Source organism: Corapipo altera, unplaced genomic scaffold, assembly GCF_003945725.1.
Source record: "Corapipo altera isolate COAL_440 unplaced genomic scaffold, ASM394572v1 22b, whole genome shotgun sequence".
NCBI lineage: Eukaryota > Metazoa > Chordata > Aves > Passeriformes > Pipridae > Corapipo > Corapipo altera.
Genome location: NW_020884876.1, coordinates 8,450,383 through 8,522,471, shown reverse-complemented (window position 1 = coordinate 8,522,471; position 72,089 = coordinate 8,450,383). Strand labels below are relative to the sequence as shown.

The window sequence follows — 72,089 nt, the reverse complement described above, 5'->3', positions numbered from 1 at the left end:
TTGAAATGCAATATGGTGCTTTAGCACTTCACGTCCGCTATGGCATGACACTTGATGAGGAAAAGGCCCGAATACTGGAGCAAGCCAGGCAAAGAGCTCTTTCCAGTGCCTGGGCCAGAGAACAACAGAGAGTAAGAGATGGAGAGGAAGGCGCCAGGTTGTGGACAGAAGGAGAAAAGAGGCAGTTGCTAAGTGCTGGAAAGGTACAAGGATATGATGGGTACTATGTACTCTCTGTGGAGCAATATCCAGAATTAGCAGACAGTGCTAACAATATACAGTTCCTCAGACAAAGTGAGATAGGAAAGAGGTAACACACTGGCTTAGCTCAGGCTGCCAAAGAGACTGTGTACCAGTGTCTTCTAAAAAGGAGACCAAACTGTTTTGCTGCATTACTACTTGAGCCTAAGCTTACATCTTTGCTCAGATTTTTTCTGTAGCACAATCCAAACAGACTCTGTAATGAAAAGAGCGCCTTCCAGAAGAATGATACTGCTAATGACAAAACTTTTTTTTTCTCAATGACCTTAAAGGTGATCTGCTTTAAAGAATATGTTTACATATGCATATCGCTGCACTCAAGTTGGACTGAAAAGTATTAAAAAAAAAGAAGAAAAAAAAGAAAATAAAAAGGCCTACAGATTTTGCAACAGGCTGTCCGTTCCTTTGAGGCACTGTATTTAATTAAGATACAGACCCATACAGTGTTTTCAAATATTACTGAATTGTTGACCTTTGGTTACAAGAAGTAGTCTCTCTTTCTCTCTCTCTTTTTCTCTCTCTTTCTCACTCCATAGGATGTGGTATATATCTGTTAATTTTAAAATGTGGGGCAAAAATTATTGTTTATAGACAACCCAACTGCTTTAAACTGTGCTGCTTTCTAAAAGGACATTGGCACAAGTGACTTATGCTACCATGGAAATTTAATAATGCATTTTACAATGCTAACATGGTTTGCCTTGGGGGGAAAATGGCAAGTAGAATCCTTGTTGCATATAAGCAAAGGAAACCCTGATTTTTTTGTAAATTATGTGAGACAAGTTGTTTATGGATTTTTATATGAATTACAATTTACTGTACATCAAATATTAGTCTCAGAGGAGTTAATTTATGTAAAGTGTTTAAAAAAGTTTATACTTAAAAATAAAATGATAAAAACATGTGCTGTGCGTGATTTTTTTTAAAGAAGAAGGAATTGCACCTTTTATGTTATAGCTGTACAGTATAAAGGATTATATTGTAGAGATATAACAGTGATGACTAATGTCCAAAAGTGTTAATATTTTTGTATTATGTTTAAAGCTGTGCATCTATCACTCTGCTGATAGGATGGGACACTCCACAAAGTAGCTGGCTGACTCAGACCACCGCTCCCTCCCTTCCCTCTCCTGTCACCCAGGCCAGTGTCACTTCATCAGTCATTGTCAGAAGGCACAGTAACCAAATAAGTCTCATTTATTATGATGGAAGACTTTAATAGGTTGGGTTTTCCTTGTCTTTTTCCAGCCCTGATGTAATAAATGGACAGTTATTCATACCAGGTGGGGTTTCTGTTGTTTTTTTAGAAGCTTTGTTTCACAAATGAGAGAATAGTGTCTCAGGTGCTTGGCAAATTGTATGTAGAAGAAGAAGAAGAAATTATGTAGTTTCATCCAGTTATGTCAACTTTGTCTTCTGTATAATACAGCTCTTTTAGATGTTAATAACTCCAGATGGAAGAAGTGTACCTCTGATCTGATGCTACAGAATTGCTCTTTAGGCAGGCAGGCTGTTAAGTAGGTTCATCTCCAGGCTCTCAGCTGGCAGATCAACTCTAATTACTGCGAACACTGAACCTGGGGATGGAGAGGATGGTCTAGTTCTAGTGCCTAGTCTACATCTCTACACCACTGCATAGATTTGGCATGCTCAGTATATTTGTTGCAGGACAGAACTGAAGTGTGCAGCTGGTTCCTTATAGGAAGCCTGTGATGGCATCTATGGCATCTGTTGTACATCTTGGCTGAAACCATTCTTAGAGCTTCAGTCTCATGAGCACTAAATTCAGCCACAAAAATAAATATTTTTAACATGAGACAAAATTGGGGGGTTTTGATGTTCATTGAAATATACACAGTATTTCTATCCATGTATTATAATGACAGAACATAGTAAGTGAACGTGTCTTAACTATGAATGGTTCAAGTGGATGTAATAAAAATAGTTTTCTAACTGCTTTGTATTCTGAGAGTCTATGGTATTACATACTCTAAATTGCACATTAGGATTGTTTGATAAACAGATTTGAATTTCTCCCAGCCAAGTCGCAACTGAATCTACAGTATCAGTGACATTACTGTATCTGTGTATTTGGTAGAGCATACAGAACTAATTACACATATAATGAACGCTAATCATCTATTAGAATGAAAGCACAGATTAGTTGTTAGTATTTTTACCCTTGAAGTCAAGGGCCCTAAATTTAGAGAGGATGGTAGGTATGTCAGACCCCAGAGGCGTGTCATTGATCTACATATTATTTTTAAAGATGTAAAATGCTAGGTGTTTGCAGTTCTGTTGGGTGGCTCTTCCACAGCACTGTATTTAGCATGCTGTAAGTGCTCTCTGTTGAAATAGGCTCATATTCTAAATTATGTCCAATGTTTCTGTTCTGTTTGAATATGAAAAGCTTGTATAACATGTTGACATTGAAATATATCTTCTACTTAACGCGTACCAGTTCCTTCTCCTTTGTTCTGGCACCAATAAACAAAAAATTATAGTATCTGTTGGTGATCATTTTAGATACAGTCAAATCAAGCCAATTAGTGGCCTTGTTAGTAGGTATAATGAGCCTATTTCTTGCTAAAAAAGACTTGCGATCTGGACATGCTCCTGCAGGAAATAGTGACCTTGGGGAATATATAAACAAAAGATCTTTTTAAAGAAAAAATATGCATAGCTAATGAAGCATATTACAAAAAATAAGAAAAAAAGAAAGGAGATTCTAAGTATTTTAGACAATGCCAGTCAAAATGCTATCCTGATATTTTGAGATGTATATTTCGTCTGATTTGTATTGTTCTTTTAATTTGCCTTCTTAACTTTATATGTGTCCTGAATTTTCCACAAATTGATAACTATAGATTGCATCTAGGCTTTCCAATAAAAGCCAACCCAATGTGTGTGTGTGTGTGTGTGTTTATATTTGTTTTTTTAAATGTATGTCAGATACTGCATCTGTGCAACTGCTTTCCTCGTATCGAAGAAGCAAACTCATCCCCTTGAACTGGTATCGATTCATTCCCTTCACAGTTGGCAGTATCTTTTTTGACTGTGTCCAATGGCTTCATCTGCTAACTCAGCAAAGTGAATTACTCCATGGGATCTCTCAGGTGGCCTACTTTGGAGAAAACATTAAATATACCTCACAAAGCCAAATCTTTTATAGATAAGGAAAGCCAAAGGAAAAAAAAATCACTTAGAACTGTTTTCTTTCATATCCTCCTGAGTAAAAATATGACAGAAAGTATTTGATTATAAAGAATTAGGTTGGCACTGGTAGTTACATATATACACAGAAGAGATCCTTCAATCTGCATTAAGGCCCACTTTGCAGGAACTGCTGACTTCAGCACTGTTCTACGTCAAGAGACTGCTTTCATTTTAGTTGGAACAGGCAGACTTCACCACACTTACTTTGTAGTGACAACCTTGAGCTGGTAACATGTTGATCCAGCACTAATCAGGTCACTGCTTAGCTAACTGTGGCCTAATTTTGTTGTTTAAAAAAAAAAAAAAAAGGCAAGCCAGTAAGATATCTTTGCATATTTACACTTGGGAGGTGAGAGATTTGCATTTGACAAGGGGGGAAAAAAATGCCAGTTACCACTGCCACTCTTTTGAGGCACTTTTAAAGTGATAGCTGAAAGGCTGTAAAAAAAACTCACGCATAAAGTAACAGTTAAAATTGTCTATAAGAGAATAGGCTGCATTTGCAGAGAATCAGATGACAAAATGTTTGAATTTTGTTTTCAGGAAAAAAAAAACCACCACCAACAGAAAGCTGCTGGAAGCCTTGATACCTTGCTTTACTGCTAACTCTAGAATGGCAAGCCATGGCTATACATATGGCCTGCTTGAGAACCTTTAAGAAAAAGACTAGTGCATAATTCTTTGGGGATGGGAAAGCAGAGACACTTATTAGAAACAGCTCCGAAGGAGCTTACTAGAAGCTACCAGGGTTAAAAATAAGCCAAAGCAGAGAGCATCATCCCACAGCATAAACTGAACAGCACAGACACAGTGATATCATACCCTAACTGCAAAGCCACACCCAAACCCGCTGAACTGATCAGCTTCTCATCGACAGCCAGTTAATGCTAAGGAGTAAATACACAATGCTTATAAAATTAAATTGATCTTTGCACACACAAGTTGCTGGGGCTCAGTGACCCAAAATAAAAAAAAGCCAAAATGAAAACCAATTAACTGATGGGTATGTGCCAGTTTTTCCCCCTGGGAAAAAGGGAACACATGGTCCATAGCTGTCATGCTGACGGACAGAGCTTAAGACATCATTTTTTACCTCAGACGTTTTTGCTTTTTAGCAGAGTGACAATATAAGGCAAATTTAACTCTGTGAGTGCCCAGGCTAGACCTATTTAAAAAGTCAGAACACTAATGATAGATAAATCCCTGCTTGTTCCCTCCAGCCCATTTTTCAGCAAGAGTAACATAAATAAGGATGCCAGCACTTAATTAGGTGCACCATGAAAATCTGAAAAAATGCAGCTTCCCTGTTCACCCATCCCAGAAACCTGAATATTTGTTACTGATCACTAAAAATGTCTTAGGCCTTTCAGGGTAAAGGAATGGTGGAAAGGTTTGTTTGTCATGCCACCTCCTAATCACAAGATATTATAGTGGTTATTGCAGTTGGCACTGTGACGATGACAGAGGAATAAGAACATGGTGTCTGGCACTCCACACGGTCTGCCCTGCTTTAGTAACCAGATGTGCTGGGCATGGTGGGGGAGGGAGAGGGAGATGACTTTTCGTTAGATGGTCTAAAATGCAAAGTGAGAGTGAAGTCACACAGTACCACACAAATACTGGCATGAGGATTATCTTAACTGCACTATTTTTTGTACGCATGCCTAAAAAAAAAAAATCCTGGCCTGATTTCTAGCATCACAAATGCCAACTGCATGCAATCCTGAGCAGTGCAAGGATGACATAAAATGCATCCCTAAGTAAAGATAAATCCGCTAAATATTGGTCCATACTTCTAAACAAAGAAGCTCAAACAGTAACACCATCTCTTTCTTTATGTATACGAGAGTCTTATATGCAGTTTAGAAGGTAAAGAATAAGCATAATAAGATGGCAGCTCATTACAGTGTCATGTTTTCACAGAACCTACTTCATTGCAGGTAAACTCTCTTGCTGTTAATTACTATAACTTCCTAGGTAAATTGAGTAAACCTTTTAATTTACTAAGTTAAAATTCCATCATTGAGGAATATAAATTTCTAGATATGTATACAGTGTTTTTCCTACTACTAACTAAGTCAAAGCTATAGTACTGTAATTACGCAGCTTAAAGTTAATGGTTCCCACAAAGCTATCTTAATAAAGCCTTTTGGGATTCAGGAGGAAAAGGAAGAAATTCAGAAATGAAGAACAAGGCTGGAAGGTGACAACATGTTTCAACTGGTTCTAGTTACTCAATCACACTTAAGCTGCCTGAGACAGCAGGGTGAGTGCCATGCATTACACACGCATGAGGGAAATTGTTCTCCCAACACAATAAAGTATTTCCAAATTCCAAGCCCAGGAATCATTTTAAAACTGAAATTACAGAAATGGCCATCTAATGAACCAATTAACCTTACAGAAATAATAATTTTTTTTTTAAAGTATAAAGATAATACAGGAATCAGTTAAGAATTCAAATCTGAGTAACTAGAAGTGTGTTGGAAATGCTGTAGAAAACTCCATCCACTGTTTGCAGATAAGAATTACTGTGGAAAAATGAGCTGGAGAGGGGGTGTGGATGTACAAGACCATAATACCAGGACCAGGTGCTAATCACCAACTTCCACAATGATGGGGAAGCACACTTAAGCAAAAAACAAAATCCAAAAAAACCCAGTGACATCAATATCTGCAGATGACAAAAATTAATGGAGTGGCAAATAATGGCTAGGACAGAGCAGTCATACAGAACAATATGAATCACTCGCTGAACTGAGCCCATTCAAATAAAATGCATTTTAATACAGGCAACTCCAGAAGTAAAATATCTCAGAATAAGAAATGCCTATCTTGCTATGAAAGGTATGTAGCCGCCTACAAGAAAGCAGTGACTGGAAAGAACGAGGAGCACATAATGGATAAATAACTCATTGTGAGATTCCAGTACAATAGTGGTGGCAGTGAAGAGCTCATAGGGGTGGAGAAGCTTAATGAGATTACTGGCCTTGTTAAACAAGGGAAATAGGAAGGCAATGTTATCTCTACATATGGTGCCAGCAATACCACTCTGGCATACAGTCCTGATGCATGCATCATGATAACACTGTTAAAATCCTGGAGAGAGAACACAAGGAGACATCACACATAAATCTATGTCTTGGCAAAAGAGAGGGAGAAATTTAAACAGCTCACCACCACCCCATCCCCCCCAAAAAAAAAGGCACAGAAGCGTTTCATGACAATAGTGTTTAAATGACTTCATAGAGAAAAGCCACATTGCATTGTAGTAAAGTGCTTGCAAACAGGAGGAGAGAAGAGAAAGCAGGTGGGAATGTAATTCTGATAACTATAGGAGAAGTAGTTTGCAGAAGCTTTTGGCAAAACAGGCAGCTATTGGAGTTACATATAATGGATGCAGGTGATGGGAGTTCAAACCAGATGATGGCACCGTTCATTTAGCTGCACAGGAGACGTCAAATTGAAAGCTTTATAACTCTGGGAAATGCCAGGCTGAAGGGTTTGGGTTTGTCTTCTCCTTATCACCTCCTCTTTTCCAACCCTGAAATATCCCAATTAAGTTGATACAGACTGAAGCCAACAAAGATTACTGTGAAAGTCCCAAATCTTTAAACGGAGAGTGCAAGGCTGAGGTATTTTAAAAACATCCCTTGGTTTCCACAGCAGAGGTACACTGTTCTATTGCCTTTTATAGCAGTTGATTATTAAAACTAAAACAAACCTCCTCATTCTCTATTAACATAGCTGGAGCCAATATGCCCACGTTTATGTCTCCAAGACACACAGAGGCAAATGTTTAGATTAAAAAAAAAAAAAGAAAAGGTAAAACTTTGTGCCATCGCTGACCGCACTCCACCCTGGGCGCACACCGCCCTCAATGACCGACGTTCCCTTCCCAGGTGTATCACGCTCCGTCAGCTCCGGTTGGGTGGAAAGCCTCTGGTTCTAACTCGGGGCACCACCGGGAGCTGCCGCCGGCAGCTCAACTAGCCGCCCTGCTTCACCCGAGGAGAGCCAACTGCTCCCTCCGCGTCCTGACCGCTTCAAAGCGAAGCTCAGACCGAAGGGAAGAGATTAGAGTGTGCTCCCAGCCGCAAGCGTACCGCTCCCTGCCCAGGCACGGCAGCCGGGCACGGTGTCCGCGCCGGGACCGACACGGCCTCCCGCAACAGCGGGACCCCTTCGCGATCAGCGAGCAGGGCCGCAGCGAGAGAGCGCACCGCCCCCAGCCCCTAAAAGCGGCAGCGCAGCCTGGGGCAGGCGGCCGGGGCCGTTCCCCGTGTCCGTTCCCGTTCCCCGTGTCCGTTCCCGTTCCCCGTGCCCTTCGGCACCCGGCGGCCCTTCCCCCGGGACACCGCCCGCCGGCCGTGGCTCGCGCGTCCCCTGGCGGGCAGGGGAGGGGCGGCAGCGGCCGGCTCGGGGCCGCCGGGGGGCTTGGCCGCCATTTTAACGGCTCGGTGGGGCCCGCGGTGCCCTGGGGGAGCGGCTCGGTGAAGCGGGGTTCCAGCAAAATAAATAAATAAATAAATAAATAGATGTACATACACACGCACATTGATATAAATATACATATTTACATACTGCCTTAATACGCCGCGTCCCCTAGAACAGCACCTCCTGTCAACTCGCAGCATGGTACCCGGCTGGCGCAAGCGGGGCAGGCAGCCTGGCACATCTTGCTGGGCCAGGGACATCCCGTGCCCCCTCTCTGGTCTCCCCATAATGCACCGTTCTCATGGGCTGTGGAGGAGGTAGCAGGTGCTCCACAAGGGCAAGCACCACAGTAGGTCCCACTGGTTGTGCTGCCTTGTGCTTGTCCAGCCTCTGCTCCCTCGCACAGCCCCGATGGCAAGTCCCAACCTACCATCCTAGAGCAGGGCCCTCTTGTTGGCAGGTCAACAACAGCAAGGTTGGATGAGTAGCAGCACTCATACCACCTTGTTCCTTTTCAAATGCAACCAACGGTATATGGATGTACTAAAATACATGGGGTTTTTTTGTTCTTAACTGCACAAAAGGTGCAGTTAAGGTGCATTTACAGATGGCTTTCATCTGCAGCCAGTGAAATGCAACAGCATAGGGAACTGCTGCTTCAAGCAAAGAGAGCCTGTTCCTCAGTGTGGCAGCCCCATGGGCAGTCAGTGGTGGTTGGCATGGCCATGGGCACTGCTGCAGCCTCATACCGATGCTGGGCCAATAGTTCAGCCAGCTACTGCCAGGGAAGAGCCACCCAACCAGGAGGACACACGGGAAGGGCTTGGTCTGGCACTGTGCAGCAAAGCACGTGTATGTGTGCGTGCCTGGAAAGTTAATTTGTAGGTTTTGCTCCTCAATAAATCAAGGCAGATGCCCCTGTAAATTCTGCTCCTCGGGAAGAAAGAAGAAGGGCAGGAACTGCATGGAGTAGAGAACAGGGCTATTTTTCTTTTCAGCGCCAAGAGCACATCAGTGACACTCAGTGCTGTGCTGGGTCAGGCCTTCACCCTCTGCTAAGCTAATACCAACAACTCCTTCATTTAAAGGGCAGATAGTGACAGTGGGGCCCCTCTTGCACTATTCTGCCTTTCTTTCCTCTCATTGCAATAGCAGTAGCCTCTGAAGGAGCTGCACTAATTAGTTGCTATTACACTTCTTGGGTGGCTGGAAGAACATACTGCCTCTGACCTCATGCTTTGCAACATACCTTAACAGCTTATTACTGCTATTGCATGGCAGCAATGGTTCGGTTTATAGTTACTTTGAAAGAGCCATTCCTCTAGTGCTGAAAAATAATCTAAGACTAATGCATAGTCTCTCCAGAAGAGAGACTGTTAAACTGTCTATAACCAAGTGTCCAAACGCTGCACAAAGCTGTTTCATTTGCTTAACATCGACTCACTAGCAATTAATATGCCTGACATAACAGCACACTACAAGGCCCATAAAATCTGTAGCAGTAGGGGAGTGAAATGATTATAACTTTTTTTCTTTTTTCAATAATACCAAACTACAGTTTGAGCACTGTAATCTTTTCAAAGCAAGAAGCTGAGCTGCATCTGAACAGCTGTTGTTTACTGAAGCAATAATTAGCAACAGATAAGTCAAAATACCTTCCACAGCAGCTCAGAGGACACTTGCACCCTGCGCCTGGAAGCAGAGAGGCTCTCAGCTTCATGTGTAGACTATACTTAATAAAAATCTCACCTAACTAACTTTAGGAAAGGAAATATTTATAATGGCAGTGTCTGCCAGCCTTATGTTTACAAGTAACTCCAGTGAACACATTGTGAGCTGAGAGGCACAGACCGTAGCTCATACCAGATATCCCTAACACTGTAGTTTTCAGCTGGTGAGGGACAGGGCATGCTGCAGGTGGGGGATAGGACATTCTGCAGATAAGGTCTTAGGTGCAGTCCTGATTAACGTGCCCTACTGGCTGCAGGCAAGGTCAAACTGCTCCCCGCTGCTGGGACTGAAACCTCTGGGGAAGCATGTCTGCAGAGCCATTTGTCACATCTGCAAGTCTCCTGGTCTTACAAGGTTTTTTAGCTTAGTTTGACAGAGCAGCAGACCAGCAGTAAGAGGAAGAGGGCTGCAGAAGACAAGGGAGCAAAGCGGTAGCCACGTTGAAGATGGACCTTCTGACTACACACCTGGATGAAATCTAGAGATTTCTATGTTCTTCCGGTGGGAAAAAGCAAGCCATCCCACAGTAGCCCTTTTTTTCTGGATTAGGGCTTGCTGATAGTACATATGAGTTTGCAGCCAGGAGTCTGAGCCTGAGTGTTATGTGGTGTCATCTCACATGCTAACCACCTGCTTACACCATTGTATATGTATACATCCCCCTAAGGCTGAATGAAAATGTTGGTATACATACCAGGTAAGGCTCAGAATATAGGGTACCAAATGAGGATATAACTATACCATTCTAATGGCCTGCTGCTGTCCAAAGGGATAGTCATATGCCATTCTCCCATCTCTTCTCAGCCAAAGCCTTCCATCACTTGTACCAGCACTTATGTACATCTGAACCTGTTGGGAGCCCTATTTAGGGATGACCTAAATGCTTTCCTTCCTAGAGGTCATTCTCCATAGTTCTGAAGACATGCATGAGAGGAGCATGACTCTGGGCCCAAGTGAGAGGACAGAAACGTGCAGTCAGGCTTGGTGTGAAGGGGAAACAGGAGCAGGACCTCACTGACTTAAAGTTTAAGCAGCTGTCCCATAGCAGTTTCAGTCACCTGCTCCCTCTATGGCCCAATAAATATTTAATTTCTTAGTTAAACATGATATAGAACTAACTCAAGATTGAGGAAGCCATACCTCATACTAGTGGTAGCATCCTAGAGCTCTCTCCATCTAAGCATTAGAGATGAAGGTTTGAGTCTCCAGGTTTTAAGTCTCCAAGCTGTCAGAGCACTGGAAGCAGTCTCCAAGGGTCCAGGGAGGGCTGCCAGCTGCACTAGAGGAAGTGGGATGCTCCTTAGACAGGCGTCTGCCCTGCTCCAAAGATTCCTTCTCCTGCGTGAGAAGACTCGCCTGCCAAAACTGATAGGTACATTTCCACTAACAGTTGTCAAATCAGTGGCTCCTGGCTAGAGAAAATAAACACATTTTGACAGAAAATGCCTGACCAGCAGTACACAATAAGGCAGAAGCTGACTTATCTCATTACACCTGTAGTGCCTTAGAGCTCCCTTTTCTGGATAGTCAAGGTGTCCTTTTGAGGTGGAGCTCTGATGTTAGAGATACAGGAAATTGGGACAGTCAGTCATGAGCTTGAGAAGTTTCAGTTATATGAAAGAAAATATACTTCAAAGTTAAAAATTTTGTCAGAATTACATTTTTTCATATTATTAATAAATGATTCCTATCACCTTTGTCATTGGAAATCCTACTAGAATCACTGAGTTAGTTAAAAAAAAAAAAGGCAGGAAGCCAGTACAGACCAGGCAACAAACAAGTACAGTTTCACTGGATGAGCTCAGCAAAGTAAGAAATGGCAAACAGTGAACATGATTTTAAGAGAGATCTTCCAGATTTAGATGATAGGAACTAACTGTCCTTTCAGCAAATTTTACCAGCATGGAGCTGCAACTGCAGAAGTTTTCATTTTAAAATAAACATGGTGATATTTACATAAATGTAAATAAAATCAAGCCACAGCATGCCATATCTTTCAGGTCTATTAAGACATACCACATGTGGTGCTGTAAGGCAGAAGGCCAAATGAGTTCAACAGCCCAAGAAATAAAATAGTGCCCTCAAAGTGGTTGGCCTGGGGTGTTATTAAACAGAAACCTGCAATATCTGGGAGCAAAAGGAATTTGAATTTCCTTATTCGTGTTGGCATGTGCATAAATCACTGAAACTCAGTAAGGAAACCATTTGTTTTACAATCTTATTTCTTTTCCCAAGCAGAGCAGACAAGAAACATTGAACTACACATGTGATGCTAGGTGATAAACAAAGGGAGATGCGGAGCAAACAACACACAGTTAAGAAAGGCTGCTGAGCCTGGATCTTGCAGCCCACACATTGCATCAGATCACATTGTGCCTTAGCCCACCAGAACATGCAGCCAGAGCTCAAATAAAAGCATATCTATACATAGAAGGTAACAGTGCTGTAGGAATTCAGGTGGTACAAGCCCCATCAAAGGGTTCATACAGGTTCAGCTGCTGTGACTAATGGGATTTATACAACCTTTGATCAAAACAGTTCCATTGCCAAAACATTTGTACTGTACAAAATTTGCAAGACCAATTAGGATATGACAAGCTTTCTGCTGAAATTCCTGAATAGTGTTGCAGGGTTAAGAGTTAAAAAAAACCAAACCAAAGCCAACTGCATATTACAGTAAAAACCTTCCATTACATATCAGTTAAGGTGAACAGTACAGTGTTTAATGGTCAGATATGTCCCAACTCAATACCCCCACCCCAAAACTGCTTGTGTAGTGTATCTTTTTAGTAGGGAGGAGAGGCAAAGGCTGTAGAGGGGGTGGCTTTGAGCAGCATAGCCTTGCCTTTGCACTTTCTTCCAGACCAGAAGCCACTTGCACATAAGGAGAAAAGCCACTCAGCTTTGCTCCCTGCCCAGGGTGATTCTTAACATTGGTTCCTGGAGGAGCAGCTTCTCTGCACCACATTGCAGGGGTGAGATTTCAAAAGACCTTGCCCTGTGAATTTGCTTCAGGGCCTTGTCTGGAAAAATCTAAAATCATTACTCAAGCTCATCCTGTGGCATTTGTACCAAGCCACAGGTCAGGTACAAAAGCAGAGGATATCCTAGAGCTGGTGATACACACAGCCTAAACAGGATAGAGCAAGATCAGGTCCCAAACAGGAGAGGGGGAGCAAAGTGAAAAACAAAAAGAAAAGAAAGTACTAGCTAAAGAAGAGGCCATTGATTAAACAGAACACCAGGGGCAAGTAAAGGAGCAGGAAGAAAGCCTCTGTACCTCAGCATAGCACAGAGAAGGCAATGTCACAAGGACTGGAGAAGGGAGAAGGCTGGAGGTCGTGATCCTGCAAGCTGTCATGTACCATACAGGACCTCCTCTCCATCTGCCCCTCAGGCACTACCTTCTCTTCCTAGTGTGTCTCCAGAATTTAAAAGAACATTGAAGGGTTGAAGACTAGGGATCTCTGAGATGTACAGGGCAGTAATCACAATTACAATCTTCTGTTTGTCATTCCCAAGTCACTCCAAGCCTCCATGGGAATGGTAGAGGGACAGGGTCCTTTTTCCTATCTCCAAGCCACCAAGGTTTTCCTTCAAGTGCTTTGCAAATGCCTGAGAATACCTACACACACTACATGCTCACAGGAGCAGCAAACAAATTTTGTTAATGATATCTTGATAATCTACATACCCCGAGAGAGAACTTATTACTTTCTTGGGCTTTCTTACTTTCTAAGAGCTATCTTCCCATTTATTTTAGGATATATTCTCTGGCTACTCTCCTGGGGAAAGCCAAGGGGAAACTATTCACGCTTCCCCCTCACAAAGTTCTGATTCAGGCTGTAATAACTATGGAGGAGTACCTGTCTGGGCTATTATTCTAGGCCAAAGTGGAAAGTTTCCTGGGGTGAAATTATACAATTACCAGCCCACTACTCAGTGCTCCTACTAGGCAAGCTGGCCTCAGAAACAGCAGTGAAAGGCCCACGAAAGAGCCTAAGAACCTTCCAAGGCCACAGTGCATGTAGTATTTCATACCTCAGGGGCAAGGAGGAGGTGAGAACAACAGAGATTCTTAATAAAACTTAATTCTTTTGAAACATTGCTCTTTGAAGTGCTCATAATATTGTACAAAAGAAGCCAAGCTCTATCCCTATTTTACAGACATAAGAGTTACATGCACAGCAGGCTAGGAGCAGAGTAACAAAACAAACCCCATGTCTCCCAGTTTCTACAGGTCTAATGGTGGGAACAGGCTGTTGTCACAGGAATCGTTTTGTAAAGACAGTGTCTCCACAAAGGCACTGACATTTTAGCACTAATTTTAAAAACATATCCACCAACATGGAAATGGGATGCAGTGGGAGACTTAAGTGCTGATGTAATTCTCATGGAAATGAGATTTGAAACAGTTCCCTGTGAGAGCCTCAAATGTTAGCTTGTATTACAGCTGCCTTTCAAGGAGCATTCAAGCCAGTTTCCAAACATCAGTTTAGAAGCTTTTCATAGTCAGGCATGTCTTCAGCCAATCAGCAGATGCTCTTAAGAAGTTTTGCACTTGGGTGAGATCCTCTGGAGAAAAAGGAGATCTTCAAAGGCACAATGGTATTTACTTCTGAGTAAAAGCCTAGCCTAGTATGCTGCTTGAACACCACTGGGTGCATCTCACATAGCACATTCTGATTGGCAGTGCATTGAACATTCAGAAAAAGTATTTTTCTTGTCCTGTTAGTTTTTATGGAATTTAAGATTTTAAATGATTCTTGTCTGAAACACAAGCACCCTACATTCAACAGAGACAGCCCTGGACTGACTCTGTTCAGAAACAGTCACTCCTACTCTACACCTCCTGTCCCAAGCATACAAGGAATCATGGCAAAGATCCTCTAGTTTTCCACTGACACATTGTTGGAGTGGCCTGGCAATGGTTAGCTATCAGCAGCTTCCAGAATTTAGAGCAAGTGCTTAGGGAAGCCCAAGTCAAATTTTATTGCCAGTGTTGAATACACTGTGCTGCACCAAAAGCTGTGTTGCCATAGCAGGAGCCTGGGCTCCTCACACTTCTGAACAGTGAGCTCAAAATTAACTCAAATGACATTGTAAGAGAAGTGACCTATGCTTCTGTATTTTAAACATCAGATGTGATTTCCTTATGAGCTGCTACCAAAGTATTCCTGTCCTCTAGGTAACCTGCCTCTCTTGTTCTTCCATAGAAGAAGCTTCACTGCAAAACCCTTGCAAAGGGTGCCTCTGTCGTGTCTCCATCTGCTCCAAGGTTATCAGGAGTCCAGCCAGATCCCCACATCCCACAGCAATGCTGGCTTCCTGAGTGTTTTGGGGGCCTGTTAGCAGCCTGTCTGCATGTTCATGTAATAGTCTGTTAGGAGAGTAAACCTCAGCTGAAGCATAGATATTTGTTTTATTAGCACAGGTTTTTGTACCACTTCTCTGGGGAGAAAAGAGGGAAATTTCTTCCCTGCAAGTGTGACTACTATTCAGACTAAGTTTTAAGAGAGCATAAAAGCTGCTGCCACCATGTAGGCAAGAATAACGATAGTATGGACATGAGAAGCCAGGAGAGACATTTGGTATGCAGTGAAACTCATGTAAGCTACAGAGCCTGATAACTAATGGAGGAAGGGCCAATGAAGGTCAAAAAAATTTCATTGGGAATCTCTGCACTGCTTTTAAACTAGGAATGATGCCTGTTGCCAGTGGCCTTTAGTGTAGTTTTCACTGTGTTCATATGGTAGCTATTCAGTGTTGGGTAATTATCTTGTTTTATTTTTCTATTTATTTATCAAATAAATCAAACTAATAAAATTCCAACCCATGATTACCATGGGAACACTCCAACAAGGACAGATGCAGTGTATAGCTGTGAGGAAAGAAAGCGGGCTTCAACTTTATTAAATTATACACAAGACAATCAATACAATTTAACAAAAACAACTTAACAAAAACAGCCCTTGCAGGCTCTGCACTAACTATCCAGAAGGCTCAACCAGTAACTTTAGACATTCTTGCAACACCAAACCTTAACAACCACCACGCCAAGCTTCGACAAGGGCACATGCTCCAGAATGGAGTCTTTCTTGCCCTTCCCTCATGTTCTGCTAAATGGAATCCCAGAAATCAGGTAGTCTATTTTCCATCCCTTAGACATGTCAGGTATTTTTTCCCTCCCTAAATCCAGTAGATCTGTGTTGAATTCTTGCCCTGGCATTCCCAGAATTTGCATTGAAAATTTAGTCCTAGTTAAAATAATACATTTAGACAATTTCGAACAGTTTCTGAAAACAGAAATCAAATCAATTGCAAACAAATCTGAATTGTTGTTTAGCCTAACTTGGTCACTATCTCTGCAAAGATGGATGACAAGAGACAGGAAAATAGAAAGCACAGAGGAGATTAAAGCGATAAAGGGCTGACAAAGCTCATAGCAATTTTTCTCCTTAATTTCCTCATATTCAAGGTAATGCCACTGAGAGGAAGCCAACAAAAAGAATTACATGCACTGCCCAGACTGTATTTGTAAAAGGCAGTCTCATCAGTCCTGATTCTTTCTATTGCTGGCAGTGAGGGTTGTCTTTCTGGACACTGCAGGGAGGGAAGGTGCCAGGCATTTGATTAAGCCAGATCACAAGTCTCCTTAAGTCCCCCAGCTGGGAACCATCTGGCAGTAACTCGCTCTGTGCAGGTCATCCTTTCCATTGCTATACCTTCCCACCGGCCAGAGTGCTGTGATTATACTCCCTGCTCACATCTCCTTAGACTTGTCCCAGCAGTGCTGACAAGATACCCCCCTCACCCCTCATTGCAGAGTTAGGAACAGTACCCATCTCTTTTCTGCACTGGGCATACTGAAGCAATCCTAAATTCTCCTTTCTTGCTAGTCCACCTCTCATGACAGTTTATTGGGAATCAGCTCTGTGGTTAAATAATACCTATACCAAAAGCTTTGCAGAATGAAAGATAATGTTCATTGGCTTTAATCCCTCTACCCATACTCTTCCTGGCTCTGGAATTATTCACTCTTTCATTTCCAGTACGAGCCAGCATCATCTCTAGTCCCTAGTGAGAAAGATACACTGTCTCTGCCTGGCAGAACTGCAGCACTGAGTGTGCAACTTCCAAATGAGGAGACAATGATCTTCCCTATTTAAGCCACCAGTGGGTGATACCTCTTGTGATATTGTTTGTCCAGGTCAGCCATCCAGCCTTCAGCCATGCTCTCTTGCAACATCTCCAGGGCAGACCTAATGTCTTTCCATTACTTTCTCAGCTATATGAAATCCTATGTGATGCCATTCCTTTTTGCCTGTTCCCCTGCAGACAAAGGCCTAGATACATTTAGATAAGTTTTCCTCAACTGCAGGAACAGTGCTTTCTTTTGTTAAATGCAAATAATCTGTCATCTGTATTGCATTATTCCTATTGCACTTCTCAGCTCTTTGTGTTCTCAGTCACCATCCTATTGCACACCAGAGGGACTGGGAAATTATGCCTCTGCTTCAGTGGAAGGAAGGCTCGTGATTGTGACGCATTGAAATGGGAGTTTCCGAGTAGAAGTGGTTGCAGACTGAGGCATTCAGAGTTAAAACTGTTGCTTCCTTATCACAATCTACTTAGCATGTTTTTTCTCTCTCATGTCCTCCTCCATGAAGCACAGACTTAAGTGTAATACAGTTATTGCTAACAAGATTGTGTTTATTCTCCATTGCAATGCACAAGCACACAGTTACAGATAAATTGAACAGTGCCTGATTCACCTTTACCATACATAGTTATTGCAATCTCTTAATTCTCCTCTATTCTGATCGAATAGTTTTAGGTAACTTAAAGTAACCAATCAATTGTTTTCATTCTGCTTAAAATTCATTCTCCAAAATGCATTTCATCCTTGAGGCTGAATTACTGATGAGCGGCATTTGTTAGGGAGTTTTCCAGAGTTTTGTTTCACTGTTCTTTTTGCTGAACCTCATTATGGCCAGCCTGCTATCATAAATGAGACATAATCATTCTGTAAGTGAAAAATGTTTCAAATTTAAGCATAGGGCTGTGATAAATATTTCCATATAAAATTATTGTTTTCTAATTAGCATGGCAAGGTTAGTATCATTTAGAGTGCTAAAGTATGTCTTTAAAGTAGAGTATGAATATGTATTTTTTCATAAAATCAAGGTAAAATGTTCTGTAGCAGCAACTTCATTATTATGTGGCAAGGCATGTGTTTTTAACACCAATTTAGCTAAAAACAGTGACTGACTCATGAGGAAGGCAGCCTGCACTGGGAAGCTTAGGAAGGTTCTTACTTTCTTCGTTGAAGTGTTTAGTTCCAGTGAAGGACTGTCCAGTAAATCAGGATGCTTGCAAAGACCAGAGCAGAGTCAATGATAAGTACTGTTAAAGCATTGTCAAATCCGAGGACATATTGATCTGGAACCTAACTTTACAGGGACTCCTAGCCTCAGCCTGGAACCAAAATCCAAGCTCTGAAAGGCCTTGAACTCTGCAAGTTCACATCTGGGTCCAATCAGGCTGCTCAAGCCTGTTTCCATGCAGAGGCAAACCGAAAGGCATGTGGTATGCTGGGGAGACAAACCACAGATGTTTATTGTGCTCTTGTGCCCTTAGCAATTGTTTTAATGGGTTGGAGCTCCTGGGAGACCATTTGACTTTTGCTCATGTCTATGCTGTTCTCTTATAATGCTGACTGTGCATAAGCATGAAGCTGTCAACAATCTGCTTCCAGTGTTATTTCAAGAGAAAAGTGAAGTGACATCTGATCTGCTGAGAGAGGATGGGGTGGGGGGGGGGTACTTTTAAAATATAAAGCAACAAAAATCTGTATGGAATCAATACCACAATCAATGCCTTCTGTCCCTTTGGAAAACAAGCTTAGTATGAAACACAGGATTCATTCTACTCTGTTGCAACAACTATCCATTAAAAAGACTAGTACTTACTTTGCCAAGACCACATTGTCAGTAAGTGTTTTGAAGCTCTGCAATAATGACTATTGTGCAGTATTGCATTTTAATAATTCAAATAAACCATGGAACATTATGATCTCTACAGCTAAGTAAATCCTCCATTTCAGTGGAATGATCTCTTTACAGAAAGGAGCGTTTTGAAACCCCTGCTTGCCTTCACAAAGAGCAGCCCTGGGTGCTGCTGGTCTCCTCTGGTCTGTGCAGAAGGGAGAATCTATGTTTGTGAAGATCATCTTCATGGGAGAACTGTAGTCAAGTGATTTTTTTTTGCTGTCTGTTGTTCTGCAAGACCTCTTCGAGCAAGACGTTACATCCCTACATGTCAGGCATTTAGCTCCTATCCTCTATACTTCAATCATTGAAACAAAATTTGGAACTGGAACCAAGTCAGTGCTAACAAGAAGTACCTGTTTGTTCAGGTAGGAGTGACACCATGGCATTTCATTTTTAAATGGCGCTACAGGACCCTGGTTTAACACAGAGAATGGGAACTGCAGAAGTTACTGAGGTGAGGTGTTAGCACTAGCCGTGAGTTTCCATGGTTCTTCTTAAATTCAAGGGTCAAACTGGGCAGAGAAGGAAAGGGCCTTCCTTTCTCTTTGAGACAAAGCACAAATGGTGAGAGAGGCTTTGTAAAGGGCACTAGTGAAGGATGAGTTGATCGGGAAGAGAAGACTCAAGGACAGTGGAGGTGAAGAAATACTACAATTTCAAAGGAATGAGTAGAATCCTAGAGGAAAGAAAAAAATTAGACAAAATTAAGAGAGAAAGTAGAGGTCAGGATTGAAAAAACAAGTGTGATTACTCAAAGGAATCGGTTTCAGGGGGAGAAGAGTTAGGAAACATATTGCTTAGGCTAGAAAGTGCACTAGGGAAGGCTGTCAAACATGGATGTCAGCTATGTAAAAATATACTGTGGTATTGTTCATCTGGACAAACATATGGCACACAAATTCCTGGATCTCCCTAGTCACTGGGAATTTTACAGACTACTTGAAAGGCATGAGGATTTCACTTACTGTTTTGCCCTAAACACGTCCTTTTGTGGCCACTGAAATTTAGATAGTAACGAAAGTGCAAATTCTTAAAAAGAGAATGAACAGGTTTTCTCTTGCTGAGGATAGAAAACATTGTCTTTTCAGTTCTTACATGAGTATGACAACACTCATATATGAGGCTCATTTCATTATTCCCTGCCTTAAAAGTGTATATATTTGTGTTGCACAATTATACCACTAAAAGTCTGGCAAGGCTGTCTGATCTAATTAGAATGGAACAGTAAAGACAAAGGACATTTTCTAATCTGCTAAATCATGTAGCCCAAGGATCTCTCCAGTGTTATTCAGGTAGTTTTCTATAACCAACCCTCAAAAGATAAGGTTAGGTTAGATGGAATACTATCAGAACTAGGATCACTAATGTATCCCCAGAAAATGAAAGAGGAAGTTGCTGTCTAATTAAGCACAACAAAACTACTAAACAGGAAATGCGTGAGTGGCTACAATAAATCAAAGCTTAACAAGGCTTTCAATCTCTGTGGGTTTTTATTTGTAGCAGAGAACTGAAGAGGCTAATATTTCTCATTCAAATTTACATAAAACTATTCTTCACTGTCTGCTAGGACAAACAGAGTCCTGGTGGGTGCAGACACAATTTCCCTGGCTTCTGAGAAGTCAAAATAGCCATGCTTTTGAGGGGTGTGTTGCTCTGACAAACAGCAGAGTCACAAGTACTCTATGACAGGTAGAAAATTTGCATTTCCATTAGCAAGGCCTTCGTCAAATGAAATCCCTAAAGGCAATAAAGAATGTGTGTGGAAGGAAAATGCAGTGTATTAATTCACTACCCCTTTAGAAAAAAAAAAAAACCAAAACAACAAAACACTTTATCGCTCAATGAATAAGTTAAGATGAAAGGTAGAAGGAAAAGATTTACATTCCAGGTGGGCATACAATAAAGGGATAGTAATTTATGTGTGCTTTTGCCACTGGATAGCCCAGAAAAGAAATGCTGTTAGATAGCTTGGTTGGTTGGTAATTTATCAAGGACTCCGTTCCTCTATCCTGTTTAAAACTAGCAGATGCTCAAGTAATGACATTAAGATGTACTGAGTTAGGGCACGGGAATCAAGCTGAGTCTGCACCTGAGCCACTTTTCTCTTCTGAAAGACTTGTCCTAGATGCTCAACTACTTGGAAAAATGAGCCAAATTTTTACCTTTTTTAAGTTTATCAAAATATGGATACACTCTAAAGGATAGCACTTCATCTTTTTAGCTGATGTCTTTTAGAAAATAATGAAAATATTATTGATTTTAATGAGATTCTTATTCTTCTATGCTCTGTGAACTCTGATTTTCATGGATGAAATTCTTACTGGAAATTAACAGATCATCAGTGGAGTTACAGATAAAACAAGATACTATTTAATGTGAATAAAAATGCCATAAATTGGTCCTAAGTTTAATTTGTCCAGCCTTTAAAACACATCAATACTATCACAACTAACCCTCATCGGTTTAGGATGTCTATATCCTGCAGTAGTTCTTCATTTATATCCAGATATTTATCATCAAGGATCACTTTATCTTAAAACTCATGGAATTAAATTCATGGATTTGGCCTAAGGAATGCCCAAAGAAAAACAGTAATTTATTAGTTGATATTGGTTTTCCCAGAAATGTTTGAGCATTTCAGGAGAATATGCATCATAAAAATGAATTTAACACTGTACAGAATGTCTTAAAATCTTACCAGTTTATCGGTGTATTTTTGACCGCCACAGCCCATTCCACCAAGAGCTGTCCCTTTCCTCAGCATTACTTTCCCTTCTGACACCCCTTCCTTTATTCTGGTGCACCTGGCATGTTAGCTGACCTTGTTACAGTCCTTACCAGGATTTGTTTTAGCTTATCTACATTATTGTATCTGTGCAATGCCAGTGGTTTGCCTGGACTTCTACATTGAGATGTGGAAACAGGATCCCAGCTCTGAGTCATTGAGGGAGAATACTTCTGGATGTGTGCACTGGCGATAGCTTTAGGAGAACCTGCATTCTCTTTACCAAGTCAGCTAATGAAAGTACATTTCTTTCCCCAAGAAGTCTTTTCAGAAACAGCTCAAATATTTACATGCTCCTTTTCACACAAAACTCTCGCAGGTTGACTCTACTGATCACAGCTCAGATAAGAAAACTGTCAAGGAAAATTATAGTAATTCTTGATCAGGCATTCTTCTAGTTTATTCCTCCTCCTGTATACAGTCATGTTGTGCCAGCACATGTCCCTGTGTGGTGCTTGCAAACAATTCCTTCAAAAGAAAATCCCAAAACTTGACCTCAACCAAAATAGTCATATTGAAACAAAGGTTATGAGTTCATGGGCTTCAGAAGCATAAGTCTTAAGAGTATCTTCCCCTTCAATGGGATTTTTACTCTAATTTACAAGCTTTCAGAAAGTTTTTCCAGGAATAAATGAATATGTTGTGTGACTATCACATCCCCTCATAAAAAAATCACAACCCTACCAAAATGAGAGTGCATGTTCTGAGCTGCAATCAACGTCTATGATGAAGCTGTTCTTTCTTCAAGCAGTATCTGCCTAGATTAATTGAAGAACTGAGAGACCATGCACACTTGGTAGGGTAGCATCCCATTTTCTAGTGTTCAGAAACATGTGCAAATTGCTTTCATTATGCTTTTATAAAACAGTGGGTTTTCTACAGGCTCTACTAAGTATTACTTTCTGGTTTGGGCTCTTTCTGCCTCTGTACTTATTTATTCCTGCCTCACTAACTTTATTGATAGCAAACGTTTTCAGCATTACTTTATTTTTGTCCCCTTTTCATATGGCAATAAATATTATTCAATTCAACAAATGCATACAAATTGTTTCCATTAGAATTTTAATCTACTCTGAAAATGAAAGAAAAGCTTTGTATAAATATTTTTAAATTACCAGAATGTAAATTCAGACAGGGACATCTCCACCTAGGCAGAGCAGGGGAGTTCACAGCCTGCTGTCCTGGTTCATAAACTAATTGAGGTCTCTAGCTGCTGTAAATGAACAGTGCATCCTGCAAAAGATCATATCTGTCAAGATTGCAGATGGGTTTCTATCAGAGTTTGCAAAAGTCAGAGCTCACTATGCTTTCATTATGTCAATGAGTATGGCTTCCCAACTGGAAAGAAATGTGTTTTCTTCTTTTGGGCCAAGATTTACAGAAAGCAATTTTCCTCCATGCTCCAGCTATGACAAACCTACTGAAAAATGTCATTTCACTACTTTTTCATTCAATCACCTTTTTACTGACAAATATGTATTATTTCTCCTCCACGTGTATGCACCAAGTGTGACATTTAAAGGCCAAGGAAGGTTAATCACAGGTGAGCATATGTCTCTCTTGGATATTGCAAGCTATACTGCATTCATTGTCACTTTTCCATTATAAAGTAAGCATGGCTTTAGCTGACTCACACAACTACCTGTTTTATATTACAAATTCATAAATTTTTTAAAAAGCTCCCTGAGATTCTGAGCACCAGCCAACACATCCATGAATACCTCTTAGGCGTCTTAAATTACACTAAGGTTGTGACAGAGCATGAAGAGAGTCAAAGACAAGGTGGATATTATTGAGTCCTTGGTTTCTTCCCCTTTGCCTTTAAGCTGTTAATCTGCAGGCATGTGAGGGGCAGAGTAAAGAAAAGAGAACATCAGATCCCAGAGTCTGGGAGGTGGGGGTTGTTTTTGCTACTGTGTTTTTTTTAGTCAGTGCCCTATTTGACAATGATGGCAGGGACTCTACACAGTAATGTATATAAATATATGTATATAAAAATATATATATACATAAATACCAATGTGTAAGAGTTTGGGAATTAAAAGGAGGGTAAGACTGACCAAAACAGTCAGTGAGTGGAATTTGTACTATTTCAATTTACAGGAAAGGGACTAAACCCCAAAAACAACACATGCGCATATTTCCTTCCTTGCTGTGAGCTGTGCTGGACTTTCTCTCTTCACTGCTAAAGCTGTAGAGGAGAAACCCCCAAATGTCAAACCTTCACTTCTACCTCTCTAAAAGAAAAATCTCCCTGTTGGGGTGCACTGAGTATTGCCCAGCAACTGAGCATGACTGTTCTCTGGAAGAAATAGAAAGCCATCATATCAACTCTTAAAAACAATGGGGAGATATGCTACAATGACAAACATTGGTTGCAGAGAGGTCTTGGTGGTCTTGGTACACAAAAGACTAGTGAGGAAGGTCTAGAAGGGCATACTATGGTATTTTGTTCTGTAAAATACACACACAGCCTTTTAAAGAATGCAGATTATTTATGTGCTAAAAGTTAATGTGCTTGTTATTCTCAGTTTACAGGCTTCTGCCTTAGCCTAATAGTGCCAGCCAGTTACAAAGGTGGCTGCCAGCCACAAGAGTCAAATACATACTGGAAATCAATTATTTACTTGGCAGGCTCAGCAGTCACTATATTATCAGAGCAATTGGGGCAATTGGGGTAGTTTAGCTTAGAGAGCATTTAAAATAAGTATTTAAAACATAAAATTGCTCTGCACTGGGCTCAAACAACAGGAGAGAAATTTCAGGCTGGAAGTTTTATTGCAACAAATTGCAGATGCCTGAAGATATGGATTGCAGTGGAAACCCTGGTAGCATGCTCACTGTAGCAGGGACAAGTCAATATGATGTGAAAAAAAGTCCTCCTAAGCAAATGCTCATGCAAACATTTTCTGTTGTATGCCTAATACATGTTATAGGTAGGTACATCACTCCACGGAATAATCGCAGGAAAAGGAATAAAGAAAGAAAAAACCCCATCTTGACCCAGGAGCCCTTTGTTCTGTTTTCTCTCCCCTGTTCAGCTGGGGAGGGAAGTGATAGAGCAGCTTTAATGGGCACCTGTTGTCCAGAAAGGGTCAACCCACCACAGTGTCCAAAGAATATTAGAAGGATTCTTTTTTAAGAAACTGCATTTCTCTATGGCAGGTTTTCCACTATTGCTATTTATCTGAGGTGTTATAATAACCTCTACTTCACTGAAGTTTCCATCCACAGTTTTCAACAGAGATAGGATTCAGGAAGCCAAATTGGAGAAATTAATCTACATCCTTGCTGTGGAGAAACACAGACTGAAACACTATCCCATTTCAGAAGTTTGCATTAAAATGCGCCAGCAGCAGGACAGAAAGCAAATGTTCCTATCAGTGCAGGTAAATCTACAATTTGGAATAAAATTACAAAAGTGCAGTGTTTTGAATACTCTACTGCTCTCATTTAAAAGCAGAGAGAAAGAAAGGATTTTCGTGAATTATTGAGGGGGCAATGAGACCCAGCTTTCATGTGACACAGAAGAGTACACTAATCACCAATGTCCAGCCCCTAGCAAGCAATTCATCTCCACCGCAATCTGGCTTTTAAATGAAAGGTGCCTGCTCCTTCTGAAGTTATTGGATTGTATTCTGACAATAAAGTTAAATTACACAAGGAGTATCTAGAATATTTCAACACAAAATCAATGTGCATTATTTTATATTTTGCTTTCTTCCTCATAAGTTGCATACACACACACACTGATCTATGAAAGTTTGTGTTCAGTAAGAACACAATTTCAAAAAGCTACTGCTGCCTCAAGGAAAATACTGAAATATATTCTAAGACAGAAATAATTCTATTTATCAATCATTTTTCTTCCTCACCTCTTTGCTATTTAGAATATTTGCATGAAAATGGGATCTTTATTTCCCAAGAGTTCATCAGCTGCTCCTGATATGATATAATTTCCATGGATACCGATTGTATGTGATGTTGCAAGCATGCAACTAAAGGATAAGGAAGAGAGAAATCAACTGCTTTATTGTTTTACTCTTAAGTAGCTTTTCAGTAACTCCGTAAACAAAACCTAAAGTTTTATCTGACTCATCACCCACACAAGTAAACCACTCAGTCCCTCTCCTGTCCAAGCCCTCTTCGCAAAAATATCCCCACTTATTTGTGTGTTCAGTCTCTCAAATATTATCTGCTACTGAATGAGAACAAAACTCAGGACTTTATAAGGTGACAGATAAAAAAAAAAGTAATTTTAATTTGCAAGTTTTTAAGCCAAATTTTAAAACTTGCTAATTCAGAAATTTAAGTGGTAAATTTCTCCATTAAAAAATCTTAGTAACATTGTCTTCAGTAAAATGACTAGTAACAAAGAATTACAGTTATAGTAAAACTCTATCTAATAAAGAGGGCAGAAACAACAAAAGAAAAGAGCAAGTTTCAAAATGTATTTGTTTCATCGGTAAGTATGGCAATTTAATGCAATGTGCCTGAACAGCTACAGAAGACTGTGTTGCTTCACAGTCTGATGTGGATTTTGATGCCTGTGTCTTTTTAAAAACCATCGGAAGAATATGTTTTCTTTTGTTTAAAGCCATTTGTAATAACAGGTTTTGGATGAACAAGTTTTCCCATTTTGTAACTATACATAAAATATTTTTTATATAAGCTTGATCAGACTATGACCCTGGGATTTCAATTTAGCTCAGAAGAGAAATATCCAGAAGCAAACAGCAGAGTGGGCAGAGAGAACTGTAGTCTCTATTTATCCATGGAACCCTGATGTGACTCACAGACAAGTCCTTGCAATATTTTGACATAGTAGTACCACGTGTGACCTATACAGATGAAGGAAGACAGTCACAACTATAAAGCCTTCACCATTATCTGTGATGCCTTTTTGCAATATCTCAAAGGAAAGGAGACATTTCACAGGGAAGGAAACACATACACGCAATGAGATCATGAAACTTTGCCAGAGTCAAAGGCAGAGTTGGGGACAGAGCTACAGAGAGAGGTCCCACCTGAGAGCACTAACCATCAAGCCCTGGTTCAAGGGTGTTCAGAGCATGGCAGCCAGGAAGGAGCACTGGAAATGTCTCAACATATTTTTCCTGATAAGATCTCCACCAGCATCTCTCAAGTCACTCCTTAGTTACACTTCGCAAACAAAATCAAACCTCTCTGCCAGCAGCTAAAAGTCACTGACCCCTCGGTCTCCCTGCTAATTTTGGTTTTATTTATCTCAGACTCAGGCGACACGCTGAGGGGAAGCCACAAAAAGCCTCCCTGTAGCTTGCAGGCTCCTGCCTAGCAAGCCCATTCACTAGCTGAGAAGAAATGGATGTTAACCCGCACAGAGGGAAAGCTTTCTCCCTTCTGCCACAGAAGGTTCAATGTAAATATCAGACTGGGGTGATATAGGTTGGCTGCTGCACAGACCCTGGGGCAGGCAGTGTTCTGGAATTTTGTATATCCTCTCAGAAACTGAAATTCAAGATACGCATATTGGGCAACACATAGGGGCAAGGCTCAAAGTATGCAATTTCTGTTCATTCTCTACTTCTCAGTAGCCTTAATATTATCTCTGGGTTAGAGATAAACTTTTTTTTTTTTTAAACTTTGCTCATCTGTCAAGTCTCATTGCCTGACATCAAGGAGATCAATCTGCCTTCCTTAACTCCTGGCTCTTTCGAGAGGCTTCTCTTTATAGATCTTGGTCTCCTAAGCTCCTCTCTACAGCCTGTCTCCCCTGCTGCATCCTTCAACAGATTTTTTCAAATCAGAACAGACAACCCATATAGGCTGACACGCTTTTTGCAGTGCTCGCTGCTCATATCTGAATGTTACTACCCAATTTGCTGACATTCCTGGGCAGCACAGCAGAGGAGAGTGGGGACGAGAGGTGTCTGCTACATGTGTATAGGCATGCACCTTAGAAAGGATTCTTTTTCAGAAGTCAGTAAGAATGACATGGGTGAGGAAACTCCTAAACATTACTGCCAGAGAGTTTTAAGCACCAAGACCAGAAGTCTCTGGGATATGAAAAAAAAAAAAAGGAAAACAAGAAAAGACAGCACCCCCCCTCACTGTTACCTCTCTTTTGGAGGTTTTTCTTTAGAAAGAAAATACATTTAGGTGTGTGAATGCATGACCTGTTCTCCCTTGAATGCCAAATTCTCAGAAACATCATTCATCTAACTAGATATTCCTTCTCTGCCTGAGGTGAAGTCAGCCCGTTCTGCATGCCTGATACTGGTAGTTATGCCTTAACCTTAAAAAGCAGTCAAAATAAAACAAAAGTGAAGCTCCAATTCCACACAGTTATTTCACCTTTTATAGGGAGTTACCCATTAGAGAAAACTGTGACCTGAAAGTGCTCTCCTTTGCTCTTCTCCAGTCCATTCCCAACTCCACTAGGGATATGTAAAAGAACACCTTAGTTACTTCAGTTTAAGCTAGAAGTGCATTTAAAATCAATCCAGGTAATGTGTAGCCCCACTTGAGGGCAGAATCTCAAATCAGAATATTTATTACTGAGCTGTAAAGCTGTGTTTTTGCAGACTTTGTCAGAAAGGAGATATTCGAATGCCAGTAGGGACATCAGGCTCCATTTCTTTATAGACCCTGGATCAGGAAAAGATGTTAAGCACATCATCAGCTTTAGCCCCACTGACTTTAAGGATAGTTAAGCACATATTTTACATTCTGTCATGAACAGGAAATATGTAGTATTATATTCATCTTAGCTGCAAGGGGAATATACACACTTACTTTTACAGGCTACCTAGCTCACTGCAAAGGATGGGTACGGCTTTTCTTGCACTCTAAGCTATGATCAACAGAAAAGGAACTGGCCAGGAGAGAACAATGGAATCAGTCTGTTAAGGTTTTTGTTCAACCCAAATATATGAAAGTACCATTTTATTATGCCTTACAGAAAGAACCATCCCAGACATTTTGCTTGGCAGAAAAGGACCTGTCGGTGCTCTTTGACAGCTGGCTGAACGTGAGCCAGCAGTGTGCCCAGGTAGCCAAGAAGGCCAATGGAAAGGCTGTCAGATTCATAAGAATATTACTCTAGTTAGGATGAGAAAACCTAAGATTTTTGGCATATATATCACCTAGACACTTTGAAAAGTTCCTTCAGTTTAGAACAGGGTTGTCCAACGTGCTCAGGCTCTCCACCCTCCTTATTCCAGTTATTTTTCTCCAAATTCTTTTCCCCCATTTCCTGACACCTTTATTTGGCCTTGAAGAGCTTGATAGGTAACAGACCTCTTGCACAACCACTCACTTCCTTTTTTTTTCTTCCTTTCATTCCCAGACTTCAATATCCCATCACAAATTTGTTGTGCTGTCAAGGACTTTCTAGTCTCACTCGCCTTCCCCTCAGGGCAAGTCTCCAAGCACCAACCAACACTCTTTTACAGTGTTTCCACACTTAACTAGCTTCTGGGTTTTCTCCTCTGGAAGGTAGATAAGCAATGAGTAGATTCATATAGACTAAGCCATTCATGATATGGCTGTTTGATACAGTATGATGTCCCCAGTTGTCACAGAAACATTTCTTCCCCATGATATTTAAAAAAAAAAAAAGGATATCCATAACCAATATAATTAAGTACAGTCACCCTTGAAAAAGAAAATGCATGGAATACAAAATCCTGGCATCTGAATGTGAAACTCTTTAGCAAAACTTGTCATTGCTTCAAGAAATAAATATGAAAGCTGTACCACAAAACACTAGATGCATTATTATTAGTATCTTTAATAACACTAGAAAAATTAAGGTGCCATATTGTTTATAACACAAAATTAAAATTTTAATTTCAATCAGTCCTGTTTATCCAGCAACACTCTGATTAGCAGTCAAAGTTGATGGAACAGTGGAGGAAAGAAAATCCTCCCACAACAAAATATGCCACATAAAAGACTTCAGCACGAGTCAACAAGCAGCAACAGCAGAGTAACACAGGCAGCTAAAGAATGTACTCAAGTCTCTGGCAAACCAAGATACAACTTATGCCACTGAAAAAGTGATTTGAATATATTTCATTTCCTCTCTTTTGGTGCAGGGAGCCTTTCTGAATATTTGCATGGCAGAACTGAAGTACGCATTAGCTTGAAACAATGGAGGAATAGGGAGATAGAGAATGGAGTAAGAAATCCCAGGAAACCGTAGGCAATTGCTTCTTTATTATGTATATTTTGCTGCTGGAGCACATTATTCTCATTCTCCTCAGGGCAGGGTTTGTTAAGAGCACAGTAAATAATGTCAACAACTAAAAATGCAGCACATCGAGCTTGATTTTTTTTTTCTTTTGCCTCATGTTTGGCAGGGGGAGCTGCCCTGGCAGAGACTAGATTTTCCAGCACAAATCTTGAAGTATATAAGACAGAAGTAGCAGTTTCCCATTCCAACCTCTACTCCTTAATTCCTTCTAAAAACGAAAAATAAATCAGGTAGAGGCACAAAACAAATGACTGTAATTCATGTATCCTGTCACATACATCTCTGTTTTAAGTGTTGCCCTTCTGCTGCACAGTTCACAGAAAGATGGTGCCCTTCTAGTTCGTTTTTCCGGAGTGACAGGCAGCAGCCCTTGCGCCACAATTATCTGGTAGTGCCTTCCAGGCATGAAGCTGCCCAAGATACCTTCCTCCTGGGATACCTCCTCAGCAGGGAGGGGGTTCAAAGCTCAGCCGCATCAGTGCCTTTGAAGCATTCAGACGACATAAATCCACTGCTCCTGAAGATGAGCAGTGTTAGGAAGCAAGCTGCTGCAATTAAGCTCTTACTCCAGCAAAAAAAAAATGAAATGCTGCACTCTTCCATAGCTTGATTAACCACACGCTTCATTAAAGCTTTCACTGCTGTTTAACTGAGCCATAATTGCCAGGAAGACAGTGGATTTTTTGAATGAGGCTGAGACAGTTCATGATTTTTTTCCCCTCTCCTTTTCCCCCGCCTCATTTCCTTCAAGCCAAAGAAAGCAAACAGGTGAGTTAAGTGTAAAAGGAAGGGAATGCGGATTTACAGGTTTCATATAGGGTTTCTTAGACAGTCAGCTCAGTTCAGTGCTTTTGCACTGTGCCTTTCAGTAGCTCCCAAGGCTAAGAACACAGAACAGATGCAGACTAAGCACTTGAAACAAGTTTTACCCCTCTGTTCTCAAATCAGAGAGAGTTTTTCATTAGATAAACCTGAAGTTTAAAGGGAAGGGAGAGAAATCTGCTAAAAGAGGTTTTAATGGCGCAAAACCTTTTGAGCCCTCACCACTGAGGAGAGAAAGAGTTGGTATCTCACACTTTCAGCCCTCTATTATATAAATCCTTTTCTTACCTACAACTGAGAAGAAACATCTGCAAATAAGTGGGCTTTCAGCTGTGGTCACTCCTGTACTTTATCCTTAAGTGCTCCCAGCGTAGCACCAAACCAACCTTGCTGGATTACTAGAGCACTGCTTGCTGTTCCTTTATGAGTCTCATGCTGCTTCACAGCAGCTTCCTGACTCCCTGAAGCCCATCTGCTTCCCACATCCCCCGCTGCACCTCATAAACTTAACCCAGGCCCCGGGGTGAGAACTAACTCCAGCCCCTTGCAATTGGTGCTTCAAGGCGATCAGGTGAGGCCTCTCTGCTTTCTCCCACCTCACTTGCATAAAGTCCCCCATCACCCAGCTTCAGAAAGAAAAGTCAAGGGTGGCAAGTCAGAATTTTTGGTTATTTTGCTCATTCTCAACAGCTTAAAATCCCTGTAAGATTCATTTTTTTAGCAGCTGAACTACTACAGCTTCTGCGGTTATGTACATAGAGCTTTCCGGCTAAACGACACACCAGAAGAGCTTTTATTGCCAAGGTTATCATAGGCTATTTTGGAAATCAGAACAATTGTACTGGTCACAGCACACTTTTTGTTATCTTTCCGAAAATATTCCTAATATACAAAGCAATAAAATGCTCAGTCAGTGATCAAAGCTTCAAAGATGGAGATTACACTTTTACTCAGTATGCCAGCCTGTGAAACCATCCTTTCTTAAATGAAATTTATGTAAGTAAGATTACCAGTTCCTTGGGTTCTCTGACAGGGGAATGGAATAATATTTATAAGGAAAATCTAGATCATGGCAGGATTTAGATTTAACTGTTAAGACAGATTTACATTGAACTGGATAGGATCTCACCATTTCATTGAATGTGATTTCTTCCTCCTATTAATGCTCCTGAGGTAACTACAGAAGTGCTTCCCAGAGTCTCCTTTCACGTCTCTGTACCAGGCTTTTCAAGCAATCCCTAATGAAGCCACAGCTTTCAGTCACCTCCCCCTTCCCTGGCAGCCTGGAGGGGTGGTTTACCATGGGAGTGGTGCTGGTGGCCACAAAAGGGCCTGTGAAGTTTCATTTCAGTGAACCACCAGGCTCAAAGAGCCAATGGGTCAAAATCCATCTAAATTAATGGCTGGGGGAATTAGCTGATAGAAACATGATGGAGTTCTGCACCAGGAACAGAACAACTACCCTCTGGCTGGGTGCCCAGTGGATGGAAGGCACCTTGATAGAACAGGATCCACATGGATCCTTCTGTCCTCTGGATGGATTGTGTTGAAGTGCCCTTGCTGCTGAGAAGGTGTGTCAATAAATACCAAGTATAGGAATGGATGACCAGAAAGGCTGCAGAATCTCTGATCTTGCAGACACTCACCTGGACAAGGCCTGAGCAACTGGATCTAACTGGTAAGTCAATGGTGCTTTCAGCAAGGGGTAAGACTAAATACCCTCTAGAGATCCTTTCAGTCCAAATGGTTCTATTGATTTTGAACTTCAGGAGCAGAAACACGGTTTATTATATTTACCTGTTTTCTTTGTTTCCTCTAGTAATTATTCTTTATTTGGATATCAAAGCACTATCTCCTCAACTATTAAAACAAACCCAAGAAAAAGAGAGAAGCGTATAGTGCTTTAGACATGCACAAAGTAAGGATCAAAACTTCTTTAACATTTGCTTTAAAACATTAACCTCAAACTAAGCATGTGCTGTCTCAAGAGTTGTGCACGTGCTTTCCCTTTCCAGAAAAGTGCCTTGGATATCAGAGTCCACTCACTAGCCTGAGTCAACTGACAATTACTCTGATATCTTGTATATGTACCTCTACCAGATCAAAAACTTATCAGGAGAAATTTAAAATCCTATCCTGTTCTCCAGTACTGCTTTTTTGTTACACAAGCAGGACAATACTTAGGAAACAAAAAAAAAAAGCAATTATAAAAAAAAAGTGCTTTCCTAAAAACACCTGGACATTGGTTCAAAAATCTCCTGAGTTCTCATGCACATTATATATTCACAGTATGCAAGGCCTGACATAAAAATACTTTTAGTAACTAGAATCATAATGCATATATCTTTGAAGTCTGATCTTAGATCAGCAATTATCTATGAAGGAAACACCAATTTTGCTGCCAAACCCAAACATTTTGCTTCTCTCCCCTCTGTCCTTGTGTCAGACATGTATGACTCAAAATGTTTCTACTTACTAACTCAGGCCAAAGAAAAAGATGTGCATAAGGTGGTTTAGTGACATTTTATTAAAGTAATTTTTCAGGCTTCACCCTCCCCCTACACATATGTGCAAATTTCTCCTTCTGGCACTAAGCCACAGACCAATTTTGAGGTAGAAAACTGTTGTAGGAAAAAGAGAGAAACACAAATTATTTTATAAATGGACATATCTTATAATACATTACAGTGGTCCCTTTAGTAGTCAAATGGTTCATGAACATTATACTTTATGTAATATCACAAATGCACCAAATATGCTTTCCATACGATTGCAAAAACGGCAGCGCTCTGGAGCCAAGCGCATGACTTAATATTATAATAATGAGTCTACTTCAATGTAGTGGATTTTAATAAGACTTTAATAATACTGGTATGAAGCCAAATTACATAATGTCCCAAAATATGAAACAAGGCTTTTATAGAGAAAATAAAAGCTCATTGAAATATAACCACATAAAAACCCCAAAACAAACAACCACCAATGTTATCTAAACAAAGCCATTAGGCATATTTAATTTTTAAAACTCAAATTAGAGAAAAGGAACTCATATCTATTCCCAGATCTCAGGATAAAATTAAAAAGGATATTATTTTAGGCAACAGTTATGAAAATGGAGGTACTATGTCAGCACTGGGAAACAAGCTAACGCCATAATTACCTCTTTTGGCACAGATCTGGATATGGATTGACTATCTCCAATTTCTCTCAGAGGACAAAATATGATTCAGTTACCTTACAGGTTGAGTTAAGACTGAGCTATGTTGGATTATCTAGAAACCATTTAGACCAATAAAATTATTTCCTTCTATGCATGAAAACAAACTCCAAGTAAAACTCCCAAAGGTAAAGAGTCAATTATTTACTCCCTCAACCTCCTCCAGTTCTGGAGTCTTGGGGAAAATAAGGACTTGAAAGCACTTGTAAAGCTCCATCAGGCATAGACAAATCTCAGAACAGCTTCCTCTGTCACCCCTCCCCAAGTATGGCAGTGTTAGATAGCAATTAAAAGAAAAATCAGTATTTTATTTGTTGGATAACATATGCAGAATGCCACACATTCTTAAAGCTGTAAAACCTTTTAAATATTAGTGTTAAGCTAGTTGGAAGATTAACATTTGCATGGATAACATTTTTTTGTCCTTTATTAGGATCAACTGTTTAGATCCACATATCCAACAGAGAGATCAACATATATTAGCATATTCCAATGTACTACTGGTGCATATTACTCTTAAACTGAGGCTAAATCAATCCTGACAGCCCAACAGAGCATGTGGTGATGAATACGAGAAGAATCAGAGCAGTTTTCTTCAAATATATTGTTTCATCTATGTGTCTCCACTTTTTAAGCAGTTTTGATAAAGGCATAAAAATTTTTAAAGTAGATTTAGATTCCACATGACAAGATTAAGTGAGGGGGACATTTTATGCCTTGTATTTCTTATAAGTCTACTTTAGCTACAGAAGCCATTAAAAAGTTGCAAGTAACTTAAAGATGAAAGGCATTAGCAGCTTTTTAGAAAAGGATAATCATACTCTTCCAAAGATTTAATGAGACATAATTCACAGAAGCTTTTGACTTGGTCTACTGTTAATTGAATCAAAGTCGATGATGATCTTGTTACATCTTGGCTTGAATTCCCTTAAAAAAGAAAAATACAGATATTAGTTAGTGAGTAGTTAAAACATTTTGCTTACTTCAGTTCCAACTAAATTTTTGAAGGAATAAAAAAAAACAAAACCCACATCCTTGGATTAACATAGTTTTCTTCTCTATGGGAGCCAATTATAGCGCACCATACTGAGAGAAACGTGGACAAGAAAGACTAAGACAAAAAGGAGTGGGTTAGCCTGTACATTCTTCAGCTATTGGAGTTTATAAATTACCCAGGAGTCAAAGGACTTTTAACAGCTTAGCTGCAGGTGCTGCTATCATGTTACTACGGCTGGGATTTTTGTTCATATATATTAATATTTCAAATATGTTTAATATATATTTACAGATATAGGTACACATACAGGTATACAGAAAAATATTTAAATATACTGTATGCATATATAAAAAAGATATTTGGAAATATATTTTGATAAGATTGATATTTTGATTAATTTTCTCCTGCCAGGTTTTCAAAAACACTTTCAAAGTCTGTGTCAGTATATTAAAACATTTTTCATGCTCGGGGAATAGATTACATTATGCATCATACTGGGTAAAAACCAAACTAGTTAAGAGGGAATCATTTAAAAATTTTAACTTCAGAACTGTAAAATTAATACTGCCACAAAATGTTTTCTTTTATTATCATTAGAGCATCTGCTGCACCAATTAGCAAGGAAGGTATTTGGGGACCCAGAATATATTTTCCAATCTATCAGTAAACAAAAGATTATGCAAATAGTGTGGATTTAGAGCCTAATTAAGCTCTGCAGTTCAGTTCAAGAGATTCATTAAGTACCACCTACATCCTTAGTAATCAATACAAGGATAAGTAACAGTCAACACAGAAAAACACATGCTGCTGACCACAGAAACTCCTGAATGCTTTGTCCAGAAGAGCAATCTGAAATGCAAAAAACATTTCTCACCCTGGAGAAGTTACAGGATTTGACTTGCAAGAGAATGATTTATGCTTCTTAGTCAAATAGTCTTAGTAGACAGGAAATACACTGAAGGACTAAAATTGAATTTCAAGTACTGCTGTGTTTTTTCCATGGATGTTTCTTAGCCCAGTAGGTATCTTTCATCCCAAAATTTTATCTGTCAGAATTGTTATGTTTGCAAATTTTTCAAAGTCTTCATATTAATACTGTAAAACTTTTTAGAGTTGCAAAGCCTCCCTGACTGCATAATTAGCCTCACCCACAGCATGTTACTCCTATTAAACTCGCTGTTGAACAGATTGTCTTTAGGTATCTCTGTCAGTGCTTTTAAAAACCCCACTCTTCAAACATTCTTCAGATTCTCATTATTTTAAGGCAAATATCTCACATTTTATGCTTTTCTCACAAAAAAAGATGACCAAAGAACATGGACAGCAATAGGCACCACGAATTAATTTTGGCTGGCTAGTCTGATGCCTTCCCAAATCGGTTGCAATAAAAAGATACTAAAGTTTCAATAGGGATCAAGTTATTCAAACACATGCACAAAACAAAAAAATCAGCTGGTCATTTCAGTCCAACTCATAGGATCATAGGATAATTGAAGTTGTAAGAGACTTCTGGAGATCATCTAGTCTAACCTCCTGCTCAAAGCAGAGTCAGTGATGACTCTCCTGAGTACAATGTAACAACCATCACGGTTGTAATTTCACTTGCATTCTAGAACAAAACTAGCAATTTTCTCCTACAATTATGAAATTGAAATTTAACCATACAGAAGCCAAAGAATGGTGCAACAGTCTTTCGATCCAGTACCTTTTACAAAGAAAACCATCTAAAAACACAACAAAAGAATAAAATGCTGCACAATGCAAAGAAGAAAAACTTTTCTCCTAAAGTTGATCTCTTTCACACACCACTTCTTCCCCCTTTCCAAAGTAAATATAAAGTTAATTCAAAGTTCTCTCACCTGTATATAATACCTGCCAAATCAAACATCCGCCGTGCAGCTGTCATTTCCATAGTGTCATGATACTTGTCAGACATAAAAATAACTTCCTTTATGCCTAAACAAGTCATATAGAAAAGATGTTAGAATTACGCTGAAAAAAAATAATTGTGTCTGGAGCACAAAATCAGAAAAGGCAGCATTCACTCATATGCTCTAGAACTCCTTGGTATACCTCTATTTATAGTTCTATGCTGTCTCAAATTGCTGAATGATCTATGCCTCAATTACTTAGGCAGGGGAGAAGCATAAAAGCTTCAAAAAAGAATTCACAAGGTTTCAGAGCCTATCAACATCTTCCTGTGTTTGCCAGACAACATGAATATCAATACATTGTAATTTAGTGCTGATATAAGTGCATAAGGAAAAGGATGAGTGACTGGATTGAGAACAAGGAGCCAATCTACCTTGAATACCATTTGATTCTATAAATAAGGGACTTGTAGCACAAATGCAGAATACCATCATGTTTCCCTCTTCACCTTTCGATTTCAAACCTTACTGAACCAAAATAAAGAAGTGTTCTGTTTACTACTTTCTTCCTAGATTCCTGTGGCAATCAGTAGAAAAACTCCCCAGAACAGCGATCCATGCTGGAATAGCATGACTTCACTCCATGAGCAAAATATACGCTACTTTAAGCAGAGATTTTTACGGAACTGAAGCCCGCTGCAGATACTGCCTAATGTGAAAAAAGGAGACACATTTAGGCCAGCACACTTGCTGCAGTGGCACAGATTTATAACAATTGTAATGAAAGACATAATTAAAGTAGGATCATAGAAGTCTTATGACATTTATGAGCAAAGATATTTTAAAATCTTCAAATATCTACCATGCATCACATTCAAATTAAAATTTCATGTATATACTCCCACCAGACCTTTTCTCATGCAGAAGTTTATTTCTTTCTGCCCCTACTATACTCAGTGTGTCAGAGCACAGTAAAATTGACAGTAATTATATGCAAAGTCTGTGTTGTTCTTTGGCAGCTCCTGGTCTAAGAAGTTACAAACCTAAATTAGAAGTACGATTAGAATCACAGAAGATGCAATTAGCACTGGAAGAATTTGGCACCATTCAGATGCAAAAAACCCCACAAGTAGCATCTTATGAAGTTGACAGTGCAATTAATTTATATCTAAGATCAGCAATTCAATATCAAATACATCTATGATAAGATACCAATGAGCTGGCAGCACTGCAACCCTGAAAAATCAGGCTGGCACTACTGCTTACCTGCCTGGATGATGAGCTTTGCACATTCATTACATGGAAATAAGGCAACGTACATGCTGCAGCCTTTCACGTCAGCTGAGTTTTTGTTCATGATGGCATTCAGTTCAGCGTGGCACACTGATTAAACAGGAAAAGAAACAATTCATAATACCGATCATTAAAATAAATCAGTCAAACTAAAATTAAAGTGTTACAATATAACTGCTTATATCTTTTCAAAGGCAAATAGCGTGCACAGCTTGTCATAAAGGGCAGAGGAAGAAATAAAAGCAGAAGTTCCAAGATCAATGAAGGTCAATTGTTCTGACCAGGCTGCTGATTAGTAATGATATCATTAAGTGCATAAGCATTGCCATTTGCCAACACCTATGCAGGCAACAAAGCCGTAGGCTGTGGGCCAAGTAGTTGCAACCACCCTAAGTGAAGCAGTATCTCACAGCTTCACAACTCTCTGGAGTATCTAATTGCCAGTATAAAACAGCTCATTTATGTGTTTACATGCACAGATAGGAACAGTCTTGTGGTTGTAAGAGTGCGCTGTGCGCTCTTAAAGGCAGGAGAATCGTGAAGTGAAACTGAGCAGCTCTGTCCTCTGGGTCTCAGAACGGCTCAGCGCTGCTGCATGATTCTCTCACCCCCAGAATATTCAACACACACTCAACCATAAAAATGTCCCAGCTTTAATATTAAACTGACTTTACTGCTCATTAAAAGGTGCCAGACTTCTCAAGCACGAAAACAAAGTCCTGTGTTTCTCCATGGATTTGAGATAGGCCAGGTAGCAACAGACCATCCTGCCTTATTTCACTATAACACAACAGTTCTTTCTGGGCAGACAGCACCTTAGGGTTTAAGTGTTTATAGGGTACACATCAGCAGATTATCTAATGTGTTACTAACACAGGTGAGAAGAGCACAGTTTCTGTGTAATCCACAACGAACCTCTGAAAAAAACATTAGGATCTCCACGAGAACTTCCTGTTTGCTCCTAGGAATAAAAGCAAGTTGCATAATTTATATACCTACCTACTAAGAAACTGCCTGCTGCCCTGACTTTATAAACAGATGCTGAAGTGTGGTGTGGGTTTGAGCTCATTTAGAGACAACATTAAAAGTTTTTCCACTGCTCGTTTCGAAGAATAGATTTTAAAAAAATAAAGTAGGTTTCCTCTCCCCTGCATCCATACAAAGATTAAAACAGACACAGTTTCATAGCACAACTTCACAGTAAATTTGGTACTTTATGCTGACCTCTATGTGAATGATCTCACCGCACAAATAACTGAGTGCAGTACCTTCAACACGCTGGAATCCTTGCTGAATGGAAATGTTTTCCGCATGTGCTGAATGTCTACCTGGAATTTTCTATGTAACAGCTAATGCACTGCAAATTTACAGCCTAACTTACAGCACACAAACTTTCTCATGCAGACGAGTCACAAAGGACCAAACACTTGATAAAGAAAGCTCAGTATTGGCTTCTACTGTGCCCATGTTATGCTGTCCACATACCTTCTCATAACCAGTAAAGCCAGAAACTAACACAAAAAATAGGAAATTAAAAAAAACAAACCCCCCAAAGCCAAGCACCATCACATTAAGGTTTCTTTTACTGTTATTATTGTTTCTATTGCAGCTGTTATCGGGTCACACCACATTTTAAATATATGCCATTAAGTGTAAGATGGACAGTTATATGAACCTATACATTCAGAAAATCCAGAAAACATGCCGAACTCCGTGTATATTACTAAGTTGCAACAATCTTATGTAGCCTTCACAATAAACAGTCAGAGAATTATTTTTCTGGGGTTACAGAGTATTGAGTGAAAATGAGTGTGATCATTTCCACAACTAGAACTAGATTATGTCAACAGGAGAGAAATATCATTTTTAAGTTTCTTTGAACACTATACTTATGTTCTAGGCAGCAGTCTAAAATATTGAAGGCCCCCGGAAAGGATGTTTTCAAAGGCTCACAGAACTAAAAAAAAAAAAAAATAAAACTAATTCCTTCAGTAAATATTTTTCCATCATTAAAAAACACAGAAATTTTCAGCCATAAAACCAGACAAGTTTCCTTCCTGTACTGATGAGAGAGAAAGGTTCTTTTGGCAGACTTCTACAAACTTTCAACAACAAACCTCTTCCCAAGCAAAAACAAGATCAGGCCAAAACTAATTTATAGAAGATAATCAGCTGGAGCAAGGGAAAAAGAGAAATCTTGCTTCCTGACCATCTAGCACAACCTGAAGTTAAGAACAATTACAAGTCTCCAATGTGGACAGAAGACACAGAGCCAGCAATAAGAAACAGAGTAATCATTCCAGGACAAAAACTAGTCAGGGCTCCAACAGATCCAGCAGGCTTCTGTTTCAAATACAAAAGGAGATAGGTTTTTCATGCACACAGTAGCCTAACCAAGTATTTCAAACTGAACTTATTGCAGAAAATAGTATGGGACTAGAACTTTGCACTGATGCCAGAAGTCATCTTTTTCCACCCAGTATTACTTTTTTTTAGTCTACTGGGCACTTAAACCCTTTTGACTCAGTTGCTGTGACTTGCAAGAATATTCTGGGGAACTATCATTACACGTGTCATTGTTTTATACATTTCCCCACACTACAGGGGTTTACTGGCCCCTGTAAGGGATATTATGCTAGTTGGTCCTTAAGAAGGTTTAGGCATCAGACAAATATTTTTAGGCTTTGTCCCATCACTCTTAATTCCCTCTTACTCCTATTCACCTCTCTCTGACAGATTGGCACTGATAAGGTAAGACAGTCTATTATCTCCAGATTTTTCTTATAGATCTGCCAAGCTTTGTTAGGAGACAGAAAACAAATCCAGGAGTCCAAAATCTCTCTTGCTAATGACTAACTAGTTTGCATTTGGGATGTTATGAAGTTTTCTAATCTCTTAAGAGCTCTTGCTAATAGTTACAAATAGCTCTTTCTGAGATAGTAACAAGATAACCTTTCACGGGTACACAGTATTCAGAACTCTGAAAAATGTATATTTAAGCAGACTAGTAAAACTAAGAATTTTTACAATACCCTATGAGGGGCTCCAGAGTTTTGGGGGTTTTTTTGTTGGTTTTTTTTTTTTTTTAATAATCACATATAGCCAACATAATATGTCTGCAACACTGTTTTCCATTCTGGAAAAGTGGCTTGAAAAGTATTCTCAAAAGGCTTCATTATCTGAAGGAATAACCATGCAATGAGAAGTTAAGTGTGTGCTCTGACATTCCCACCACCTGCTACTATTTTCATGGGGGAAGCAGATGAATGACTGTTTCATTACTGGTAGTATTAATTGCTAGTGTTTCTGTCTTTTCTCATTGCATACTGGTTTCTGTTGCATATATGAGGTAGCAGTCATCCTTAAACCCCTACTTAAGAGGGGTTTGAGGATGAGTAATTAAGAGACCCCTACTTGTCTTATAAATGGTATTTTTTGGGATTGAACACTTAACATGAACGTGCTCTCAGTGGGTTGCAGAGTGAGAAGCACTCTTTCCACCTACTAAAAGTGTTCTGACTAGAAATTTTATAAGAACCACAGGACTAGTCAAAGTGTTTCTTAATACTGTTTAAAGGGTTACATGCTTGGTAGAGACCACCATAACTTTGAAGAACTTTTAAAGAAGCAGTCAGAGGAAGGGCTAGAGGGCATGACTTTTTAATGTTATTAATTACTGAGCCAGACTAGGAATTTTGAGAAAAAATATGCACTAAATATGGTGTTACATTTGAAAGGAATACATTTCAATGCATATAGATTGTCACACAGCAAGTTTTGACTTATTTATTAATGTCTTTACAGTGTCATATCAACTAACTTGACAAATATTATGGGTTCCCAGTACAGACACGTGGTAATAGCACAGCATCCTTCAACATAAACCTGGCACAGGAATGGATACAGGGAGTTATGTAATTTGGTCCACTTCTATTCAGTTTATTGGTAAAATCTTCACCTTCTCACATTCATCCCTTGTCCACTCCATCTTTGCCCAAGCTCCACCTACCAGTTATCCTTTACTTGCTGGATCTCTGACACTGAATATAGCAAAAATCATGAGGTATCAAAATAATAATTAAAAGAATGGAGTCTGGAATGACAACCACTGGCAACAGTGGTTGATGAATCTGGAATTTGTCGAACAACATTTTTTTTTTTTTCAACCTTTGTGAAAGTGTAGGGGTGGTTGCTGGTCACTGCATTAAGGGCAGGCAGGACACTGATGCTGGGCTGACATTGCCCTCAGCCCTTCCTGCTGGTCTCTTTCTTGCTGTGTGCTGGATAAGAGCAGTAGCTGTAGTCAGGGCACAGAGGCAAGGATAACACCAACAAGTTTTGCTGGAGCCTCTTCAGATTGCAGTAAGAAAAATGGAACAGCCCCAGCCTCAGTGCTTTCTTCCGTGAGTAAAGAGAACTGGGAAGTGAAGATGGGAACCGCTCAGCCCATTTGTGAACATCACAAATCCATGCAGACAAGAGTAAGTGGAGTACTCCACGAGTAAATGGAGACTGTCTTCTATAGATCGCCTTTCCAGCTGAAGTCTCAGCTTTGCACTGCCAACTGGAGAGAGAGCATCACACCTCTTCATAGTGCCTTATCAAATTTCGTGCTGTCAAAATAACAGCTTCTATAAAACTAACATTTGCCTGAATATTGAGTGTTCATTTCTCTGAAAAATTGACAAAAAGCTCATAATCCTAACACGAGGAAATGTTGATAACAGTTTGTTTCATTTTACACAGCAGGTACTGTTCAATTAGAGCATACTTTTTGCCACAGCACATATTTTATCATATCTGAACCTGTATAAATATTTGTAAGCATATTCACTCAATATTGCCTGTATTGCTCAGAGGCTTCTAAATTTGCCAGTCATTTTAATTTAAAACTCTTAATTAGAGACTGGTTGTCAAATGGATGTTCTTAGATTACAGTGGAGACAGAGGGCATAACAAGAGCACAGCAACTAACATTAGTGGGAATATTTGTGTTAATAGGAGAAAAATGTAATATTTTTAATGATTGGTGAGAGGAAACTGAGCATCATCAAATCCTTGGATTCATCTAACAGAAACAGAGGGCACACTTTTGACTCTAAAAGCCAGAATTCTGCCTAATTATTAAGAAGCTTCTGCACACAGTACTGAACACAATGCTTCAAGAAGGGCTTTTAACAACGTCTTAGTAAAGCAGGTATTCAAGCCTTCCATTTCTCTCGTGTGCACAGACACATCCCCACTGCTGTCACTGACTGGCAGCCTGGAAACAGCCAGTTCCAACATAACAAGAAAATCCTGATTTTGTGCTGTGAAAAACGGCGTTCTGCAAAACACCCTGTGCTTTCTCACATAACAAGGCTATACTACTTAACTGTTCAAATATACACTACAACTAGAAGGAAGAGTTTTAATTCGCTTCAAGGCTCTCATAAGGAATGCACAGTATCAATGGAGGTGATCCACAGTCACTATTCCTGTAATATCCAAATGCCTTGCAAACTTTTGTATCCTCTAAGGTAAAGTGAACACTACCCACCACATTTTAATGCCTTCTTTCAGTAGCAGCTCAGGTTGCACCTGGACTTCTTAATCAAGCACAACCCTGTCCCTAACAGTGAGCTGAGCAGAACCCACCCTTGGGGTGGGATAGATACGTACCACGTATTGCAGCAGACAGAGATAACCCAGACACTGGTGAATTTCAAACCAACAAGTTTAAAGATACAGCAAAATTCAAGAGTGACAGGACTGATTTAACCCTGCAACGGAAGTTCAAAAGGTAACAGTCATCAGTAAATGCATGGGAAAGGAGGAAGGGTTAATCACAGTGAATAAGAAAAGCTAGAAGAACAATCCTGGCAAAAACAAAAACCTATAAACTAATCACAGATAAATTTGGGGTGGAAATTGGAAGTTTTCTAGCCACGAAACAATGAATCTGATCAGAGCTGTGGGGTCAATGCATCCATCAGTTCTGGTGGAGCTCAATAAATTTATTATAGGATCATCTACCACACTTCTGCAGAGATAGCCTCTGGGTCCAATCCCCTACTGTGTCTCTGCTGCTAAACATGACAGGGCCAGGGTCTGACCCTCGGCCCTGAGGCCAACTGGCACAGACTAGCTCGTGTTCATGTTACCCAGGGCTCCATCAGCATTACACGGTACTTGGCCCTGGGTTTCCTCAAGGCTCCACGTCTCAAGAGTCCCACGACACCACATACTTATTTTGCATGTCTCAGTTCAAAGTGCATAAAGAAGTGAGATAACTTTTTTGCAGCTCACCAGAGAGGTATTTTCAGAGCATGAAACAGAGTATGAGTTGCATATCCCCCAGTATGGCCTGAGGGAAGAAGGAGGGTTAAGCATAGCATCTCAGCAGGCTTTGCATTATAAGCCTATAGAGGATGATGTTTTCTTGCAGCCTTTTTTCCACCTTGCTTTCCGGAGCACCATTGGAGGAGCAATACTCAGGCTTTGTTCTAGAGAGAGCTAGTCAGAGTGGTCCAAAACAGATGGGAAGTGAGCTAATGTTTATGCCTCAACTACAACACTACATAAGATCAGAAGGTCAGCATTCAGATCCTCCTCCAGCCCTTTTCTGTAGCACTACAGATGCGTGAAGTAGCTCTAGAAAACACCTTCCAACTTAGTGTGGTGGTACATGCACAGTTACTGTCAGCTTTATCTGATAAGCTACACTGCAGCTCTAGGGATTAAAGTGCCACCATTCCCACGGTTAGCTAATGGAGCACACAGTAAGTTTGTACCATCTCTGAACAAGCCAGTCAGGAAACAACAAGAATAAAAAGTTCAATTTACACAAATGCTGTGATGATTAGCAAAAATGGAAAGGAAAACATGACAGTTTAATGAGATTTTAGCAGCAATTCCACGTGTACCAAAATTTTTTAAAGCAGATTTTTTTTTTATATATATACTTGTCTGGTCTGTCAACCATGCTATCAAGATTAATAAGAAACTGCTAGAGTTTAAATGATCTGTGAATTACAAAATAGGTTGTTTATTCATCACAGCAGACACTTTGTGCTACAAAGTTGTGATTTTTTTAATGAGGTGGAGATTAAGATTCTGAGGAGGAAAGACAGTAGTTAGACCAATTCCCAGAAATCAACTTGTCTCTCCAAGCTGTTATTGGTTAGTGAATTTTTTAAACATCACATGCTCCACATCTTTTGGAGGCAGAATTAACCAAAGAAGTAAAATTCTCAGGTCATCTTGTACAAAGATTTTTCACAGCACTTTTAGTTTAAATTGGTCAGCTTAAGGTGCCTGGAACTCAGGTGCCAGAGACCACCCACACCGATCTTAGTTCAGAACTGAGACCTTACAGTAGCATAAAGGTTCAACCAAAATCAATATTCCGTTTTCAGTGCTTTATATTTAATCAATTGGCTAACACTTGTTTCCACATCCTACAAATAAAGAGCAGTCATACCAAGTTGCACCATAATTGTCACAACATTATATGTAAAACCAGTGGTTTAGAGCAGACTTCAAATTTGGCTGGAGCAGATTTCAAATTTGGCCCTAGTACTGGGAATACATCTCTTATGAAAAATAATATGAAATGATCTTGAGCTTAAGAGTTAACATTAGAGGTTTTATAATAAATTGGTAAAGTGAACAAGGACAAAGTACTGGGGTTTCAAGAACTCAAAAATATCAAACTGATAAATTATGTGCTGAGCCACTGCATATCATCTTCCACTTCAATGCCATGGGAAACCAGAAAATGTAATGCTGGTTTTTAGAGAGAGCTCTGGGTGAAGTCGGGCAATGTCAAAACTCATGCAAGTTTAATTTCTCTATCAGATCAATTGTTAAAGTTACAAGTGAGAAACAGAATTAGTAGGCAGAGATAAATACTGTACACTGGAAAAGAGCCAGTGTTTCTTTGCAAAAGGTGAACTCTGGTGCTTATGTCCCCCCACCCATGCAGGGAGAAGGGAAAATTTTTCAAGGCTCTTGCTCTGTTTTGTTATTCTTCCCCCTGCCATTCCTGCGCCCAGGACAGGCTGAGATGCAGCAGGAGCTGGAGTGAGTATAGAAAGACGAAGAAGGACTTAGGGAAGCACAGGGACTGTACAGTCTCTTATCAGTCCTAATGAAAGTTTCTTCCCAACATCAGCTGTTGCAGGCCACAAGGCATCTCAACTCTGTTTCTATGCCCAGAAGACAGCAAGCATAACACGAAGCCTGAGGCAGCTCAGTCTCCGTGGTTCCTGCAAACCACACCAGGCTCAGAGGAGGAACTGTACAGCCCTGCTGACAGGTGCACAAAGACTCAGAGGACCCTTCAAAGGACACTTACAGAAGGCCCAACTATGCCTACTGCAAAGACAGGATCCAAAGCAGCACTCAACCACATTCACCACAAAACCATCCTTGCTCTTCATTCTGTTTGCCCATTTAATATATGTGAATCAAATCAGAGGCTGAAATAAGCAACAAAAGTCACCCCACCCATGGAAGGGTAGATCCAGTGCACACCACATGAGGCAAAAGTGGCATGGAATGACAGAATGCACACACTTCAAGACAAGCAAAATTCAGTTCCTTCATAATAGGTATTTACCTATGCCATCGATACCTGACATGGAAATTTCTCACAAGCACTGGAGTTTACAATTTTAATACCTGCATTTTAGACCCAATTATTTGTTTTGCATATACACGCTCTGTAATTTCTGTGGAGACGAACACATGGAAGCAGCAATCATCTGCATACACTGCAACTGTGTGCTAATGAGCTGCTTTATATTTACAAGCTTTCACTATCCAATCCAAAACAGCTAATATTTATGAACATATTTCACCAGGAAGTCAGCTTTTCATAAAGACTGATTTTTATCCTGCTGTACCACATGTAGGCACATTAATGAAGTCAAGTGAGTGGAAGAAAAACTGATCAATACTTTACCAGCTGAACTTTCACAGTTACAGATATCACAAGTCTAAACTGTCAACCACAAGAAGCCTTACCATAAGGATATTTTGTGTCTAGTCTATTTGCTGCTGTTCTTGTCCAGGGTAGTACATCATCACTGCAACCATTAGGCATCCCATTGTAGCCAATTCCAACAATCTTGTTTTCTGTATTTACAATGCAGGCACCAACCTAAATAAAATCAGATTTATATAGTACCAACAGCATGCAAAACAACATATCAACAGGAAAGATGAGGCGATAATAGTTAGTCCTATAATTTTCATTTAAGTTATAAAAGTTTCACTTAATATATTGAGCCACACTACCTAGTGAGCAAGGCTACAATTGTACCTAATTGGTTGGGCTTTCAAATAAATCAGGGCAGCAGCAACCCAGCTACCCCTTTGGTCGTGCCATTCCTATCTCAACCTGCCAGCACCGTTCCTTGTCTGATTATGAAGTGAATCTAGTTCAGGGAACAGCACTGATCTAACCTTAGTAAACTTGTCAGTTCAACTCCCCAAACTAGCTTTTCCAGCAGCAGTATGAGCAGCAGCAGCAAAAGAAAAGGTATGAAAGATGGAACAGAAATACTGTATTATATTCATCTGTAATATCTGTTGGCTTACAATACTGTAAACCAACAGTATTGTTGGCTTATGCAGGCCTCACAAGCCTTTGTGCCTTGTTTACACAAACATGCACTAAGATACCAGACCTTTTAACTCCCACCTTTCATTGCTTCAATCCAAGTCTACACAGGGACTCTTCTCATAGAATGATAAAGTGTCCCATTTTTATCTTTTCTCCCTATATTATTTACTGAAATGGTAACAGTACTGATTTTAATTCACACAACCTGTTTATCAACTAGCTCTTGGTAACAAAAATTCAGCCCCAAATGAATACCCTTCAGTGAGCCAAGTGCTGTAACATACAGAAGGCAGTGAGTAATCGAACAGATTGTTTTTCTGGGATCTGCTTCCTGAATTTTTTTACACAAAGGAAGACTAACAGGACAACTGGATCCTGCAGAACATCATGTTTCTGATGTATCAATTGCCTCAAATCAATACTGAACAAGTTTGAACAGAGGCACATGAAAGATGCAAAAAATGGGGACAGACAGTGAAGCAGAAGGAAGAAGGGGATCTTGAGGGAGGAACCAAACTAGAAGAAAACTCCTGTCAACCCAATAACAAACGAACAAACAGGTAAGGAATAGAAACTTGTAAAATGCTGTGTCTTAAAAAATTATAGTCTAAAACTTTCAGCAGATTTACCCTTCTCTAAAAGTGACTATATTTACTGGAAAAAGGAAAGAAAATGCAAGTGTTATTTTAACTTCTAGATGATTCACAAAACACCAAGCTGCAAATGTACACACAGAATTATACATGAGGTCAGCCCCAATAAGAGAATTTCTGTAACAAAAAGTGCTGACTATGTTAAAAATTGTATAGCTATACACTAAAATAACTTTTATTAAGAAATCCCTGGAAGTGCTACATGTGCATCTGATGTGATGTGCAATATAGATTAGGTTATGTTATTATTAGATGTTGCCTTCTTACCTGAGAGCTTGGATCCTTGCTTCTTTGTGCTGACAAAAAAGCTACTGCCATAAAATATTCAGGCCATTCCAAATAATCTTCTCGTTTTTTGCAGGATGTTTCATTGCTGAAACTATAGTTTATAAAAAAAAACAGCCATCAGCAAGCAACACAGACTTAAGGTTACTACAAATTTTATTCTTTTAACATGCACAAGTTTAAAGTAACCAGGATCAGAATGTGGTTAAGACCACACATGCACTAATATTTTAACAGTAAAACCATCACTGTGACGTGCTTTCCAGGAACTTATATATGCAACATTTCCTTTGGGGGGGGGGGGGGGGGGGGAGCATCCAAGCGAGGTTACAAGTTTCAGTTTCAGATAAGAAGGTTGAGGTATTCAGAGTCACTGAGGTATTTCCAGACAGAGCAACTTATCCTTTACAGGTAACACCTTGCATATTTCTAAGGGTCAGGTATATCGTGTACTGGCATTCTTCTCACCCAAACAACAAAATGTTTTTGATGATGGCTGTGATAACTGCAAGCCTCTAATCTAAGTTATTTCTGCCTATGACAAGCGCTTGCTAGATTTCTATTTGGTAGCTTCCTCTACTTGCAACAAACATGGGTAGAGCCCTTCCCAAATCTAGCCATGATGAGCTTCCTCTACAGTCATTCATTTCTGACCATACAATTATCACCATAAGTTTGCTTCTTGTTACAATATTTACCAGCAAAAACCTAAGGCCATTCCAATAGTCCCCGGCTAAGTTTTCCTTGAGATTATGTCCTATGAAAGCCTTCTGAAAACGGACAGGAGATGGGCTCAAGAACTTTTCCTTTACATACAATGTATAAAAGCATCAGAACAGGTTCCTTCTTTCCCTGCACTGAAGGGTATATTTGGGGGAAGGAGGAAGGAAAAAAAAGGTAATGCATCATTTTCTCTTGTGCGCTCGGACTGTGTAAAACACAGCAGGGGAATTTTTGTGCTTTTCAGCTTGAAGAGAAGAAAGACAAACACACTTCTCCCCTCTCCACACGCATATCTAAGCTTTGAAAATTTCAAGAAAAAGATCAAATTCAAAGAAATTTCCCCAAACTCTCACACCTATTATTGCTACAACTTGAAAACCAAACCAGTGGAACATCCCAAGTATAATGACTAGCCTGTCAAAATACAAGGGGGACAGTATGTTTCTTCTTGGGCTCCTCTTACCAAGGACTACAGCTTAAGACTGAGACACCCATCTAGCGAGGTACAGCCATGCAGAAAAATACATCACAGGTAACTGCAAACAGCAAGACATCTCCTAGCAACACTAGTACCAGCCCCTTCAGAAGACAAATGTGAGAAATCAAGTGTTTAGTTAATCATTGTTTTTATAACCAAAAACCTGTATTAGAGGGTTGCAGTTAGCTTGTCATAAAGAGGTTACACTATTTCAGTGAAGACAATGCCAGCACATGATAAAACTGTACTTTAGAAACCTACAGGGTGCTATTTACCAAAGATAAATTGCTGGGTTTGGGTAGTTCGTATGTGGCACATTACAAGTTAGCAATTTTGGCTTGTTCTTGGAATGAATGAGGATCATCCTTAAGGCTACCGTCTCATTGTAAGGAGAGAGAAACACACACCCTTGGTGTAACCCAAACACCTCTCTCATGTTTTGACAAGAGTGTAAATAGTACCCAGAACTGTCAATTGTCAAAACACATGAATCAAGCATGTGATTCTGAAAATGCACAAACTGGCTTGAGTCACTATAACTAAAGGATTGGGGCTATATCCTACCAAGAAGGAAAAAGTGTTCAGAGAACAAGAAGCTCACAGCATAAAGGAAAGATTAAAGACATTCCCTCACACTTCTTCATGCCAAACAGAACTTTGACAGGCTAACTGAAATGTCAGAAGAGTTTTTGAGCTAACTGGCTATTTAAAATACCTCACAAAACCAGATTTATAAAATCTAAAACACCATTGGACTTAATGATCAGTTTAATACATGCCTAACTACGTGACATTCACAGTGACATCTTTGGAGAGAGATGAAACACAACTACAGTGAATAAAACATGCTGGGGAAAGGGCTCCAGAAAGACAGTGGCACTCTGAACTAAGAGGTCGTGAGTTCTCCTTCTGTTAAACTATTCCCTAGCAACCCTATTTATCCAAAACACAAAAAAAGCTAGTATTTACTTTTCTAATAAATACAGAACTGTATGTAAGTGGAGGTCCCTCAGAGTACCAACTTCACAGGGAGAGAAGCATATCTAAAAAACAAGCAGAAGGCTTACATCAAAGAGAACAGAAAAAAAACCCCAAAGCCCTTACTCAATTACTTCTACTTAACATCACCGTGTTTGGCGAGATAATTCCCTCAACTCAGTGCACAGGAATGCAGGACTGTGAAGTGGGTATAAACCACTTAATTTCTGATTGAGCAGAAGCCAAGGCCTTGGCTAGCAGTCAAGCACACACAGGAAAATTAAGTTTATGGATTTGGTGCAGCTGATCATCTTCTTTATGCTCATTTGCAAGTTCTATAATTGCATGAATGAAAGCTACTCTAGAAAATACCATAGCTAGCTGTAAAAAAGGCAATTAAGGTTTACCCTTACAATAACCCATAAGAACTTATGAACAAAAATAATGGGAACTGAAACCCATGAAAAAAACGCTGCTCAAGAAGAACACGAGGGAAAAAACACTTAATTTTTTTAAAAATTAGTAGTCTATAGAAAAGTTTGTGTAAACAGTATTTCAAATAAAAACAGAGAAAAAGATTCTGTAATTAGAGAACACTGCCTCCCTTTCCACTTCTTTTTCATCCATCTTGGCTTCAAGTAAGCTGTAACACCATCTGAAAAAGGAACAAATGTCATTCAGCCACTTAAAAAAAGGCCTACCATAACAAAAAACTTCATTGAGAATCCTAAAACAGAATATATCACCTGAAATCTTTTCATACAACAATTATGATGGTCAGCTATACAATAAGATAGTACAACCAGAGAACTAGTGAGTATCAAACACACACCCCTTTTCTTAACTTTTTCTTCTGCTTTCTTATCTTTGATGTCATGTTTATTATAACTCTACAAGTATTTTTTCCCAGTATCAAGTATACTACTAAAGACCAACTATCAATACTTTGTCATTTCAATCAAAGAAATAAAGGTAAAAATAAAGTGTGTATTAAAAATAAGAAATAAACATCTTCAGCAATGCTCTTGTTCCCCAAAAGCCAAACAGGATATGGGCTCTTGCTGACTTTCAAGACAACCTTCTTCTTTAAGTCTCATATTTTATAATCACTATTAGATCAAACAAATGTGGTATTTCCTTTACTTGAGGCTTTTCACCTTTCCCCTCATTTAGGTACTAAGATATGGTCATTGCTTATTCCTTACTAGGAGGATAGGTTTTGAGAGAGAAAAATCAACCTTTCTTAGAGAAAAACGATACTCAGTGCATTGAACATTAACTATATTAAAAATTTTCTTGTGAGATAACCCACCAAACCTGTAAACATAGAGCAGTACAAGAACATCTCCCTTCACTGAACGTATTTCACTTTTACAGTCACTTTTGACTTTAATTAATTGCATGTTGCTCACGCCGGTCTCCATTTCCGGAAATAATGAACACGAGACACCCTGCCTGCTCTTTTTGCCACCGCGGAGATTACAAAGCCCAAGGAAAACAGACGGGCCTTCGGAGGCTCCAAGAAACACCTCCCCGCCGGGATGGGTTTTCCCGGGCACGGCCGCGGCCGGCCCCGCTCCGGAGAGCTCCCGGCTCCGCGGAGCCCTCCTCTCCCTGCCTCTTCTTCCCTCCTAGGACACCACCTTCCCTCCCTCTTCTTCTTCCCTGCCCCGAAGGACACCGGCTTCCCTCCCTGCTGCCCTCAGCCGCCGGGACGGCCGCATGGAGCGGCGGGCCTCACCCGCGGGCGGCAGCGGCCAGGCCCGGGGCAGAGAAAGTTTAGTCAGCAGGAGCATGAGGAGAGCACGGTGCCGGTGGAAGAGGAAAGAACGGGCGGGAAGAGCTTGGAAAAGCCTCCCGCGGGCCCCCCCATGCCCCTCAGCCTCCTCCACCCGCATACCCGTTCTGGCAGTGGCCGGGCTGAGGGCGGCTCATCCCGCCGGTGCCGCCAACTCTTTCCTTTCGCCGCTTGGCGCCACAGCGGAGGCGGGCGGGGAAAGGGGCGGCCCCGGGAGTGCCGCGGCCCGCGACGTGTAAGCGAGTTGCTTGAATATCTGTTTGTGTAGTTTTCATTTTTTTTCTGACAGATGCTGTTCCTAACGTTATGCTTTGACACAAGCATGAGAGTTTTCGCCCGGCTTACGCTCTTGAGGTAAATACTATTCATTAAAGCTTGACATTAACATATTAAGATGTCTAAAAATCGGGGGGTTTTTTGTTGTTGTTCTCTGGATATGAAATTGATATGTAAAGTGGGTTATGGTTTATTACTACCTCCAGCTGCTGCCAGGTTTTAGAAGTCTCCCAGGATGCACAGGTAGCTGAACATGTATATTGTCCATTACAGTGCAAAATAAGCAGTATAATAATAAATATAAAATATCGGTATGGTGTGTTTGTCTTGCTTCTGTGAGAGCTCCCTACCCTGGCTGACTGGCTGCCACAGGGGCCTGCCTTTATGGAAGCACTCAAATGGGAGCACAGTACACATGTTTGCTCCGTGGGGCTGCAAGGCATCAAGTGAAAACTGCCCAAACCCAGCCGTATGTGACCAATTCGGTTCCCACTGGAGGCAGTGACAGGTGCAGCATACTCAGTGATGGACAAAAGGAAAACACTTGCCTTTGAGAACATCCCCAAGAGGGGTTTGTGCGCACAAGCCATGGGTTCACGCTGCGTGTGAGCTGCACCATTGATCTGAATGTGGTCAACAGATGTGACTGAGAGAGTGGTTTCCTGCAGCCTGATCAAAAATCCTCCTCTTCATCCAGGAAGATGCTTCAGGTTGGAAACAGGACATTTTTTGGAAACTAGGCATATAGCAGTCCTATCCTGGAAGTTGTCTTTATAGTTCCCCGTCACTGACCATATGCATAGCAAATTGAATGAGTGGGTACACCTTACTACACCAGCATGTGTGCAAGAAGACAGCTAAATCAAGAAACCTGCCATGCTCAGAATTATTTTTGAAGCTATGCCAAAATAGAGAGATCCTGCAGTGATCAAAACAGAGGAACACACTGCTAATATGTTTTCATATTTATATTGCTGTATAAGCTAGCTATCTTTTTCTTTTTTTGAAACAACTGACAAACCATCAAATATGAAAATGTTACTTAATTTCACAGATATTTCTATTCATTTGTAACCAAAAAACTTGGCAAAAGCAGCCTGTTATATTTCAACTGACAAGGTTTTCAGCCCTCAGAGTGGAAAACACACAGCTATTTCCATTTGCGAGACTTCTATTATCACAATTTCATATGGACAACACATGTTCATGTACGGTTTGTTAATGAATGAAAAGAAACTATTTAAATGCAAGAAAAAGAAAACAAATTTAATGAAAGCATCATTCAGGAAAGCATAAGCCTGGAGGTAAAATGAAAGACCTGACTATGGCTGATTGTGAAGAGAGTTATGGAGCACTCATTTAATTAATCTGGAGAAAAAAATAGCATAATTCAATTCCAAAAGTTTTCTACTCTCTGTATATCTGTTTCCGCACTCTTGAAATATGAATAAAAATAGATAGTGCTGTAATTACCCATGCCAAATTTGTTATTTTTCATAATTAGGATTCTGAGGACAGACCATAACACCTACTAACCTTTAAAATTTGGTGCTTTTGTGCGGATCAACATTTTCTGTTCTATGAGCACCGGAGTTCTTACAAACTATTCCCTTCCTCTGAACTTATCACATTTTTCAGCTAACACCTATAAACAAGCCAGAACCAAATTCAAAGTAATACAATTCCCATTTCTCAAAAAACAAACTAAGATTCTTGCTCCCTTCTGTTTCTCTCCCACTATACAAGAAAAAAATATACATTGCAAAGTAACTACTTATATTACTAAGCAATGAGGTGTTTAGTTTCAGAGTGGAGTTTTCAACTTTCTATAAAATTACATAAGAATGATATATTTTTAGAAATGCAAAACTTGGATGTTTTTGTCATACTTAGCAAATAAGCTTCTATAATAGTTTGAAAGTATTGTTGGTGACCAGTCACTTGTGGTGTCCCCCAGGGATCAGTGTTGGGCCCAGTCCTGTTTAATATTGATGATCTGGATGAGGGGATTGAGTTCACCATCAGCAGCTCTGCAGATGACACCAAGTTGGGGGAAAGTGTCGCTCAGCTGGAAGGCAGGAGGGCTCTGCAGAGGGACCTGGACAGGCTGAAGAGATGGTCTGATTTCAACAGGATGAGGTTCAACAAGGCCAAGTGCCGAGTCCTGCACTTTGGCCACAACAACCCCCTGCAGTGCTACAGGCTGAGGACAGAGTGGCTGGAGAGCAGCCAAACAGAAAAGTACCTGGGAGTTTGGACTGACAGGAAGCTGAGCCAGCAGTGTGCCCAGCTGGCCAAGAAGGCCAATGGCATCCTGGCCTGGATCAGGAACAGTGTGGCCAGCAGGTCAAGGGCAGTGATTCTTCCCCTGTACTCAGCGCTGGTGAGGCCACACCTGGAGTACTGTGTCCAGTTCTGGGCCCCTCAGTTCAGGAAGGATATTGAGGTGCTGGAGCAGGTCCAGAGAAGAGCGATAAGGCTGGTGAAGGGACTCGAGCACAAGTCCTGGGAGGAGAGGCTGAGGGAGCTGGGGTTGTTCAGGCTGGAGAAGAGGAGGCTGAGGGGTGACCTCATCACTCTCTACAACTCCCTGAAAGGATGTTGTAGCCAGATGAGGGTTGGTCTCTTTTCCCAGACAACCAGCAACAGGGCAAGAGGGCATGGTCTTAAGCTGTGCCTGGGAGGTTTAGGTTGGATATTAGGAAGAAATTTTTTACGGAGAGAGTAATCAGACATTGGAATGGGCTGCCCAGGGAGGTGGTGGATTCATTGTGTATGGAGGTGTTCAAGAAGAGACTGGATGAGGCACTTAGTGCCATGGTTAAGTAACCATGGCAGTGTTGGATCAAGGGTTGGACTTGATGATCTCGGAGGTCTTTTCCAATCCAGTTGATTCTATGATTCTATGTCAATCTAGTAAAGTGACAAATTTTTATTTTTTTAAATTTTTTCAAACATTATTGACTCTTCTGTCTTGTCGTTCCTCAAACCCCAAAAACCTGGCTAACAATATTCAGCATTTCTTATAATACAACAGTGATATATGGCCTGAGGAGGAAAACTTGGTGGAATTTTAGTAGATTCCTCCCATAGGGTTGCTAAATGACACATCTTCCAGAAACCTTTCTACATTTTGATTTTTCCCTACGTTTTTTCAAAGACTTGTACTGCAAACTTCTCTTGTGGCCAAGTGTGACTGTTCTTCTGACAATATGCTACGTACCTGACATTACAGCCTCTTTCTTCAAGCACACTTGGGAAGTAGGTTACACCTGGATTAGGTAAGATTTCAACAGGATCCAGTGGTCTAAACACAGGGTTCTGCTGAGGGTAGGTAGTTTGACTTGCTACAGGTATGGGGCAGTCATGCTGCCTGGCAGGTTCCATAAGACTTCTCTGGCAGCTGCCTGCTTTGCAAAAGCAGCAGCTACTCTGGATCTGCTGTCCGAATCCTCCTCTCCATTAAGTCTGCAATCTGGAAGCTTATTTTCACCCTTCATCAGTCTCAGAACCATTCAGATCTCTTTGACAGAACTAGAGAGCTCTTACTCAAAGCTCCTGTTAAGACAGACATGCACTCAAATAGACTGAATTTCTTTTAATTTTGTATCTAACACTCTCTTGTTCCACAGAAGGAGGATGTATGTCAAGAAGACTGGAATACTTCAGATAGTCTTTTATAAGTTATCTTTTTTGTGTCTCATTTCCATGGTCCCAAGCATGGATTATCATGACCTTGCTGTATAGACATCAATAAACAATCTGAGCTGATTACAAATACTTCAGATGCTCTTATTAATGAAGAGTGATACAAATATGAAAGACATGCTAAATATATAACCATCTGTCAAGGTGTTTATATTTTTAGCTTCCTGCTTGTGAAACATTCATATCTACCTTTTGTCAATTTTGATAAAAGCAAACTAAGCTGAGTTTCAGGAACCCCCAGGTTCCAGACCCTCTCTTCTCTTTCTTACTGCTTGCCAACAGGCTCTTTAACTTTGCTGGCAAGTAAGATCTCTCCCCAAATGTACCATATGTATAAGTCATGGCTCGGAGAGTAATGGTTGCTATTTGCCAGGATATGGAGCATGCAATTTGGTAGACCACGCTCAAAACTTAAGGGAAAAGTAAAAAGAAATTGCTAATAAGCTGTTTTCTTTTTCTGTAATAGAGTGAATTTTTCAGGAACTAATTACTAGGTTTGGAGAGAAATACAGATAAATAAATATGACAATATGTCTTTATATCTTAACATCTGGTTCTTACCTATCTTTCAGATGAGTAACTGCTCATTGACAAGATAATTTTCATAGTTAAAGAACATTATTTTTTAGGCAAGTCTTGTCTTCTAAATGTTTTTCCAAATAGGAATTTCTACCTGAATTAAACTTTCTCTTCTATACTTGCTTACAGACAAAACCCACGTTAAATACAAATGCAGCTGCTGGTATATGCTGCAGTTCTCAATTTTTGTAGTTAATTTAATCAAGAATATGAAGTTATGGCTTCCTCACTGATCAAAAAACATTTGTTGCAATGTCAGGCTTTGTACTGTGAACAAAATACTATTTTGGAACCTCAGTGGTAGAAGACATTAAACAGGGTTAGCTGCAGCATCTTGTTAGTAAACCAGCCCCTTAACAGAACTGCAATAAACTGCTAAATTTTCATATTGTAGCATTTTATACAGGGGCCATAAGCATTTCAGAATAGCTACAGGATTTTTAACTTTAGCATGTAACTCTTTATACTACATAATTTTGTAACTACTTATTGATAAAGATGGTAAGAAATGCAACGTATTACCAGCCTATGATGAAAAACAAATTGGATGGTATCATGGTAAATTAGGGGCAGATAGAAGCCTGTTAAAAATCTAGTATTTTCAAACTCAGCTACTAAAATTCAGAACATTGTAATTTGTGTTTAGATGCCTACCTTTTTGCAGATTTGTAAGCAATGAATGCCAGAAATTCTTGTGCATGATGAGTATCCCTGACAGAATCAAGGCAATACTAAGATATCTCTATGTTTTTCATGTCCTAATGGAAATCTTCTCTTTATTCTTAAATTTTGATGGCTTGTGTATTACCTTACCTTTCTATAGCATCTGTTCCTTGAAAACTAGAATCTAGTGCTAAATTTAAGTTTTCTTCCATCCTGTCCAAGTGGGATACTATTTTGAGTATCACATTCTCAGTCTTCTAGACTCAAAATTCTGCAGTTTACTAACTCCCTAAATCCGAAATTTTTGCACTTTATTCTGACTGGGGTCACAAATGAGTATATAAATAATACTCTTTAAACAGTCTTCTGATCCATTTTTAGCACTACAGCTATTTTTCATCTCACCTAAAATTTTTATAGACATACGATGCTTTCCTAATTTTGACAGCTCTCTTTTTTATTCAGATTGACGGTTGTAGTTACAGGCAAATATTGTCTTTGCAGTACCCTGATCACATAGTTGTTTCTTTAGTATCAGTACATTCTCCAGCTAGATTTGTTCTTTCTGTATGTTATTTGCTGATGTTTTCTCTGTTTGTGTTTCTGTAATGTTTGTATCTAAGTCTCTGACCAGTCCTCTACTTTTGAAACTCCTTGTTCCATTCATACCTGCCCTTGCATCCAAATTCTCTGTTTTACGTAAGCTAGTACAATTCTCATACTGAGAATTTTACATCTCATACAAAACACAGCACTGTACCAGCTACTAAGAAAAAACTTAACTTTATCCCAGCTGAAACCAGGATCACAGGACAAAAATGGATGCTAGAAAAAAAGAAGATATTGCACGTGATATTTTTTCCTATCTCCATTTAAAACTGGAAATCCCAGATAATCTCGCGAAGTTGTCCTTTGGAAAGTAAACTGAAACACGAAGTCTCAGACTGCAAATCCTCTGGCAATCATAGTGTTTTCTTCCAAAATATGAATTACCTTCTTTGCCCACCCATACTAGTCATGACCACAGATATTTCCTAATTAGAAGTGAGAAATTAATTGTCAGCTTTCAGTATAAAATTTCAATTTCTTGGCATGCTGCTTCTGTAGTCAGCACCTGCCTACATACTTCACAGCTTTCTATTTCTTCTGTTACCTTCCCCTTATTTTTCAAGGCTATTTTTAATATCTAAGAAGATTATTTTCTATTTCCATCCCTTCTGATTTGGTATGATTTTCCTATCATGATGAGGTAGCTTTTCACACTACATCCATGAACTTTCCTCAAGTCCCAAAATCTGTTGCAGTATGTTAGCTTGCAAAAACTCCAACTGGACAATAACTACCTGTAATCACTACATCAGACACATTCTGAAGACGGAAACCTTTACTCTTTCATACAAATAATATTGAATACACATATCCCTTCCCATCTGGGCAACTAGTTTGCTGTTAGTAGTCTTTCTATTTCTTCTCCCGATACAAATTCCATTTCTGTTTGTCTTCTATAACCTCAGTGAAATTTCTGTCCAAGTTTGTTCTTGTTCCTCTCAAATTCTTTTTCATTTATGATAAGCTTTAGATTTCCTCTGAAGAGAATTGTCCTTTTTTTATGTATAATTTCCTGCCATTTATCTTAACTGTATCTTTAGATTTCATTATTACAGTGTGATAATACTTAAATCTTCATATAAGAGCTGCCATGCAGAATCATTTTCTTACATCTTTATATGGGATTTAGCATGGAAGGTTTTAAGAAAATGTGCTAAATCCATTCTGTGATAAGAGATGAATAACCCTTTCAGCTAACCTGTGGATTCGGGCAGGGGGGAAAGACAATATCTCAGGATTCTCAAATACACTGCTTTAGCTAGCTAAATTAAACTAAGTTAAAAGAAATAAAAAGAACTTCTGCACTCACCCTGGGTTTGTCCTGTATCTCACCTCAGCATGATGAGATCCCTTTGACCTACTTGCCTTTCAAGTTTGGCAATATTCCCAATTCCCCAAATTAGCATCAAAGGCATTTCCCTTCCTCAGTAATAACTGCTCCATCCCTAGGATGGAGCTCACAGGAGAACTGTGAGACAGGAGGCACAATGCCTTCATTTTGTAACATCCTGAGTGTTAGCTTGGCATCAGGGCAGAGAGAGATCAGGTGCCACTACCATTATCATATTATATGTGACTACTTTTCATCTCTTTTAAGTTCCAGCTGTTTCCTAAACTCACTGAACTAATTACAGAAGAGCAGCTAACAGCCACGCTGCTCTAACTTATCAATAATGAAAAGTGAGCTGGAGCTGTCAGGAAATACATTTGACATCCTAACTTGGAAGAACGGGAACTCTGTGCTCTCTCTGTAGATATGAGGGGAAATATAACCATTAGTAAACCTAATTTATTTCATAAGCTGAGTTGACAGCATGATTCCTTTTCAATATTTCCTGGCACTTTCCTATTATGAGATTCTGCTTTTAGTTGTCTACATCAGACAAAGATGATTTGTTCAGACTGAAATAACCCAAGCTGAGCACTTGCTTCTACCAAGATTATTTTTTTATCTTTCAGTTTGTATCCGTATTTTTTTTATGCTCCTGTAACTTTAAAACCATTATAAATAAAAACATATTCACTTTAGGAAGGCATTGACTCAGATGGCAAAGATAGTATATGGTAAATGAGGAGCTTTGTGCTATAGGAAAGAGACAATTAGGTAAAGAAGGCAAAGATCGGGATGTGATTTTTGAAGCAGGAGTCATTAAGGAATTCAAAGATGGGTGAGCCATACATTGTGGAAAGGGGAGACAGCCATTAGTTAGATATATCCAATTCCTGTTTCTCAGAATACAACAGAATGTTTTTAGGGTTCAAAGTACTGAAGAAAGTGTCTTTTGAGACCAGTCTTCACAGAAACCTAGGGAGATAAAGAAATTAAATAACAGATGTTCTTTACTTTTGTCAAAACCAAGGAAGCAAAAGGAAAATGAAATACAATATTCTTCATTTACAGGAAAGTAAACTAAAAAACTGCCTTCTACTTCTTCAAAAAATTCAGTAGGTTCTACAGGGACAGTAACAAGGAGAACTCCGAATCTCTCTCCTGGTATATACGTCTTCTGGGGTGAGCATTTTTCCACAGAAGAAGAATGTCTTACAGAAGCAAAATAAGAAACAGACCAAAAGTCATAAGAATTTTAGGGGCTTTGTGAAAACTGGCTACCCTTGTTAGTACAACTTTTTAGAATAAAAATGTTTCCATGCAGAGTCTGTTAAATTGACTTTAATGATCTTTCAAAGGATTAGAGAACGGAGGATTCTTGTTGGGAGATATATGGGTCAATTTATCTGTGCATTTTGTGTTAGAAAATTCTTCAATATTTTGAACAGCACTTCAGCTGATCTGCGGTATGAGAACCTGAAATTAGCTAGCACAGTGGAATCAATACTGAGCAATATTTTGTCTCTGAAAGAAATTCAGTCTGACAGAGAAGGGTAAGAGCAGTGTGAGGAAATGGAGACTACCTGAAAAGCCAGATACAGAAATTTCCTATAAAGCAGTACAAATTAGTTGATGTCACTAGAGCAAGAAAACCATAGTGACAGAATAAGATGTTATCCAGTTTCCAGAATCCTTTATTATCACCACCTTAGGTCACTAAGCTTCACAAGCTATATCCATCAAGTTTGATACCAGTATATATACTCACAGCTGAAGCTAGAAGGTGCAGTGCTTTAATGTACTAACAATTTACATTAAGACACCTGGGTTCAAAGTCAGTTTATGACAGAAACAAATTGAGTTTGTTGGTCTCAGCCTGCACTCTAGTGGACAATTGCACATAAACCCAGTCCTGAGGAGAGTCCCAAGAATTAGATTTGTTGGCCAAGACAAGGAGAAATTCATGTTCTCAGAACATTATTAAAAATAAATATCTTTGCTATTCTGAAAATATCTGCTATTCTGAAACACTGCAAGATGACACATTTCCATCAGCATCTCTTAAATACTGTGTTCAGTATTCTTGTTACCAGGATTTGAAAGAATACAACAGAAGGGGAAACAGTGCAATGGAAGGCAGTAAAGGAAATTAAATGCTTCCATGTTAGGGGGAAAATGGAGATAAGATGACATCCTGCCATGGTAGACATATATCAAGTTTATGACTAGGTAAAATATATGTCTTTATTAACCTTCTTTCACTGTACAAGACACTGAAAAACAAAAAAATGACACACAAAATAATGATAAAAAGAAATATTTTCTTGATACATAATTAACCTGTAAACTCATGTCTGAAAGACATCTTAGACACAAGAGCTAAATAGGACTTAAATAAAAGATTTTGCTGTTACATGAATAATAAGAATAGCAAGGGTTATTTTAGATAGTATTAAAATGTATGAGGGATATAAACTATCATGATTCAAGTTATAAAACAAACATAAATTACCTAAAGCATGGGAAGAAAATATACCCACAGATGTTTTATTTCATTAGTGCATCCCGTAGAATGTTTACACGTACTTCAGGGAGCAGGCAGTAGAATGCTGGAGTCTCAGATTTGTGTAGTCTGTGGTATTTCCTATGCTTCCAAGACAAATTCTTTAGTGATGCATTTGCAGAAATCAGCTGCAAAAAATTGTCCAGAACTCTGACCCCCTTGCTCTTTACATTGTTTAACCTTTTATTAGTCAAGAGTACAATATTTAAAATTGCAATCACAATCATGTGCCAACTACAGAGGCAAAGTAAAAATTTTATTGAGTTATCCTGTCTTTTCAAAACCAAAATAATATTAGCTATCACTAGCTTAAAAGTGACTCTTACATACTATATATATTACATTAACATATATATACATTATATTAAAACAATTTTTATGGTCCTCTGATCTGTCCTAGTCTAAGATGACCTTTCCATTGTTTTTCATCATGTCATCTACCTCACTCATTTTCAGGAATGTTTGAACCCTTCTACATTTTACAAGCCTACATTTCAAGATAATTTAAAATTCAATTTTTATGCAAATAAAGTTCACCTAGTGAAGTGTCTACCATTTACCAATTTTAGAATGCTATATTTCTAGATTTTCTATAATTAAAAAAGCAGTCTCTTTTTCAGTCTTTTAATGACAGAGCAGCCTCTCTGACATTATTCTGATTCCAAATTTAGAGAATCAGAAATATTTGTAAAGAAATAATTTTGCCCTCAATTTTGCAAAGAAATGCAACTTCAGTTAGAGAGAATCACAGAATCACAGAATCTGCTGACTTGAAAGGGACCCACAAGGGTCCTCGAGTCCAACTCTCAGCCCTGCACAGGACCATCTGCAAGAGCCACAACATGTGCCTGAGAGCATTGTCCAAAAGCTTCTTGAACTCTGTCAGGCTTGGTGCTGTGACCACTTCCCTTTTCCTTATCAAACATTAATTTCCACTGTCCCTTCGGTTACTTTTATACTGTTAGTTTATCAAAGCTCTTCTTTCCATGGTGCTTTCATAATTACCACTTCTGACTATTTTATTCCGAGTCTTCTGATAGTTGATGGTTTTCTTAAAGGTTGAACCAATAAATGTTAGTGTGAAAATGTGAATTATTATTTACAAAAAACCTTTTTTTTAGATTTTGTAGATTAAAAGTGAATTTTAAGTACTTTTCAAAGTGAACTAAGTGAATCTGAAAGCCCCTAAAATAACAAGGCAAATAAAGTCAAATCTTAATCTATTGGAAAAGGGACCTGACTCATAATTTCTGCTTATGCAAATACAACAATATGCTTCCATGAGTAAATTCTTACTCCAAAACTATGTTTTTGCAGAATAGCTTGACAAGAATAATTTCCTTGTAGATTAAAAAAAAAAATTAGAAATATTAAATAGTCCCTAAATTTGTCAAGCATAACGCAGAGGAACAAAACAGCAAAGACTCATATAACTTCAAAAGAATTTGAATTATGCATTTAAATTCAGACTTGTGGCACGAACTAAGATAATTACCAGGAAAGTAGTAGCTTTTGCAGTCAATAACAGCCATTGGATTGAGTTTGTCAATTTTTCTGAGCTGACAAATGAAAGCTGATAGCTGCTGAAATGAGCTGCAGATTATATAAGAACTACTATGGTCCATAAGAGCTAATGCTTTTATTCTCAAAGCCTTAAGCTGTAAAAATATTAACAAAATCATTTATATTTCGCTAGTTGTAGTGGATCAGGTACCCAGTACAGAAAGGTTTCTTGATGGAGGTAGTCATTGTTTCCACTTGGCATCAAACACAGCTTTCTAAAAATGTTTCTGTGCTCTATTCTCTTGATAATTCAACAGCAGTAGGACCAAGAAAACCTTGTCAGAAGTACTGACTGCTTGCAAAGAATTTTTGTTGTACTCATGGCCACCCGCTGGCAAATACTAATGCACAGAACAAAAATAAGTAAGATAGCTATGGCTCAAAATGGATAGTGCTGGAAATGGGATATAGCAAGTGTACTGATAAAGGAGAAATCCCACTCATAATAGTGGTGCCTCACTGCTAGAGAACAAACAAATAAAGGCCAGTATTTATGCTATGCAAGATCTTAATCTTTATTTGTGATCTTACAAAAGAGCTTAAAATACTTTACTTTCTGCAGAGCAGAGATCTAAAGGACGAACATACTGTAACCATGACTATATATTCCAGGGATATAAACCACTGAATGACAGCTCAGGATCAGCCACAGCTGATCAAAGCCTCAGGAATTTTATCTCCCCAACTTCTGTGGGACCCCACTGTGACAAGCTTATCTCTTTGATCCTAAATTTAGAATATGCCAGAATGGGTTAATCCTACATGTTTATTTTCACATTTGACAATATTTTTTAAATTCAAAGAGTAGGCAGGACCCTAGCTTTCAATTTTCTCACTGTTTTCCATCACCTGGAAAGTGCCATGGCATAGAGAAAACTTTTGAATTTCACCTTTTGGCTGAAGTATTTTCAGCTTTTCTCCAGCTCTTCTGCAAAAGGTTTCTGAATTAGTTTGCAGATAAATATGAGTACTAAAAAACCTTAGAACAAAAGTTCTTAAAAAGTACCATGAAAAGAAAGTGAGAAGAACCCCAGTCTGTTACTATTTTTACACCTGATTATTTTGAAAAGTCATTGATTTTTTAATGCTGTAATTGAACTGTCTTAGACGTGGTACAGATTTCCTAGACCAGACAGTCAGTTCCCCTGTACCCAAGGGTATAGTATGATTCAGACAAGCCCTGAGCAATGGATCTTCTTATGAGCCTGACTGGCATCTAAGTTAGCCAAGGCATGCAAGGTCTCTTATGTGAAGATGATGAGAGGAGAACCCTACACCTTCCTTCTGCTCAATCTCTTAATCATTCACTGCAATCTTCACAACTGACTTCTGCATAGAGGCCTCGGGACTGAGCCACTCCCTTTGGTCCTGCTGACCCTCTGTGTGCCAAACTCGTGACACAGCTGGGTCACTGAAGAGATATCACCAAGAGTTGTCTCTGGTGCTTCAGCAGGGACGCCTGAGGCATACATATAGCTGTAGCCTTACTGTGCAGAGCATCACTCTGATTACCATTGTCATTCCAGATACGATGTCAGTGGGAGTGCCACAAAAATATAAATGGGGACAACTGTTCACTGAAACCGACAGTGCTATGAGGGAGAGGAGCACAGGCAACTCCATGAATTAATTTTCCATAGGACTAGGGGGAAAAAAACAAGGGCAGGTAAGTACACAGAAAGTCCTGGAACAGCACATGCACATTGTTCCCCCATATCTCCCCATATTTTCATTTCTCTATTCTCTACAGACCCAGCTCTGAGGAAGGGAACCCTGCCAGAAATCTCCTTCAACAACATCTAGATAAGATCACGATCAAAGAACAGCAAGAGACTTACATCCAGGCACTTCTTCTCCACAGCTTTGTTTTAATTCAAAAAAGAGTAATGAAGTAAGAAAGACATATTTTGTTACAAGGAAGTGAAGGGCAGCTCAGAGTCTCAACTCTGTACAGGCACCAAAGAACCTATTTATGAATATTGTAGTAGGAATACATACTTTCTCTTAAGAAAGACGTCAGAAAGGGCAAAAGGAAGCTGGTGTAACTAACTGGCAGGGTAAGTAAGGTTGTTACAAGCAAAAATCCATCTTTGAAAATGCTGAAGTTATGTTCCAATGGCACAAGAAGAAAGAGGTACAAACCCTGTGAGGTTAAATGTGAAAACATGATAAGGCAGACCAAAAAAGCATCTGAATAATCACTAACAAAGGAATCAAAACTAATAATCCTTTTCGCTACAAAACACACCAGAGGCAGGAATTTTGCTAGAATCTGTATGGCAAGTTCATTTTCAGGTCATGCAAGAGTACTCAGAGAAACAAGGTCATTGCAGAGAAGCTAAGTGAACCCTTTGCATTGGTGTTCGCTGTGGAAGGAACTGGAAAGATTCCAAAACTGGAACCCTTCTTGGTGGGGGACTTGTCTGAAGAGCAGTCTGAAATTGAAATTACTGCAGAAGAGATTATGGAATAAATAGATAAAGTGAAAATCACCAGGACTGTATAGTATTCACTCCAAATTTCTAAAGGATCTCAAGGACAAAAGAGCTGAATTACTCACTGCAGGGTGTAACCTATTGCTTAAAATTGCCTTGCTTCTGGAAGGTGGCAGATGTGACATCAATTCTTTAAAAAGGTTCCAGGGAAAATCTGGGAAATAGTAGGAATCTAAGTCTGATGTGTATTGGGCAAATTACTAGAAACTGTGATAAAAAACAAAATTAGGGGACATCTGGGTAGGTCTGATTTATTTGGGAAGAGTTATCATTCTGTTGAGGAAAATACTGCTTTACAATTCTGATAAAAGTTTTTCAAAGGAGCTGTAAAGGGTGTGGCTAATATGGAGATGACGATGATGGTCAATACACCCTACTTTGATTTTCAAAAGACTTGAGTTCAGGTTAGAATTAGGGTTTGCTAAACACATATGTCTACGAATATGGTAAGATTAAAGGTAGAAAAAAAGACCACCAAGGCAGGACTTCAGGGGTGGCTTATAGGCAGCACATTATGTGAGGGCATCATAAGCACGTTCAGCCTGGTCTGACATAAGCCTTGGGGCATGATTAAGGAAAAGTTGTTCCAAAGGGTGTGACTCTTGTTCCCAAATGGAGGATAAGGCCCAGAAAAGCAAAGACCTTGTACCGGTAAAGTGAGACACTATTAACTGTATTGTTTTTTCAGTGCATTCAGAGGTAGCTCTGTAAATAGGATTTTGCCAATACAAGTAAAAGGCCAGAAACTCTGTTGTGACCTGACAGTGCAGGGTCTCAGGAGCTGTCTGGACTTGTCTTGACATGACCTCATTTTAATTTTTTTGGGTTTTGTGTGTGTGTGTGTTCTATGAAAATCATCTAGTGAACAAGTGGGTATTGCCTAACTAGGTTGAGCATGGTCTGTGTACACTTTATATGGTAAAAGCCTAACTACCCTGTTGTATCAGTGGCTTTTTATGTTGAAAGGGGCTGTAGGAGGCTGTGGGCCAAATTTCAGACTTCAGTAATGAGAAGGATGCCAACTATAGTAAGAAAACCCACGCAGATCCCAAATCAGAGGGGAAAGAGTCTCCTACTGTGAACATTAAACTTTTTCCATCAAAGGAAACAGGAGGCCAATGACTCATAACACCTCCATTTCTGACGCACTCTTTTTATGGAAGATGGAAGTTGTCGACCTTAGCACCCATCATATGGGACATACAGCAGGTGAGCACAGCACCAGAGAAACTGAATAGGAACAATGAAGTTTATATACAATTTTAACTGTAAATTTTAACTGTATTGTTAAAGTATCCTTTCTGTATTAATGGAGTAAATTGTACTGTTAGATTATTAAAACATTAACAGGGCCAATGCTACATTCTTACCTTCTCTTTTAAGGCATGATGCCTTTAGCCCATAACAGAATTTGAAAGTAACATGAATCCAGCCTCAGGCTAGGGTTTGTCTCGATGGCTAGGGTTAAGGTTTGAAAAGCTAGAAAGCTTACAGAGGGTGATGAGACTGATGGTAGAAAAGGGACTACAAGGAAATGCAGGACAGGTGTCCAGGAGATTCCCAGGGAGAACAGTATACAAGGTGCCTTAAGCATGCTAGGAGGCGTCAGTCTAAGCTTAATGTTAGCCTTTGACAAAGTTCAGAAAAGGTGGTTGAAAAGAGTGTGCTTCTTAATTAAATGTGGAAGAAACAGTCTGGAAAAGCAGAAAAGACCTATCGTGAGTTGTGATATATGTATATATCTCAAAAGCTATGGCTGCTATATTGCTCTTTCTGGACTTGTAGAATCATAGAATCACTTAGGTTGGAAAAGACCTTTGAGATCATCGAGTACAACCATAAACCTAGCTCTGCCAAGTCCACCATTTGAACCTGGTGCATTTGAACCTGAGCTCTGGCTAGGCGATAATTAAGGTTTGTTTCAATACAATCCTGATAGGGATGGTGGGACTGAGGGTAAGAACTGGAACTCCATGGGAGTAGAGGACAGGCCTTAGAGACAACATTAGGCTAGGGGACCGTGAATCTATCTAAACAATGACAGCTTAAAAACAGAGTCTTCCTGCATGGATAAATAGTTGGTTAAAAGATAGGAAAGAGAGCATCAGAGTAAATAGTAATTTTTCATTGTGGAGGAGATCACAAGTGGAGATTTGCAGTGGTCTGCCTGAGATGTTTTCCAGTATATTACTTTAAAATGGGAGCCAATAAGGAGATGTCTGTGTGTTGACGATGTCATAAAATTAATGGTTAGTGGGACAAAGGTTTGTTGTGAAGAACTCCTGCAGTCTCAGAGACCAGTGAAGTCCCTAAACATACAATACAAATTGTCTCTCCTCTTTGAAGGGAGTGAAAGAGAATATGCCATGAAGGATACTCGCTGGTCAGATTATGTAGAGGGAGATGTCAGCTGTCACTTCACTATTTAGCTCCCAGTTACAACTCTATCTGGTGTGGTTCAGGGGGCTTAGGGCTTGCGTAGTCTGCAAGATCAGGTGTCACAATGAACAACCCCAGGGCCAGAAACCCTCAAGAAACAATGTTAGGACACGTGAGTCAGTGTAGCAAAAGCATTAAGTCACATGAATGGTGGAGAACCAGTCCTCTGAGGTAGTCCGAGGCTGACTAGGGAAGTTGGCTGTAGTGGCCAAGTTTATGGGACTATATTTTGCATATGGAACACAACTGTCTTCTCTCTGCATGGAGAGTCACAAACTCAGGCTTTGTTTTGATTCCATGAAGCAAACAGAGAAGATGCTCACATTTTCCTGTTTGTTTTTGTCATTATTTAAAATCCATATCAATTAATAAAGCACAAAGAAATATGAAGTATGCAGGGGAAAAAAACCCCTGTTGCTAACAAAAGTCTATATTGCCCTTAATTGCACCAAATTTTTAGAGAAGTACAAAAATAGGATGTGATTAGAGTCTCAAATCAGACTTCTTTTCACCATGAATCCCTGTGGAATTCATAGGGGTTTTGGTGGCAAGACTTTTTAAAGGATTTCCAGGTTTAAATATATAACAGCCTAATATGTTGAATCAGTAATTCTTCTTCCATCAAATTTAATGGGTACTTTTTAGATTTCACATGTTTGTGACATTTTTGCAGGTTCATATTTCCTTTGTTGTCTTCACATTGCTACAGAGTCGCACCCCAGGGTACTTTATGAAACTGTAACTGATGTAAAAACTTGACTGGCAGATTTTTGTGCATAAAATATATGTTTCATGACATTTTAAAGTATTTCTTGATGAAATCTACTTTGTTATTAGGCTGTAGTTCATTTCTGTTATGTGAAAACATATTTTTGCATTTGATACTGTACCAAATACACTGCTTTATGCGCTGTCAGTAAAATGTTAAATATTGCTTATGGCATTATGACAGGTATCTAAAAATACAAGAGGAACATTTCTATTTTGGTAAACTGCCCAGATCTTCCATGCAAATAGAATTTATAATATTTCAGTGTGAAGATTACCAAAATGGAAATCACATATAAAAAAACTAGCTTTATTTCTTTGAGGAAATGACAATAAAAGCAGAGAAGAGTAGAGAAGCATATATTATTCACTTGGATTCTAAGGAAGTTTTTAATCCAGTACCAAATATGCTATTAATGAATAGGGCAAGAAGGTAAGGAAGTAATACTCAACTGGACAACAAGCTGGCTTGCTTACAAAATCAAGGAATGACCACAAATATGAAAGGAAGATGACAAATGCAGGAAGCTTAGCATTAGACTCTCATTTTTACCATATTAATGGACAACTGACAGAGCTTCAAGGTGTGCAATTTGATATATGAGGAATGCAGGTAAAAGCTGATCATGAACAGAAAGGAGGAAAATATAGTTCAGATTGAATGGGGAAAAAAAGAGTGGATATGTGTATGCCATAAAAGTGAAGATATAAAATGTATAAAAGTAAGCATAAGGAAGTTAAAAAAAATAACAGAGATTATGCTCTAAATTATGGGCTGTACTGAGCATGTCAAAGACCTAGCAATGTTCAATACAAAGTTTAAAACATCAGGTAATTAGATAAATGATTACATTAAATTATGTTCAAACTATTTGGTAAAAACATTAAATACCATTAGCCATTCAATATCTGGCAGCAGCTAGAAAGGACAAAAATGATGTGCAGAAGGTGGAGAATGCTAAATCCAGACTCATAATACAACAGAGTGTGGAAAGAATTGAAAACTAGAATATTAGTTTGAATTTGTCTCAGGAAGACAAAGATTAACACTTCTTGCCATCAGTCTACTTGTTTGTCTGTCTGTGCAGTGAACTGATAATTATGCCAGTGGCTACAGAATCACAGAATCAACTAGGTTGGAAAAGACCTCTGAGATTATCAAGTCCAACTGATGACCAAACACCACCCTGTCAACTAGACCATGGCACTAAGTGCCTCATCCAGTTTCTTCTTAAACAACTCCATACACAGGGAATCCACCACCTCCCTGGGCAGCCCATTCCAATGCCCAATCACTCCTTTTGTGAAGAACTTCTTCCTAATGTCCAACCTAAACCTCCTCTGGCACAGCTTAAGACTGTGCCCTCTTGTCTTACTGATAGCTGCCTGGGGGAAGACACCAACCCCCCCCTGGCTACAACCTCCTTTCAGGGAGTTGTAGAGAGTGATGAGGTCTCCCCTGAGCCTTCTCTTCTCCAGGCTAAACAACCCCAGCTCCCTCAGCCTCTCCTCATAGGACTTGTGCTCCAGAACCTTCAGCAGCCTAGTTGCCCTCCTCTGGACCTGCTGCAGCACCTCAATATCCTTCCTGAACTGAGGGGCCCAGAACTGGACACAGTACTCCAGGTGTGGCCTCACCAGCGCTGAGTACAGGGGAAGAATCGCTTCCCTGGTCCTGCTGGCCACACTGTTCCTGATCCAGGCCAGGATGCCATTGGCCTTCTTGGCCAGCTGAGCACATTCTGGCTCATGTTAAGCTGTCAATCCAAACTCCCAGGTCCCTTTCTGCCTGGCTGCTCTCCAGCCACTCTGCCCAGCCTGTAGTGCTGCAGGGGGTTGTTGTGACCAAAGTGTGGGACCTGGCACTTGGCCTTGTTGAACCTCATACTGTTGGACTTAGCCCATCTCTCTAGCCTGCCCTCCTACCCTCCAGGACATCAACTCTCCCTGCCCCCCCCCCCCAACTTGGTGTCATCTGCAGAGCTGCTAATGGTGAACTCAATCCCCTCATCCAGATCATTAATAAAGATGTTAAACAGGACTGGGCCCAACACTGATCCCTGGAGGGCACCACTAGTGACCAGCCACCAACTGGATGCAGCACCATTCACACCACTCTGGAACATTAGTGACTGACAGAAAATGAATTTTTTTCTTTCTCTGAGAATCTTCCACTTATTGTCAGAAAACCAGAAGGAAGAATACAGGTAGAGGACAGATAGAATATATAATACTATATATGCTATAATACTTCTGAGAATAAAGAGGGATTTAGCACATTGTATTTCAAAAGTGTATATATTATGCACTAAGTGATGTTTTTCATTGCTCTACTCTCTACCTAATGCAGTATATGCAACCTCATAACTACTGTATATATCCTTGCACTTTGAGTGTTGCAGTGTGAGTTCTCCTCTCCCCTTGAAGGTACATACTTAAGAACTGGAAGTGACTGGAAGCAGTGCTATTGCTACCAAATCCTCGGTTTACATAAGTCGCATGAAGGCTGCATTTTTCAGTTAGACAAGGAGAATGAGTTAGGCAAGATGGCCATAAACTAAAACACAAGAAGTTCCACCTCAGCATGAAGAAGAACATAATTACACTGAGGGTGGCAGAGCACTGGAACAGGCTGCCCAGGGAAGTTGT

General features: G+C 39.7%; 2 protein-coding genes and 1 long non-coding RNA gene across 13 annotated transcripts in view; 2 read left to right on the top strand and 1 right to left on the bottom strand.

The window, feature by feature from the left end:
* Positions 1–3,169, top strand: part of TENM3 (teneurin transmembrane protein 3) — a 1,300,501-nt gene extending 1,297,332 nt beyond the window's left edge. For all 8 annotated transcript variants that reach the window (XM_027636350.1, XM_027636352.1, XM_027636353.1 and 5 more), the window contains one exon: positions 1–3,169. This exon is cut by the window's left edge and continues 442 nt beyond it. In XM_027636350.1, the coding sequence (XP_027492151.1) occupies positions 1–314 (314 nt within the window). In that variant the 3' untranslated portion in view covers positions 315–3,169.
* Positions 3,170–33,386: 30,217 nt separating this feature from the next.
* Positions 33,387–52,669, bottom strand: DCTD (dCMP deaminase). 4 transcript variants are annotated; one of them, XM_027636115.1, is made up of 7 exons: positions 52,550–52,669; positions 51,254–51,304; positions 48,453–48,564; positions 46,932–47,067; positions 37,896–38,012; positions 36,618–36,714; positions 33,387–34,688 (listed from the first exon to the last, which is right to left on the bottom strand). In XM_027636115.1, the coding sequence occupies exons 1-7, from the start codon at positions 52,582–52,584 to the stop codon at positions 34,610–34,612; spliced, it is 627 nt and encodes a 208-aa protein (XP_027491916.1). In that variant the 5' UTR covers positions 52,585–52,669; the 3' UTR covers positions 33,387–34,609. The 4 variants fall into 4 exon arrangements, with proteins under 4 accessions (XP_027491916.1, XP_027491918.1, XP_027491919.1 ...); XM_027636117.1 differs by lacking the exon at positions 52,550–52,669 and adding an exon at positions 52,391–52,411; XM_027636118.1 differs by lacking the exon at positions 52,550–52,669 and adding an exon at positions 52,105–52,186.
* Positions 52,670–52,698: 29 nt separating this feature from the next.
* LOC113943828 lies at positions 52,699–67,461 on the top strand. The gene is made up of 3 exons (XR_003526467.1): positions 52,699–52,801; positions 65,265–65,404; positions 65,489–67,461. It is a non-coding gene; the product is annotated as an uncharacterized LOC113943828 (long non-coding RNA).
* The last annotated feature ends 4,628 nt before the right edge of the window (positions 67,462–72,089 follow it).

Coding starts and splice junctions, on each gene's coding strand:
- DCTD (XM_027636115.1), bottom strand. CDS start 52,584: ATGAGCCGCCCTCAGCCCGGCCACTGCCAGAACGG. Junction 47,068..48,452: donor GCAAGGATCCAAGCTCTCAG/GTAAGAAGGCAA, acceptor GATTTTATTTAG/GTTGGTGCCTGCATTGTAAA. Junction 34,689..36,617: donor TTGGCAGGTATTATATACAG/GTGAGAGAACTT, acceptor TTCTTTTTTAAG/GGAATTCAAGCCAAGATGTA.